This window comes from Amphiura filiformis, chromosome 18, assembly GCF_039555335.1.
Source record: "Amphiura filiformis chromosome 18, Afil_fr2py, whole genome shotgun sequence".
Classification (NCBI taxonomy): Eukaryota; Metazoa; Echinodermata; class Ophiuroidea; order Amphilepidida; family Amphiuridae; genus Amphiura; species Amphiura filiformis.
The window spans coordinates 34,617,101-34,689,189 of NC_092645.1; the positions used below are offsets into that span (position 1 = coordinate 34,617,101).

General features: G+C 37.1%; 2 protein-coding genes across 3 annotated transcripts in view; one reads left to right on the forward strand and one right to left on the reverse strand.

Annotated features, from left to right (window-relative positions):
* The first annotated feature begins 4,796 nt into the window (after window positions 1-4,796).
* Window positions 4,797-37,243, forward strand: LOC140140149 (uncharacterized). 2 transcript variants are annotated; one of them, XM_072162005.1, is made up of 11 exons: window positions 4,797-4,879; window positions 17,837-18,290; window positions 19,445-19,799; window positions 21,465-21,736; window positions 24,864-24,973; window positions 25,987-26,040; window positions 27,397-27,510; window positions 29,398-29,528; window positions 30,518-30,667; window positions 33,384-33,518; window positions 34,476-37,243. In XM_072162005.1, the coding sequence occupies exons 2-11, from the start codon at window positions 17,871-17,873 to the stop codon at window positions 36,140-36,142; spliced, it is 3,408 nt and encodes a 1,135-aa protein (XP_072018106.1). In that variant the 5' UTR covers window positions 4,797-4,879; window positions 17,837-17,870; the 3' UTR covers window positions 36,143-37,243. The 2 variants fall into 2 exon arrangements, with proteins under 2 accessions (XP_072018106.1, XP_072018105.1); XM_072162004.1 differs by having other exon boundaries at window positions 4,817-4,897.
* An 18,835-nt stretch (window positions 37,244-56,078) lies between these two features.
* LOC140139449 (uncharacterized) overlaps window positions 56,079-72,089 on the reverse strand; it is an 18,917-nt gene continuing 2,906 nt past the window's right edge. The window contains exons 3-6 of the mRNA XM_072161202.1: window positions 71,946-72,089; window positions 61,849-62,013; window positions 60,403-60,812; window positions 56,079-56,833 (exon numbers count right to left, since the gene is read on the reverse strand). The exon at window positions 71,946-72,089 is cut by the window's right edge and continues 142 nt beyond it. Of these exons, the coding sequence (XP_072017303.1) occupies window positions 56,492-56,833; window positions 60,403-60,812; window positions 61,849-62,013; window positions 71,946-72,089 (1,061 nt within the window). The 3' untranslated portion in view covers window positions 56,079-56,491. The remainder of the gene's footprint in view (window positions 56,834-60,402; window positions 60,813-61,848; window positions 62,014-71,945) is intronic.

Genomic DNA, 72,089 nt, shown 5'->3' on the forward strand with positions numbered 1-72,089 from the left:
GCGGCAAAAAGAATTAGTAAATAAAAAAGGGCGGAAAAATTTGATATTAGCATAAAATTTTTTGAAAAATGGTAGGCCCTACTATACATGAGAATGTGCTGCTTTTAGGGCGCTAGCGCCTGAAACCCCTTCTTTTTTTTTTTTTTGCTCTTCACTTTTCAAACGACCGAGAAAAAAATTGGGTCAACCTTTTCGGGCTGTTGAGGAAGGGGCGGCAAAATTGAATTTTCTTCAGCCCCCCGGGGTTGGGGCGGCCACGGTACGCCACTGAGGGGCGGTCAAAATGTTCGTATCGCAAGGTATTGAGTTTGGTCTCATTTGATTACTGCAAAGATATAAGATTTTTGCATCACTGTGTATGGGCAGGATACTCTTCAGAGGAAGCCTGCCTCCATGAATTCACACTGAGGTACTAACAGAAGTGAATACAGGGTCATCATGGAAATTCCTCCGGACGGTGTTGAAAATTCAAATGAAATTTAATAATGTAGGCCTATAGGCCTACAGTTGCTGTAAATGGTAATGAAGTCCTTGATATTCAACAGCAATGAAATGGTTCTTAGAGTTCAAGAATGGAATGAGCGTCCTTGAAGATCATCCAAGGTCCAAAAGATTTGCACATTTATCCCACTTTTGCACCATGTTTGAAAATGGCAAAATTTTTGCATTTCTTCAATAAACTTAATCTGTCGCCAAAAAGTGCTGGATTCACTATACTTCAAGAATTCCCCCCTCCCCCCCGAATGTCAAAAGAAATCTACGCCATGGGTCCGGGTGACCAGGTCTTCAACGTTGCTTTCTGAGATTCGGGGAGAGTCTTGATGACAGATCATTCGCCAAATGAAAGTATAATAATAGGCACATATCATACAATTTTGATAGCAAATTGAGGCAAGCCATCAAGTGAAGAAGCCGGTTGGTGGTAGAAATGGGTCTGTTCTCGGATTGTTCCCTGTGCATTATTCTCAGAGAGGTCATCGATAACTAAAACATTGTGGTCTAGGCATGGCCCCCAGTTAGTGAAACATATTTTTAGAATTTTAAGTCCTACCTTCATAATATCATGTTTGATGGTGCCTTCACTGAAGAATGGCTCATGGAGCAATCGGAAGACTACCATTTAGATGACATATAGAATGCCTCAAGGAAAATTGAGATATGGGTGAATTAAGGTATGCACTATGCACGCAATGACCATGTTCAAAAGTGAGATAGAAATAATTTGGCTAGTATACTCTTTCAAGTATACCTTATTCTACGAACTTATTGACCGCCCCTCGTAATGAGCAAGCGATTTTTGGCACATAGGCCTATTTATGGGACACCTTTTAATAAATTGCTCTAAAAATGTTTAGGAAAAAAAAAAGGGGGGGGGGCAAAGACTTTTATTTTTTGACAAGCCCGTGCAAGCTAGTCCATACAGGACCAACGCAATATGTAGCACTATTATCAACGCCGTCAGGCGTTGGTCCTTATAGATTGGTGCTCTACCCCCAGCAGCGCAATCGAATTACCATAAACAGTGACCTGAACCAACCCAGTTAATGACAACGTAATAACTCCAAATATGGTTGGTAACCCCGCCCATTATTTAACCGCATCTGTTATGTAACTGGGACGAGTACGCTAGTCATCTCAATCGATTGATGATGAGATTGCATGGATCAAAACACTTCACACTTTTGAATTAGCTGGGTTTCGACCAGTGTAGGCCTAAATCGTGATATCATATTGATTTATTTTGTAAAATCAGTGTTGTTATATTAGTCTGGCTCTATTTTGGAAATGTGCTTATTTAAGCATCAAGCGGCAAGTTCGCGTAAATGCTGGCAACCAAATTGTTTTGTTTAATTCGGGTATGCTGAATTCAAAACTTTTGTCTACCAAGCTATATATATATTGGAACTCCGTGACCCTCAAAAAGACCCTCAAACACCCTACATGCTCATGTCATATAGGGGGGGCAAAAATGCTCCAAATTCACTAAAAACATGTCAAATTATTTGTCTGGGTCTAAGGATCACAAAAGTGTAACATTATTGCGCACGTAGGACATATTGAGTTTTGAGGTTCGACAGGTCCAAGGTCAATTTGCACGCTAGGGGTGAAAAATAAAAAGTTGCTCCGATTTTCGAAAAATGGATGCAAACTGTTCTTCAAGTGCAAGGGATTCTTTGATTAATCACTCAATCGTTGGTTCATTCAACCAACGATCCGTCCAATAAGTATTCAACAAACAATCAAGAAAACAATCAGAATCATTATTGAATTGATTGATTAATCAATTAATTGATATGGTCATCCAATCAATCAATATAATAATATAATATAATAGAATCACAATAACTTATTAGATTGATATATCGATGAATTAATAGTCAGTCAATTATTGAACTACTCATCAAGTATCAATCAATAATCATTCGTTCGATCAATCGATCAATTATTAACAAATTACATTGTAGTCTCGCACTTAATGTACCGTATCTTGGTGTTAAAATATCAATCAATTAAGTAATCGAGTCAAGCAACCACTCAATTTATAATCAGTCTCTCAATTGTCTCTTCATGGTCTTACACTAGGATCCACAACATGCTCATCTATAATTAATAAGGGGATTATTTGGGCACAATTCTTTAACCCCAATGCATTTGTATAGTCATTGAATGACCTTTGAAAATTTGGATACAAAACTCATACTCTGACACTTGAGGTCAAATTTGCACTATTGAGTATTTAATTGAGGTTATTGAACTATGTCATTAGGATGAGGCCATTGTGGTCCATAGTGTTAGATCTGGCAATCTCAATCAGTCAGCCAAATAGTTCTTGACCGCTCATAACTTCATCAATCTCAAATTAATCAGTCTCTCAATCAACCAATCTACCAATCATTCATACTATAATTCAATTACAAATTGCATTCCTTTATAATTCATATGCATGATATTCATTCATTAGTGACTGATTAAGCATCAATAATCATTAATACTCTGGTTCTGATATGATTAGTCTTTGATCTAAAAATCTCTAAACAAAAAGTAAGCAAGCAAAAATGAAAGAAATCATAATTTCACGATATAAGCTTATAGAAGCCTGATCAATGGCAATATATAAATCAATCAACGAAAATAAAATAAATAAATGAATAATTAATGAACACACATTAATAATAAAACATAAATGATGATAGATGAAATAAATGTAATTATAGGCCCGTATTAAATAATGAAAGAAAGAAAGAGAGAAGGAAAGAAAGAAAGAAGGAAAGAAAGAAAGAAGGAAAGAAAGAAAGAACTTGCTGAACTTCTTTCTTTCTTTTTTTTCAAGAAAAGGAATTAAAGTAAATAAATGAGTGAAACCCAAAGTTTTTATGAAGCGTGTGTCCTCCAATTCTATATTTTTCTTAAACATGTTAAACGAATAGGCCAACTATCCCAATTAATAGAGGTTGCGCATATGACGTATCATACCGTAAATATGGCGGTATACTCAAATCCATTCAACAAAAGCATGATTGCAATCTACCGAGACAGTTCGTCTCACACACATAACAAATGCACTACGATCAAATAGGTTTATGACAACATTTGATTGAATGGACTGCACTGCAATCAATAATTTCAAGCACAACCTCTATACAAAAATAGTAAGGAATCGAGGTTAACCAGGACAATATTAAATGTAGTGATGACAAAAGGAATTGATTGTGTGCAACCTACAGGTCAGTGAACTGAGGGTAAGAAGAAAACCGAGTATTATAACAGGATTAACACATGCAACTGAAGAGGGTTAATAATCAATTTTGTTACGCAATACTGGTGTCAATTCCAAGCTGGAAGCTAGTGTTCTGGTAGCAGGTAGGCAAGCCACACCTACTGACAGCTATTGATGATATTTAGTCAATCGGATTGGCTGAATATCATTAGTAGCTGTCAGTAGGCGTGGTTAATCAGTTTGAGATTTCCCTCGACTTTCCAGGTCAGGATATGTCTAATCTAGAAGGACCCACGCCTGACGGCGTGGACTATCGTACTAAATGGAGCGTGGTCCTCCTTGAAGGACTAGTGCAAGCTGGCCGGGGGTGGGGGAAATGATTTTTGGCAGGTTTGAAAATTTTACCCCGGGGTTGCTCATAATTCTTTCTTTCTTTCCTTCCTTCCTTCCTTCCTTCCTTCCTTCCTTCCTTCCTTCCTTCCTTCCTTCCTTCCTTTCTTTCTTTCTTTCTTTCTTTCTTTCTTTCTTTCTTTCTTTCTTTCTTTCTTTCTTTCTTTCTTTCTTTCTTTTCTTTCTTTCTTTCTTTCTTTCTTTCTTTCTTTCTTTCTTTCTTTCTTTCCTTCCTTCCTTCCTTCCTTCCTTCCTTCCTTCCTTCCTTCCTTTCTTTCTTTCTTTCCTTTTTCTTTCTTTCTTTCTTTCTTTCTTTCTTTCTTTCTTTCTTTCTTTCTTTCCTTCCTTCCTTCCTTCTTCCTTTTCCTTCCTTCCTTCCTTTCTTTCTTTCTTTCGTTCTTTCTTTCGTTCTTCCTTCCTTCCTTCTTTTCTTTTTTTCTTTCTTTTTCTTTCTTTCTTTCTTTTCTATTTTCTTTCTTTCTTTCTTTTTCTTTCTTTCTTTCTTTCTTTCTTTCTTTCTTTCTTTCTTTCTTTCTTTCTTTCTTTCTTTCTTTCTTTCTTTCTTTCTTTCTTTCTTTCTTTCTTTCTTTCTTTCTTTCTTTCTTTCTTGCACACGTGATGTCAGCCTTGAATGCATTCATCAACGGTACGTTTCTTTAATTCACTAACCATCAGATACCGTTTATTTCATGTTTTGTGTAATCGTTGTGAAATTCTGAATCAAGAAACACGTTCTTTCTTCATGATTTTTCTGAAGACAACGACCGTTTTGTAGGTTTTAACCATTGTGTATGTAATAATAGATTATACATAGATATTATACATAACTATTGTGATAGTTAACGACTGTTTAGACGGATGAAATAGGGTAAAGAATATCAGCGTCGATAAGCTTACCAAATTCATGAAATTCATTGATTGGTTCATCATTCGTGATCTGTATCTGTAGAAGCATACTCTTTCCATGGTAGAAGGTACTACACAACAGTGCACGATTGTGCTACTTGGCGATCACTTGCCACTAGTAAAAAGCATGCCGCTACTTACCTAAAATTGGGCTACTTTTGACAGTGTCAGGCCGGCCGCCGCAGTAATTCATGACTCATGTCATGATTTTGATGTATTTATTTTTTATTTTCCTTTCAAGTTTTAGGCAATTTATAAAGGATTTGAGTCTCTAAAGCTCCAAATTGCAATTACAATGGGTTTTGTGACCATTTATTGACTGTTGCTCGAGAACTCCAGGGCCCAAGGCTCCCGCTGGACGCGAATTCTTGCGTCCAGACGCATTTTTGTATTGCTGGACGTAGTCGTAGTAATGTTCAACAAATTTCATCAACCCGTTGCGTCCAGTCGGACGCAAGTTGATTCATCCCAAAAATGAGTGATTATAAGCTTACCAACTTCATCATCATAAAAATGATAAAATCGCGAAAATTACGTTGACTGATCACTCCTAATTCACCTAATAAAGCTTAATTAATATTCATAACCAATGGACCAATCAGTAAACGAGTTACTGACCTTTCACATTTAATTACCACTCCCATTTTGCAACACTTCCGGGTCACCAGTCACCCAGTCGAGTCAATGAATGAAAATTCTTACGGCAGCGCGCGAGACGTGATAAGCTTTTGCATTCACATTGTTATTGACAATAATATTTACATAAATCTTTAAAATCTCATCAGGAATCTGAAAGGAAATAGTCAAATATTTGCATCAAACTGCGATGCAATACCGGCAATCGGGGATTGTAAAATTGTATTCCCTGTTGCCCAACACATTAACATACATGTACGGACGTACAAAAATTTTGCGGGACGCACATTTCCCGACCAGTTGTGTTTTTGAAGGCTAGCGGGAGCCTTGCCAGGGCCAGAAATTCGCAACCAAGTGCGAGAATCCTTTTGGATTCTCTCAGATCAGTGGAATTTTGCAAGAATCCATGGATTCTCGCCATATAATTTTGTAGGATAAATTGAAATATTTACGAGAATCCATTTAGATTCTTGCAATTTTGTTGACAAGAATCTTTGCGAGAATGGATTCTCGCCGGATTTCTGATCCTGGAACTCTAGCCAAGAATTTACTCACCGATTATAGCTTCACATTCTAGGCTACATGTAGTAGAAACCATTGCATTCAAAATCTCATGATCTAGTCGGATTCGCTGAAGCATGACACTGTGTAAAGCAATGGAAATTCAGAAGTAAACGCAGCCGATCACGACAGGCGATTGCATCAAAAATGTTGCTAAAATTACACTCCAGCCAAATTTTAGACTACAGGTCCAAAATACGCAAATCTTGCTCAAAAGATACAGTCGCACTAACAAAACTGCTCCATTGACACTGTACATAATCTCGATCGGCAGTCTGGGCATGCGCACATTGAAATTTGCGTAGCTAATGAGTTTTGCCCACATGCAGAATGGCGCACACCATACGTTTTACCATTGAATTATCGTCCACAACAACCATTTGATCCATGCATATCGATCGTGCTTAATCACTTCCTGGTAGTGCTTGTAGCGGAATACGACTCTCAACTTTACACTAAAAACATACCTGATTGCTGAAATCAGGTATGTTTCGCACCCATACAGGAAGACGGAAATAACCAATGCTCTCAGGAGGCGCATTCTTGCTGCCATTGAGATGTTCTTGTCTCTCCAAATGGGTTTCAGATTGGCTAGTGATGATGTCGCTACAGCAATTCTGATTTTGATTTCTTGCACTGATTTGGTTTGGCATCATTTGTGATGGTTGCACAAGGTATTTGAATTGTGTAACTGTTTCAAGCTCTTCCCCTCCAACATGAACTTCTACAATTCCATCAGACCCCATCTTCAAGACCTTGCTCTTTGCAGCACTGATTTCCATGCCATTATGTCTGTTGAAATTCCCTACACAGTTTTGTATGTGAGTCGACTCATCGAAATAACTTTCATCCAAATTTCAACATTAACAGAATAAATAACCTCCGGTGTAAAAAATTGCACCACTGTCCGACCGAAAAACCATAGTAAAGTACTCTAGCATCAATGCATATTATCGTGTGCAAATTCGAATTCGAATGTGTGTCATCGGCCCGGTCATCGACTGTAGGAACCCATGGATTCGATCCATGTAGTATGAAAGGTGAATTCAAATTTGCCTTCAAACTGCATCATTTGTGAGTGGACACTACGAATGAGCCGTAAACTCTGCAAATTGTATTCTGAGTTACACTGTAAAATGTATGTGAAGGTCTTATTCATAGCTATCACAATTCAGTGCGACAAGTGTCTCATCAAGCACTGTTTAAATCAATCAATAATACTATTGCTGAAAAGGATAATAAGCTTCTACCTATTTCATAGAATAGTTCTTGTCTTTGTTTGCTTTGGATAAATCCTGTTCAAGTGGTCGATAACAAAGCATTGTATTTGTCTAGATGTATAATCAACAATTAACAATGAGAGGATATTTCTGAACCTCGTTGACTTGGTGATGATTTGAAATGACCGTCAATTATGACTGTTTGATATTTATTACCAGAAATGTGGAAAAAGAGACACATGTAGAACCGATAAGATACAATTTTGTTGATGTAACAGAGTTCAACAAACCATAACCCCGCTTCTGGATATCGTTTGAAGTCAAATGATATACCATTCTTTAAAAAGCTTATGATATATATTTTCTAAACACAAAATAAAACAAAATTGACCGGGCCGACTTTACGGCTGATTCGCGGTGTCCAGTCACATTTTTTATATCAAATTAAAGCTAGGCATGATCATTGATCACATTTTAACATGTGAGGGTGGGCTTCATGAAGCCTCTTGTGCACCAAGATCCTGTCTTAACTGTGTAATCCAATAGGAAAATGAAGGAAATTTGGATTTTGACCTTCAAAACTCCAATCTGCATGAATTTTAGTAAAACTGAATAATATTTTTAAATACTATCTAGTAGTGAAAGCCACATTTCATGAAACATTAGTGCATTTTTGTAAAATGGTCCTTCGTACTCAAAATTTAGCCATAAAATACATCTATCTATCTATGTCCCATAGCTAGGAGGCAGTTGGGGCGACGTAGTGATGGCTTTAGAGATGCATAATTTCCAAAGTTCTCTGTCCTCAGCAGGGTTATAGCTAGGCAAATTTTAGTGCCAGGTGAAATTTATATGAAATAGTAAAAAAATTGAAATTTTGATAAGAATTGCTAATTTTTATACTGATTGTTCATTGATTTTGAAACATTTGAGACTTGAGTGCCGGGTATTTGGGCTCAAAATTAACTTGAGTGCCATGTGGAAATTAAGAGTGCCGGGCGGAAATTAAGAGTGCCGGGCGGGTCCGGCCGCCACCGCCCAGCGTAGCTACAACCCTGGTCCTCAGCTGTTCGTATGAGCTGGTCAAAGTTCAATCCAGTCTTTGATGTTACCAATCCAAGTCTTCTTTGGTCTTCCTCTCTTCCTTACCCCATCTGTACCTCTCTGCAGAATGGTGTTTGCTAGACTGTTCTTCCATCTGATCACATGGTCAAACCACTGGAGTTGTCTTCTTTTCACAATGGAGATCAGGTGTTCATGCTCTCCAATGAAACTTTCCATCATTGCCCTTTCTTGTTTGTTGGTAGTATGCGTAGAGTAGTGGACCTGGAGGAGCCTTCTCATGCAGTTCATCTCAAACGCGTTAATCCTCTTTTCCATCTCGGCATTAAGCGTCCAGGTTTCACTCCCATACAGGAAGACGGAAATTACCAATGCTCTCAGGAGGCTCATTCATGCTGCCATTGAGATGTTCTTGTCTCTCCAAATGGGTTTCAGATTGGCTAGTGATGATGTTGCTACAGCAATTCTGATTTTGATTTCTTGCACTGATTTGGCATCATTTGTGATGGTTGCACCAAGGTATTTGAATTGTGTAACTGTTGTAAGTTCTTCCCCTCCAACATGAACTTCTACAATTCCATCAGACCCCATCTTCAAGACCTTGCTCTTTGCAGCGCTGATTTCCATGCCAAGTCGTCTTGCACTGTCATCTAGCCTTCTTGTGAGGTCACTTAGTTCTTCAGGTTGTCCTGCCTAGAAGTCCATATCATCAGCGAATCGCAAGTTGGTAACCCTTCGCTAGGGGTGTCTACGTTTACACATTTCACATTTAATCGACCGTAAAATGCACTATCCGTTTAGGAAAATCACTAACCGTTTAAACGTTTAAAAAAAAAATTCAAAAGTTTTCGGCAACTTTAGAGAACCACTGGGCCTACCGTTTTGCCTGTAATAAACGCCCCGGAGGCATTACATGTTTCCAAAAGGGGCGTTTTTATTGGAAATGAATTTAAAACGTGAAGAAAACTTTAAAATCTGGTTAAATTTGCAGATGGTGCTGCTGTAGAAAAGAGGGATTTACAAGTACTTAATAATGGCGACGCCCACAGAACAGCATGATTAATGATATTTTCGTGGTAAATACAACAAATTTACACCTGTAAGTGCAATATCAAGCAATAATCTGGTGAAATTCTACCATAATTAGGCAATGAAATGGATGGAAGTTTGAGTCATAGTAGGTTTTGTCCATGCAATTGAATTTAGCGATTGTCAATGACATGACTGATCATGCAAGCTTTAAGCTTACTCAAAGTCAAACGATATGGCATGGACTTTGGTAATGTTTGCATTTTTGTCGATTTTTCATTGAAAAATTGGAGGGGGCGTTTATCAGAGGGGGGTTGTTTATTACAGACAATCCGGAAGTTCAAGTGGTTCTCCAAAGTCGCCGAAAACTTTATTTATTTATTTTTTTTAAAAGATTTTTTACATACCTTTACACGGTTTTAAAAACCAAACAGATTGTGGTGCGTTTAAACGGTCAGACACATAACCGTTAATTTACACCCCTACCCTTCGCCCTCCAATACTGACTGTTCCCTCAAATCCATCAAGAGCTTCCATCATGATATACTCAAGGAAGATGTTAAAGATGGTTGGTAACAGTAGACAACCTTATAATCGGACTCCCAACTCGGGTACGAAACCACTCACTGATTTCATCTCCTAGCAGTAAAGTACTCTAATGCAGTGTACAATGCTTCAATTGCATATTTACAATTCCATTACTGATGTTGAACTTTCTTAGGATTTCAAACATTGCTTCTTACCAAACACGGTCAAATGCTTTTTTAAAATCAATGAAGTTGTGGAAAAGTGGTTTTTGATCTGTGCGGAATTTCTCACTCAGAATTCTCAGATTGAAGATTTGTTCCCCTGTGCTGCGCCCTATTCTGAATCCTGCCTGTTCTTTTGCTATGATTCTCTCTGCTTGAGGTCAAAGTCTATTAAGGTTACACGAAGAAATGTATAAAAAACGTATAAAAGATGTATAAAGTTGTTCTCTAAAACCGCATTTTCTCAGCAATCAAATATCGCAGTTAGTCAAATGTTGGTGCATGGATGTATCTTTTACATTATTTTTGTGTCTTTATACAAATTTTTAGAATCCGTTTGAAAATCCTTCGTTTAAATCATTTTTACGCACCGTGTTCACAAGATCAAAAACACGTTCCATGCAGTTTTTTTCAAATATTCGCTCCGTATAAAACTACGCCGAGTGATTGTTTTCTCCTTTTTTGTATTGAACTGCAAATCGACCAAAGAAATAATGTTGCCATGGGGAAGAACCAAAAACAGTACCGATTAAATTTTATTAGCCCGTTTTTGGGAACAATTTTCGAGAATCTTGTACCACAAAACACTGTTATGTTACATTATCGATATCTGGATTGTGGAACATTAATTTTGATTTCTAACTGGCTACATTATTTCTCAACAGTATGTCGATTCCTTTCCCATTTGAATTTCACTCCAAATTTAAGCTACTTTTGCAAAAATCAAGGTTTTTCGCCATCGATACCTCCGACATTTACAGCGGTGATGAGATTGTTTATCATAAGAGCCTGGTATGCACTATTCCATAATAGTCAGTTTGAGATCAATCGATTTCACAGATCACTCAGTAGCTCAATCGGTTAGCGCGCTGGGCTCACGTTCGACTATATAATACTATAGTTTTGAGCTGGAAAACTTTGGTACGTGTTCGAGTCCCTATGTGGTCCATTCCATCTATTTTATTTTATTTTTCTCTCACTTTTTCTTTTTTTTTCTTGTTCGCTTCTTTCTTTCTGACTGCAGCGATTGATTGTTTTTGCCCGTTTTTTTCATTATATAATTCAGGAATTTTTAGGCTATACTAGTCTAGGCGCGGCCTATGAATATATTTTTACAAATTAAATTAACAAAATATTGGTTGTTGGTTTTGTTACTGTTGTTGTAGTTATTGCTGTAGGCCTATATATTGCATAATCAGGGTATAAATAGGCATACTAGGGCTATTATAGCCTATAGAAGCATTGATTTATTTCACGACAGATATCATCCAGGATAATTTTAAAAATTGAAAATTTAGAAAATCCAAAGGAAAATTGCCGAAAACGGCTGCCCACAATCACCCCCCCCCCCCCATCAGCCCATATGGTCCCATCATGGTCGCCCCTTCCCTATCCCTGCAACATATAGGATGACTCACGAGCCGCGGTTTGTCCGTGTTCTAGTTCAGATTGATACACTATTGTATGTGTGAGTCCCGGGCGTGAGTTCATTCTTTTCTGCATGGCTGTTTCCAATATTAACTTCCGCCCCTCTGGAATCAAGCCTTGAAAATCAATTGCATTTAACCTTAAGAATGATTCGGAGAAGTATCTTGCTCGGATGACTGATCAAACTGATGGTGCGGTAGTTGTTGCAAGATTTAAGGTTGCCCTTCTTTGGGAGAGGAATGATGAACGACTGTTCATGAGGATGGCCAAATTCCTGATGTCCATACCTCATTGCAGAGTTTTGTGTAAGCCTCGATTGTTGTTTGGCCACCGCTTTTCAGCATCTCTGCCGGAACATTATCAATACCTAGTGACTTTCCATAAAATACATACACACATGTTAAGACATAGGAAGCCATTGATAATGCTGGGCACAAAATTTGGGACATTCAGGCAAGCATACTTTTCCTCATAACATCGCCAATTATAGGCCTACATACATGATTGACCCCTCATTTTTTAATTTAAATGATTATCTTTTTAATGAATGCAGTTTTATATGAATTTATTAAATTTCAAAATTTTATGAACATACCTATTTTAAGCCCTTGAGTAAAGAAAGCAAAACTGTAAACCTTTTTGTCATAGCACTCTCCGTAGCAAAGTTACATCTTGTCAAAGATTGACTTTCATCAAAAAGATTCAGCTAACAAAACAGCATTTCGGCGGTGTTTCTAGATCTTAGTCTTATGATGATAGCAGCTTTTCTATGTGGAACTGCTATCAAAATCCCTCTAAAATTCCATGTGCGATTGTCTTATCACCAAAAAATCATATATTTGGGTCAAGTGAAGTATAGACAACAAATTTATGTAGGTTTCCTTGACGTAGCTGTTCTTTTAAATTTCTATGTAATGTGTATTGTGTTTGGGCCCGGTCTAGGCGAATTTGGCTGACTAGCAAATGTGTTACTGGTAACTAAGGTTTGCCTATAGTAAGTTCCGGAAGTTTAAAAGTCAAGTGCTTTTCCGCCCAATTGGGTGATTTGCGTTCTAAATTCTGGTAAATCTGCCCAAATATCCAGTATTGGGCGCTTTTTTGGAAGCTTAAAATATTGGGCTACTTGAGAATCCTTTACCGCGGCATGGCAAGTCAATGCGCCATGCCATGGCGCTGAAAAGTTTTGGCAACACGCATTTACCAATTCCTACATGTACCAGGCATGTTGGAATTCCAATAATTGGAACTCACGGCTCCGACCATGAGTTCCAAGGAGCTATGTATGTATGTGACACCATATTCACATGTACATAGTCGTGGAGTGGACTTTTTGGTGCTCATAAAAATCTCTCAAAAATCATCTTTTTAAATATTTCTTTGGACAAAAGCTGATGCGTAGAATAAGTTGAGCAATCATAGATGACATACATCAGTGACACAGGTTTCTAAAATGAGTATTTTACTAGATATACTAATACAAACTTGGCAAAATAAAACGATGGGAGTATCTACAACTTGAGAACAAGTCCACAAACGTTCGAAACCTGGCTCACATGGGATTTAACTTAGTTCTGTCTGAGGTTCTCCAACACTGCAGCTTTGAAGATGTTGGGGTCTTGGATTTGAATAGGGGAGTCTGTTCCAATTATAATTTCGATTACTACTCTTGGGAAAGTAGGATTGCTTATAGCAGTCTTTGTTGCATGTGTCGTGATTGTCGCGGGTTTGGCTGCAGTAAGCTATCGACCGGCAGGGCCAGGAGGCCCTGTCTAGCTTTGTGTAGTATTATTACTCTGTTGGCAGTTCTTCGGTCTTCCAATTTATCCCAATCTAGGTCTCTGTGACTCTGACCAGTTTAGTGATGCTGGTGGTTCTGTTGTAGGTGTTGGTGACAAATCTGCCAGCCTTTTTTTGGATCTTTTCGATTTTGTTTATGAGTTCTTTTGATGGGGATCCAAAACGGAATTTGAATATTCTAATAAAGGCCTAACAAGTGATGTATTTAAGCAGTTGGCTCGATTGGTTTTGAACATGAATATAAGTTGCACCTAATGAAACCAAGTGATCTGATATTTTGCGCCTAACTTGCGCCTACTGAAACCAAGTGATCATGATATTTATGTACGACTTCTTTTTCTTCTTCTTCTTTTTCTTCTTCCTTATTAGTGTCTCCCTCATGTATTATGAGTATTATCGCACTGCGTACAGACATTTTAAGCTGCACTTATTTTTTTACTCTGGAACATAGAGTAGATGAGTGTATTTTTGAAGTTCAAAAGTATAACCTTAGACTAAATTATGAGAAGTAGAAGTAATACAGTCAACAGTACCGGGATGATCCCCTGCTTCTTCTTTGTGATACTGCACAACGTCCCTGTTGGAACTAGACGAACAGGAATAATGATGTGCGTGTGTGCTGTGCTTTGTCCTTGATGTTATAGTCTTGTGCTTTAATTAGGTTAACTTTTTGTTTAAAGTTAATTTCAATTTTTTTTCAGAATTCTGTATTTGGTGACAGGGACGACGCTAGAGGGGGGTATGGGGGTGACACCCCCTATTCACAATTTTGTCTGCAAAAATTGACTTGTCGTCAAAACCATGTGATTGTCGGCAAATGTAGTCAAAAAGCTATGTGTGATTGTCGGCAAATTGCTAGAGTCATATAAAGAATTATTGTGTTACGAAATTGTGCAGTTGTTACGTAATATAGCTGTTGTTAATGTTATAGTAGTTACTCATTAATAAAAAATTTTGACTCCTACCCCGCCCCCCTTCCACGGCCCTGCACTTCTTAGATCGCCTTGATAAAAGTTCGAAGCCCTGTCGTCAACAGAGGACAGTAAACTCGAGGTAAAGAATACCCCATATCGCGCTAATGAGCTGGGCAGTAACCATAGAACAAGCTCGTTTCTGGCGAAAATTGACAAGTAACTTGCACAAATTTCTAGATACAGTTACTATAAGGTCGTGCGATGTATTCAAACCATTTGTTAACCATTTCTTTTTTAGGGAGCAATAATTATTTATCATGTTGATGACATCATAGTTACTCGCATTTTGTTCATTTTTATATTTTGAAACATTTAACGCTCAAAAGTCACACAAAATCAATCACATATATTTTTCTTTATTTCACCAGAGTGTCCTTGCCAAGATTCTAGCATCAGACCATGTGCTTTCTCAAGATACAGCCTTCATAAGTGTTAGTTCACTTCTGTACAATTCTTATAATTTGTTTCATGAGCGATGCACGTTTTTGCTGTGTTTTTGATAGGTTTTCATGTCCGATTTTAACGATAAAACATTATTCCCTATAGAAAAACAATATGGCAAAAGATGCAACAGTTTGTAACATTCTCCATGAACTTAACCATCTATGTTTGGATTGTGATGTAATTAATGTGTGTAATGAGATTTTCTCTTTCTGAATCTGACTTGTATCACAATTTCGCATCAAATTCATACATTTCTGGGTCAAAAGTCAGGTAAAACACTTTGTGGTTTTGAAATTTGGTTTAGAAATAACGCTAATAAAATCATTTGGGTTGATCAAGCAGTTGCTTTTTATGATTTTCAAGGCAATATGCATAAATGATGAATCTGCATGTACATAATTTTTCACTTCAGTAAGCTCGTCTTTTGACCAACGTTAATTATTGATCACGGGTTATATTGTATGCGATTGACATCAAAGAACCACATGTGTATGAGCTTGTGCATTGAATTGAATTACACAATGGTTATTCAGGTTATTGATCGCTAGATGGAAAACGGGGATTTGAACCCTAGCGACCAGAACCATGAAGTGTTAGCACCTTGCAGGGCCGTGCTTCGTAGGGCTTTTTTTTTTTTTTGCTCTTCACTTTATCAAACCACCAAAAAAAAATTGGGTCAACCTTTTTGGGCTGTTGAGGAAGGGGTCGCAAAATTGATTTCCATCGGCAAAACATGCTGTACACCCCCGAATCATATTGGTCTAGCGACGCCCTGTTCGGTGATTGTTTTCTTGCTATTTAAGGTTTTTGATCCTAAATTTGTTTTCCCAAACCCAAATTTTGCGCCTTCCTTTAAAAAAAATTGTGGAGAAAGACTGGGGTCGGGAGCATAACGCAGTTAACCCCAATTCCTTCTCTGCTTTTTGCCAATAGTGGAAGAAAGGAAGGAAGAGAGAAGATGAAGAAAAACCCCAATTCCTTCTCTGCTTTTTGCCTATAGTGGAAGGAAGGAAGAGAGAATTGAAGAAAAAAGTTGTTTTTCTCGCGTGGGAATTGATTCACTGATCCCTCGGGTGCCAACAAGTAGAATTGGTATATAGCAAGCCACACATGTGACCGTGGCTCGGTTAATGATTTTGTGCTCATGTAGACTGCGCTGCATTCCTTTTTTTTTTTTTTTGGTTAACAATTCATACGTTTCCATGCATGAAACCATTTAAAATCTATAACGAAACACATCACACCTCCAGTGACTGCCCTGCCCAGAGAAAAAAGGACTGCGGTAGTTGGATATGACCTGTGTGACCCACCATATCTTAACACATAGACTCAACCTCTTTCATCTCCAATCTGAGATGAATGTTAATGAAGTACAAATCAATGTGGGTGGTAAATCTTAACCAATAACAGATAGGCAAGCATACATGTTTATGCATTAGCCCAACCCACTGTGTTCACTGAACCCAACCCACGTGGGGTAGCTCTATCTGGGTCAGGTAATTCAGATTTCCTTTTACAAATTAAGCGCATTGTTAGCCATTCCAGCGCGTATTATTTGCACAAGGTCCAATGTATACGCTTGACGTCGTGCACGTATACGCGATGGTTAAGCTGTCAAAGGAAATCTGAATAAACCACAGGATATGTGCATAAACAACCAAGACTGCATTCTAATGTTCCCACACCAGCATCAGCAGCGCCATCTACAGATCGCTCCCTGAAATCTCCTGCAAAGAACCTCTCTAGCGACCGGTCACTGAGATTTCCTTTTACAAATTAAGCGTACTGTTAGCCGTCCAGCGCGTATTATTTGCACAAGGTCCATTGTATACGCTTGACGTCGCGCAAGTATACGCTGATGGTTAAGCTGTCAAAGGAAATCTGAATAAACCACAGGATATGTGCATAAACAACCAAGACTGCATTTTTAATGAGGTAACATCATAGCCACTATATAGTGCATAGTTCATTGTAATTTCCAAATACAGTAGACCAGTTTTCTCATGGATAGCTGAGCTGTTGAATCAGAACAGGAATGATGAGTTTTCCATGGTCAGGTCAGAGAGATTAGGGAATGATAAATTAAACTGGTCTACTACAGTAGACTAGTGCTCATGTAGTTTGGCATGATTACGCAATCTGATCATGTTGGATGCATGGTCTTGCAATACTTGCATTCGCTTCATGCTGTATGGTTTTGTATGGTCTAGCAGCATTCTAAGGGTTAATGCAATAGTAAGGTATGTTACAGTAGTTTGAATGTAAATGCAGCTGAACACAATGAGTGGTTACAAAAAATAATTGCTGAAATAACATGTCAACCAAGTATGAATTTGAAGATATTAAGAAATTTTTAAACGCAAATTTTGCTCCAAAAATGTGATGCCCCAATTTGACCTTGTGGTAGTGGCATACTGTAAAAGTGGAAATTTTTGTGGTACATTAATTTTCACGCGCAACACAGCTACCGCGAAAATAAAAACATGCAAATATGTTCTTTTAATGTATAGGTCTATGTAAGAAAATTCAAAATCGCAAAATTAAAAACAAGCAATGTAGTTAAAAATTGGCAAAGTGCAAAAAATTACACACACAGAAATTACCACTTTTACTGTACATAGCCACAGCTGTTGCAACTACATGTATAGACTATATTGATTTTTTCACAGTGCTCAAGTTTAAACCATGATTGATCTAAATTAAATTGTGATTGCATGTAATTTGCCAGGTGCTTAATATTTAATATGCAGTACTATTGTAGATTTTGCACAGTACATTACATGTTTTTTATACACCAAAGGAACTTGGTGATCCCATGGTCTGTGTAGGCTAGATCATATTGGTGATATTTGCATGATCTAAAAGTCTTTCTGAGAAATCTTACTGATTTTGTTGTCAACTTTTTTGTGTTCATTTGTATAGGCTGGACAAGAACTGACAACCACCAGTGTACACCATGTCTATGAGGCGAGCAAAGATTCGACCCAGCATCAATCTTGCCGCTTCAAGACCAAGACGAAATGTTCCCACACCAGCATCTGCAGCGCCCTCTACAGATCGCTCCCTGAAATCTCCTGCAAAGAGCCTCTCTAGCGACCGGTCACTGAGATCTCCGGCAAAGGCTGTACCAAGTGACCGATCCCTGAAATCGCCATCAAAGACTGTTGCATCACCTGTTAAAGCTGCGCCGTCTACTAGCGTAACACAACGTGCATCCAGGTCATCGTCATCGTCGGTGGAAACATCTGCTGCACCAGTAACACGCCAGACCAGTGTTTCTAAGCAGTCAGTTGCAGCCAGTGGTGAGATCAGCAAAAATGATGATGCTTCTCAGGAGATTGTTACATCAGTGCCAAATAAACAGATACCAGAACAGGTAGGTGGAAAATTAAGAAATGAAGGGCGCAGCATTATCAGGGCTCGACCTTAACTTTTTTTGGCAGTCGGATGTGTAATAAAAAGTTACACGCCTGACAGAAATTTTACAAGCCTGAATTTTGGAAGGAAATAATGCTACAATAAATGTGAAGCGAAAAAGAAGACAATTGACGATAGTTTTGTAATTTTAATACATGTAGCATGTATGTGAGCCCTGCTTGTGATTTGTTCTTCATTAACAATGGCGTATATTTCTCTTTGACATGGGGTGGGGTGGGGTTTGAAAACATGACTTAGTGAATCCAGCCCCTTTTGGCGTCAAATTAAATTTATGGTACAAATATGCATAAAGCACACAAAATTTTTTGCATATTGAAGCTAAAATTGTGAAGGTGCAAAAGTGGGGCAAATTCGTACAAAGAGAGCACAAATTGGCATTTGTTAGGCTAAATTGCCAAATATGAGCATCAAAATTCCACAAGCCAGTCGGGCGTGTACTTTCAGAAAGTTACACGCCTGACGCGTGTAAAAGTCAAGCCCTGAGCATTAGCCTCTACACCCAAATAATGTGCCAGAGGCAGACAAAATGTACACATTGGGTGTAGCCGAGCCTATTATTTAAACATTTTTTACTGCATGGACACATTATTTGTGTGTAAAGGATAATGCTGCAACCTTTATTTCTAATCTAAAATAGTGCAATTTGTAGAGAAAATACCACTTTTTTTGCCCAAATATTTTAAGTATTTCATTGAGAACTGGTAAGGCACATAGTGTTGCGACTAGGTGGAGATGGTGGCAATTGGGAAGTCTTCAAATTCCACTAGGTTTTTGTTGCAAAATATGCTAATTTGGTAGCTCATTTGCATAAATTTATTTATTTTATTAATTATTTTTGGGGTGGAATTTTTCCCCCAGCTCCAAGTGAAATTGCTCTTGTTAAAATAATGCGTATCAAAGTGGAGGCAATGCAGCCGACAAATATTTTATATATTTTTGATATTTAACAGTCCTTCATAAAACTTCATACATATCAATCATTAGATTTATAAAGTTTACTTGGATGAATGTTAAATATCACTATAAGTTTTTCACTTAACAGAATTTTAAGTTGTATATAATGCTGATGCCTAAAATAAAATTTTCTTTCAGAGTTCTCCTAAAAGAGCATTGACTACAAAAGCAGCAAGCATCCTATCAGAACCAGAGGCAAACAAACAGAATGACAAACCACAGGCACCTGCCGCTCCATCAGCTCCAAAGGTACCTCTCAGAGGAAGGCGTAAACCTGCCCCAAACATTCCTAACCGCCGGCCTCGCCAGCAACCTGCTCCAATAATAAGCAAGTCAACATCCAACAGCTCTGACAAAGCCAAGGAGAGTAGCAGTGAGAAACCTGGTGGAAGCGATGCCCCCGACTTGGCAAATATCACAGATGGGGGCGCTGTAACAGAGCCGCCACCTGTGCAACGTGTAGTGGATAGACCTGATATTCCACCAATGCCTTGTAAGTTTGCAATTAACACTATGAGAACTACCTGCCGATTGGCCTAAAAGAAGTTTTTATTATCAATTGGCCCAATCAGCAACATTGTCAGGATAATTCCACCATGCAAAAAAGTTGGGGTGAATTATTTGCAAAGCTTCATTATGATTGGTGATTTAAGTGAAGATATCTTGTAATTGACCAATCACAGGCAATGTTAGATCAGCAGGTAGTGCTCAGGGGGCTAAAGTGATCATTGAGAGAAGAACGGATGTTTCTTGTGATACAGGGAACCATTTTTATTACAACTTGCACATTGCCTGTGCTCACAAGCTGTCAAAAAGAATCCCTTGGTATTTTCCTCTTTTTTAAAACCACACCCTAAAAAGTAGTTTGTATCATGTACTTCTTTTTATACTGTAAACAAGTAATTGACACTTTCAGCAATTTTAATGCCATATGAAAATATGTCTTGCTTTTGTTGTGATATTAGCAATATCATTATAGCAGACACTTACATGTATTTATGCAAATTAAAAATCCCATTTTGGTATTTTTGGTATTTTAGATAGAAGGGTTGGATGACTAAGTCGACTACATCCGTAGTCACACTATAAACAGTACTCACAACTTTTTTGAGTATGTTCTAGTTATAGTCAAATACCTATTTAGTCATGAAAAATCTATAAATAAGGAATATATTAGCCTAAACTTTGGCTAGATTTAACACAAACATGAATATAACTTTTCAAATCAACATCGGAAATGTTTGGAAAACCACGCCATTTGTACCAGGTGTAACAAATCGTATGCAAGCGTCCTTGTGTTCACATGAATTCACATAAGCGCTCATTAGTGACACGCATTAGGCAAAGTGCAACAGCTGTGTGATGACCTAGAATATGATTATAAACTGGGTCATTATAAACAAAGAGCAGCTGTCTTTAGGAAACTTCCCTTTGAAAAAGTCTATCGAAAATTAGCATGAAATAATAATACCTATTATTGAATGCACATAATAAAGTATAGAATTTGAAACCTCAAATTGCAATTGAACAGATATGATTTTGAGTCTTAATTTTCAGCCATTTACTAAGTGGCATAACTAGGGGGGCAGGGGGGGCAACATGCCCTGGGCGCCACCCTTAGGGGGCGCCAAATTGACCAATTCAGCATCGATTCTGCGCCCCTCCAAGCAATGAAAGTCAACATTTTTGCACGCTTCATGCGCATTTCAGCACAAAATCAATGTGAAGAACATTTTAAGACCGATATTCAACTTCTAGTAACTAAAATTAATCAGTGATAGGCCTTATTTGTCCAAAATGTTGCACGCTCGCCTCAAGAATTATTATCCTTATGTATCCTTAGCCCTGAGTGCCACAACCCCTAGCTACACCACTGCCCGCATCTAAGATATTCTCGGGTGGGGAGTAGGGGCGCCAATTTTGTTTCTTGCCCTGGGCGCTACCAACCCTAGTTACACCACTGCATTTACTACAGCAGCCTTCAGCAGAATGACATGACCTATTGTGTGTGCAACATCAGTACCAGATAACTGAATAATGGGAAATATTGTAGTAGTAACTGGTAATTAAGTAAATACATTTTAACGAGTGTAACTTGCAAGATTAATGGTTTGTTTACATGTTCTAATTAGAAATCTTAAAATGCCCTTGTTTACAGTACCAAAACCCAGTGACGCACCTGCACCACGGAATACCATAACATCAAAATCATCTGAATCCCAGAGCTTCCCAATCCACCATGACGCACCAGCTGTTACCAAGACTGCATCTGCTGCGGTCACCAAGGCAACCTCCTCAGCAGTTACCAAGGCAACCACAACAAAGAGCACAAGCGCACCTCTGCGGACGATAGGGCCGCCTGAGAAGAAGAATCCTATGAATATTTATGAGCGTAAACTTCGGGAGCTGAAGGAAACTTTAGAAGAGGAAGTAAGTTTCTGTCTTGTTTTCAATGCAATATGTTTGATATGCCAATAATGAGCTATTCCAGTTGAAATCCACACTACCTCTGTGGAAGATTTTGGAAATATCTTCCTCAGGAGGAGTATGTTTTTCAAATGTAATTGGTCCGGGGCAATCATTTTTGAAACCCATATTCCCTATGTATTATGGCTTTACCTGTATCTTCCAATGAGTATTTCAAATGGAATTACTCAAATTGTCTATTCTAATCAAAACTCATACTCCCTCTGTGGAAGACTTTAGCTAAATGTTCCATAGGGGTAGTGTGGATTTTAAATGGAATAGCCCAATGTGCAGGAACAGCGATTGAGCTGTAAACTTGATATATACATTTACATGTTTTAGCCCATTCAACTTTATTGTGTACCAATATTTTATAAAAAAATCTGCTGAATAATAAAGGCAAGCACACTCCTAAATCTAAACTGAGCTCAAAAAGAAACTTATAATTTTTCACGAGGTCATATCTTGAAATCCTGTCCATCAAATTGAACCAAAATTACACACAGATTTACTTCAATACTCTACTCTTAAGGGAACAACCCAAAAGTTCGATGAAGCCCTATAAACGAAAGTCCTTTCGTTAGTGGGGGAGGGGGTCAGAAAGTCCGATTACGTTTGTATAAAAGTAGTTAAAACATCGGTCAAAGTTGATCTTTTTTAAGGATTTAATATATCATTTTCAAATTTGAGTATTTTCCGGTACGATATTTTTACAGTGGCTTCTTCAAAAGATTTCAAATCGATGGAGTGCAGTACTGCAAACCTACAACGTCAGCTAACGCTATGTAAGTTCATGTTAAAGCAGCAGTCCCAGCAAAAACAAAAAATGTTATATTTTGGGCTTTTGGTTTTGGTAAAAGCGTTTTAATAAAATTAAAATGTCGGGTTATATGCAGGGATCTTCGATATCTGGGAATTTCGATTGAAAAAGGTCACGATTCATACAAGTGGTATATCATCTCTATGAACTGAATTGACATAGGTCAGTTTATTTCCAGGCATTTGGTCACATTTAATCTATATGATAAAATAGTTTTAATATATTTTATGGTCTCGACATTTAACCTGACTCGAGCAGTCTCATCCCCCTGGTTATATAAAGGTCATGAAAACGTTTTAAAACGTTATGTATGTCAACACTACAAAACTATTTCTAAAATATTTTCAAAATGTTATTGTAAAATATTTTTAAATATTTTTAAAATATTTTTAAAGAACATTATGTTAGAATATTTGCAGGAGGTTATCAAAAATGTTTTTAAATGTTTAATATGAAAACGTTTTTACCCTTTAGATACCCTTTAAATAACCCGACATTTAACGTTTTCTGGCAACCTTTTCTAACCTTTGGCGAATGATGTCGAAAACGTGTTGTGTTTGATACTACATTCTTTTTTATTTGAAAATCCAGCAAGTCCTATTTTTTTCCCCGCAAAAAAAGATAATGAAGAAAAATATTTTAAAATAGAATGCAATATTCGTTTCTTCCATAAACGTGATCAATATTCTAGCATTGTCACACCCCTCCACACCCCCATGCACCATAGCGACGACCCCTGTATCCTATATACGGGTTGGAATTTTCGATATTTGTCACTTACGTTAGAGGGGAGGGGGTTAGCCTTCTAACGAAAGGACTTTCGTTTATAGGGCTTCATCGAACTTTTGGGTTGTTCCCTAACACATGTCAGTAACCAAGCAGTTATCCAACTGACACAACAGCAAAATGCACTGACATGGGACGGCTTCCTGGACCACATTCACAGCCCAGCCCTGTTTCATGAAAAAAGTGTATGAAAAGCAGAAAGCAGCACCGTTTTATCATCTGTGCAAGGATCTTGTGTGCATTCTCACAGATTTTTTGTCCTGGGTGCCAAATGTTGGGCTGTGAAAGTGAAGGAAGTCCAGGAAGTGAAGGAAGCTGTCCCATGACAGTGCGTTTTGCTGTTGAACAACTGCTTGGTTACTGACATGTGTGTTGAGTAGAGTATTAAGGTAATCCTGTGTGTAATTTTGGTTCATTTTGATTGACAGTATAAAAGACATGTCTTTGTGATTCACAAGTTGTAAAAAATTATAAGTTTCTTTTTGAACTCAGTTTAGTTCATTCGTGCTGTTGCCATACAGCGCTACCACAACGGCGAATGAAGCCGAGAAGTAGTATGTAGCGATGATCGGGCAACACTGAAGAAACTTACAATGTACTAGATTCAGAGGATGTGCTTGCATTCTTTTAATTTAGCAATAATAACATAAAATGAGGATACACTGGGAAATGTAAATACCAGTACATAATTTGTTCAACTTCATCTTCGTATAGACATACACAAAAGAGTACATCTATTGACAATTTTGGTCAGAGTTTGTGCTGCTTTTGGAACCATGTTTTATTTCATAGTGGGCCATTCAGGGTTTGATTTATAACAAACCGGCAACAAGCAACCTTGAGCAGGCGAATCATCGGTTCAGCGGGCAGGGCGCTATATCATTATTTACATCATTGGTCAGTATCTAAAGGTTGCTGGTTCAGCTGAGTGGCTGACTCCATGTGGTGTTTTTTCTTCAATATTTATGCATGCCAATCACTCTGGGAAGAGAGTTTGGACCTAAGTGGATATAAAAAGTAAATTGTATACCACTTCTCTGTGACCCACTATTATGACATTTTGTTAATTTCATTTTGCAAAAATGTAAAATTAAGAAAATCAAAATTACTGATTTTTTGCACCAAAGACCCCAGGCAAAGGCTGGTTAAGATTAGTCAAAATGTTGACCAGTTAACCAGACTGTAACTGTCTTAGACTCCCACCACGAATCCTATACTTTATACAAGACTGATAACAGAGTTGATTGATGTTAGATCGTCTGCATATAGTGCATATGTGCCACTCATGAAGACATGATGTTTAGGCAATGGATGAAGCTGCTAACTTGCATTATAGTCATTACTATTTATTTTGCTGCTGCGTTTGTTGCAAGTGTAAATTGTACGCAAAATTAAAACATCAACTATATAAAAAAGCCCTTAATTCAATTGATTTTCACTGTTTTCACTGTTTTTTTTGTTTGTTTTTCTTCCTTTTCTTTTTAGACACCAGCAAAAAGACGACGACGGTATGTCAAGAAGAACATGCCATCAGATCGTAGCAATATGACCATGAGTGATCTGATATACTATAATCCGAAAAATAACCCCATGAAGTAAGTGAAAATTCCAGACATACACTAGGATCCACAACATGCTCATCTATCAGGGGCACAGTTCTTAAACCCCAATACATTTGTACATTCATTGAATGACCTTTGAAAATTTGGGTACAAAAACTCATACTCTGTAACTTGAGGTCAAAATTTGCACTATGATTATGTAATTGAGGTTATTGGACTATCCCATTGGGATTAGGCTATTGTGGTCCATAGTGATATCAACTGCTCAGTGCCAGAAGTGGGTAAGTGCAATAGCTGCCCTGTGAACATTTGGCAATTTACACACAGTATATTGTACTCATCTACACATGGCAGCTCCACATTGCAGCTATAATCTTCTTTCATGGGGCATCAGTTGTGGCAGTATATTTTGTCAAGACCCGATCACAAGTCTTAAAGACTGAGAGGCGTGTGGTCCAATTTTTCATGTTCTGTTTTCTATCTTAGAGTAAGGCCTACCAGTAAAATAATATTTTTCTAAATTTCAAGTTGTATTGCTCCAGGGGTTTTGATATGAGAATCAAAAATGTGTCTTATTTACAATCCCCATAGGATACTGCATACACTTCCGGTGAGGTTACCACAAATCAATATGTTCTTGTTCACATCATATAAAATGAAAAATATTTTGGACTTTAAATATCACTGGGGTAATGAGAGAAATGTGAGCTTTCTTCTAATACCAAAATCTCAGTTATGATGAAGACGAATGGGGGAGGAGGCTGTTGGTCAGGTCAAGGACCTTTTATGTCGAAAATATTTATTAGCCCTTAAAAATACTGCTTTTTGATGCAAAATCCATGTAAACTTCTGGTTACCAAGCTATGGCAAGTTATCAGTTGCTGAGCTGAAAACAATTAAAAAAATTAAAAGAATTTAAGTAGCATTTTTGACCTTGCTATTTACCTTCATGTGACTATTTTGGCTGCCTCAACTGTCGTCATGAATATATGTCATGAAAAATATATACAAGTTTAATGATTTTATGTTTGTGATTCATTGTACAGACAATCAGGTCCAGGAACAGAAAACAGGGAGCGCTCTAGAACCTCATCAGAAACGTAAGTACAATTTATTTCATTTATATATCCCTCATGCTTCCTTATTGCTATTCGAGGTAATTGAACTCTGTAAGACCATAGATATAGGTACATGACCCTGGGGATCACTCAAAATATGACCCAATTTTTGTTTTTACATGTCCCACCTTGGTAGACTAAGTCCTTTGTTATCTACACTGTGCAATGCACAGTGTGCATATATTTGTATTATGTAGTGGCGACTGAAAAGAGTTAACATTCATAGTGTGTCAGACTCAGGGAAAATACTCTTGTGGGACTTTCTTTGCGTGCCAAAGCACAACTTCTTATCAGTACTTGTGTCTTAGAGCGTCGTTGTGACAGGATCACACTCTGATGATCTAAAATATATGTGATCAAAAGTTCAAATTTGACACACCTGTGCAGTTTTATTTCCTCACATTCTGTGGGAAAGTCCAACACTTTTTGAACACATAAGTTTCTCAGTCGTGTAACATGAACATCGATCGACTAAGGGCAACAGTCTAATCCCTGGGTAGTCATGTAACCATTAGCATTTATGGCAAAAACTAAGGGTTCCAATTGGACCCCTTTAAGCTAATAGAAAGTTGAAAAGTTGGGGGCTGTAACATTTTGACTGTCATTTTGAGCTTTCCTCACGACCTACTGGTTTGGAGTCCAGTGCAGTGGCGTAGATTTCTTTTTGACATTGGGGGATAGGGTTGGAAAAAAATTATTGAAGTATAGTGAATCCAGTCCCTTTTGGCGACAGAATAAGTTTATGGTACAAATGTGTGCTTCGTGCAGAAAAAAAAAATCTAAAATGGCCAAATGTGAGGTTAATTTGGTAAAAACCCACATACAGGCGTCAACATTGGGGTATGATTGTATGGACCATCCTCCCCCCTCCCCCGGGATCTACGCCTATGGCTCAGTTTTGGAAGCAACAACCCTTTCATAAGCAGTAGAGTGAACTGGGGTCCTTTTCACTAAACTTTACGAAGCTTCATAAGGCTTACAATCATTCATAACTTACAACAAGTTGGAACTTCAATTTCACTAAACTTACTTAAGAACGGTACCCTTCGTAAGTAATTGGAATTTACTACAGGAACCCTTTGTATTAGGAATTAGTAACTTTACGAACAGATACTTGAGTTTGAAGGGTTAAAAGTTTAATTTAGTTATCTCAATGGGTGATTCCATTTGAAATCTATACCCCCTCTGTGGGAGATTAAGGTCTTGACTTGCATACACGGGTGTATAGATTTTAACTGGAATAGCCCATTTGGACCGAACCCACTAGTTTTCTTACCATGATGATAGAGTTCTGTAATGATAATATAATTTTTATTTGTCTGTTGTTTTTCTTTTCAGAGTGATTGATATGAATAAAGATGGCAGTGGAGAGGATGAAGATGATAATGTTGACCAGTTTGCACCTCAGGTTAAGATTGGACCTGATGGGGAACTTATTCTGGATCAGAAAAGGTACGTATAGTCGCTGTTCTGACAAAACCTTGTAACTCTAATAGCTGCTATTTTTTGTTGTTAAATATGTACAATATCATATACTATATTGTACATGTTTAACACATAGCAGCTATGGGAGTTATAATATTTGTAACCTTGATATATGGCAGCGACGTCAACATGTAGAGGCAGTTGTTTTGCTCACACATTTGTATGGCGTCTTTAAGCGTGTGCGTGCGTACGCCAGCACTTTGAGCATTGGCTAGCTACTGGAAGCTTCACCTAATGAAATGTGCACTGATGTCACTGCCACATCTGGGTGAAAAATGGTATAGTCACCTAATTTTTAATAAACATGACCTGAACATCAAGAGCACTGATAGCCATGAACGGTATTGGTGAATGCGAAGAAGGGGTGAAAAAGCATGAAGATAATGGAGTGTGTTACAAAGAAATTTACAATGTGTGCATCCACAACATTGTGTTGCCAATGTTCACAAAAACAAAATGCCTTCATGATGACAGCTACACTATCCATAAGGGTCGAAAGGGGTTAGAACAACTTATTGCAAATATTGAGTAAGGTGCTAATTTACTGATTGGCTGATGTTAATTCTTTCACCTTGGTCTGGGGCAGACATTTTAAAAATGAATTTAGAAGAGCAGCAACGACATCACTTGCATTACATTCCAGATGTTAAATCTACATCATACATAAAATTTGAGGAAATTCGCTTGAGTCCATTTTATTTTAGGGCCATTTATCTATAACTGGTCTTTACATGTAGCCCTATGGAGAGAGTGACCGTTGAGGGTGCTATAACCCCCATTTTAGGAACAAAAATGTGATTTTAAAAAACCGGACTCGTGCGAATTTTCTAAAAAAAGTATGTAGTATGACATGTAGAAATATAAACAAGTAGTTGCCCTGCCTGCTCTTCTCCAAAAAAATAAAAAGTCCTATATCTCAATGATAATGAAACCTAGGTGCTTTACAACAAGTTCCTAAATATGCATTGCTAATATTTTAAAATATCATCTGTGCATATGAATTTCATGGGGCAGCTAAGAATCATCTTGTGTTCTTGATAAAACTCTCTGCAAGCAATCTTCACAGCGTCCAATTAGGCGCCAAAGTTCCCAAACAGTCCAAAGAGTTGTTTTGCTTTTGCTCTAATGGGCTACAAGTTTCATACCTAGTTTATTACAAGGGGCACACACTCCCCTTGCTTGCAATATAATATAACTATGAACACCATTGGAACTCAATTCATGTGTTCAGCGCCACTTCCCATGTGAATACCTACATACCGGCATCTAAAAAAACTTGCAACATTAAAATGGTGCTGATCTCACCTTATATGAGTTATGATCAAAATCTGCTTCAACTTCTTTGTTGCAATAATGTAACCAGGCCTCGAAATAAGCCAGAATTTCCGAGGGCCATTTGGGCCCATGATCTTAATGTTTGAGGGCCCTCACAAATTTTTGTGGGCCCGAATTAACATGGTGGTGTGTTGTGCAATCCTGAAAAGCTGTTATTACACCTACTTTAACATCATAACTATCAAATATCATTTAAGATTTAAGTCCATAACAATGTTTTTGGCCTTGAATTTGTTTAAATTCTCCTGAAATGTGAATTTAGAATGCGGTATAGTCTGGTAATTAATTGCATGACTGCTGAATTCTGCAGTATAAGCTTACTACCGTAACATAAGTGATAAAAATTGCCACAAATTTTGCGGGCCATTTAGCCCGCCTGCCCGCCGGATGTATCTTTTTGGGCCCTCACTGATTTTCAGGGGCCGAGCCCTCCTTATTTCGAGCCCTGAATGTAACCAGCACATTTTAAGTGGGTGGCGCCATCTTTACTTACTCTTACTCGGTGCGTTTTTATTTCAGTTTGGTCAAAGATGCATCACCACGGAAAACCTTTGATCCCTCAGACAGTGACATTGTGCATGAAGAGTTCTCAAGTACGACGTATGCCAGCTTTAGGAAACAAACTCGCACAGCTACATGGACTAAAAAAGGTAAGCCTACTCTGCCAGCCGATTCAAGAAGAAATGATTGGCGACCAGCATATTCAGATTTTTGGGTGATCGGTTCTTCACCTATATTAAGGTTGGTCTGAACCCTGGAATTATGGAAACTTTGGGCCTCATAACTTCTAAATTGTTGGTCTAAAGTATATAAAAGTATACATATTTAGAATGGCAAAGACTTGATAAGTTCATCTGTGAGGTCAAATTTGGGCCAAAATGGCAGTTTTGGCCCCAAATCTAAAAATAATGAGTTTTGGCCCACTTCTTTTTGTGCACCATAACAAAAAAATTCTTGGGCCAAAATTTTTTTGTTATTAATTTTCAAAAACTAGATCAAAATATCTAGGACGCGTTTTTTCATTTTTTTGAATTTCGACTAACTTTGAGAAATTTGCGCCAAAAATGGTCAAAAAATGTTGATTTTTCAAAAAAATCATAAAAAAGCCCAATTTTGGCACAAATTTCAAATATTTTTGGTGAAATTGGTCAAAATTAAAAAAAATGAAAAACGGGTCCTAGATATTTTGATCTAATTTTTAAAAATTAATAAAAATTAAATTTTGGCCCAAGAATTGTTTTGTTACGGTGCACAAAAAAAGAAGTGGGCCAAAAACCATTATTTTGGGGATTTTGGGCCAAAAGTGCCATTGTGGCCCAAATTTGACCTCACAGATGAACTTATCCAGTCTTTGCCATTCTAAATATGTATACTTTTATATACTTTAGACAAACAATTTAGAAGTTATGAGGCCCGAAAGTTTCCATAATTCCAGGGTTCAGACCAACCTTAACTAATTTGCTGGTTACATGTTTCTTTATTCATCTCGACTGCTCAGTGCCAGAAGCGGGCATTTTGAAAATGCTGTGAGGCCTGGCAGCTAGGCATAGTATTATAAAAAATGAAAAAATAGTGACAAATTCCTGCATGTCTTTTCAACGAAAGCTAAATTTTTATCACAATTTTTACCTCTTCACAGAGACAGAGAAGTTCTACAAGGCGTTGAGTGCTGTTGGGACAGATTTCTCTATGATTAATGCAATGTTTCCTAAACGTACCAGGCATCAAATCAAGAATAAGTTCAAGAGAGAAGAGAGGTCGCATCGATACAAAGTAGATGCAGCAATAAGTGAGTAGAATTATGGTAATAATCATTCATTTAGGGCTCATATTGAAATTCCCTTACACAGGAAGGTGTGCGCCATCCTGCAGCTTTCCTGTGCTAGCTAGGTGTATCACTGATTCATATAATCCATCCGTTTTATGACCGAGCTTTCCTGAGGTGCGTGCTTAGCGAGGGGAATCCTGCCTTCTTTCTGTGTGAAAACGTGGTAGGGTATTTTAATATGAGCCCTTAAAGGTGTGTGACCGGATTGATACCCCCTTTACACAACCTCTGAAGTCATGTACAGATTAGGCCAAAAAAATTATTTGATTGGCGTAACATAAAAAAAAAAAAAATTGTAGGTAGGTCGTGTTTTGTTTTTGTTTTTGTTTTTTTACTTTATAAGCTGTAAATTGCATTTGATAAAGGCCTTAGAACTTTTTTTCTTCTTTTTTTTAAATTAAAAAAAAGAAGAAAAAACAAAAGTCGGGTCAGGCCTACTTTTAGGATCGGTCGGGTTACGCCAATCAAACAATTTTTTTTAGGCCTTAGGACTCATGTGCACTTGGTTTATCCCGATTCCATGCTCGCTCTCGCAGGTTTTCTCCGGGATCTCCGGTTTCCTCATGTATCGCAAAAATCGGTGATTAGTTGTTTGGTTATCAAAACTTCCTTCACCCAATGGAATTTGGGGAGCTGCACAGATAATTGGTGGATGTTACAATCTAAATACGGATAGGTGTGCGCCGTTCAGCAGCGGCCTAGTTGATGCGATCTGATTGTGATGATTCACCATTGCAGCGAAATTACAGCGCTTTGAGTCCTCTAAGATCTGGAGAAAGGTGCTTTATAAATCCAAAATTTATTTATTTATTTATTTATTATTATTATTCATTTAAAGGTGTGTGACCTGATTTAGCTATTCCAGTTGAAATCTGCCATACCCCCTGTGGAAGATTTAAGAAAAGTGTTCCACAGAGGGAGTATGTTTGTCAAATGGAATTGGCTAGGGTTACTTATTTTGAAACTCACACTCCTGCTGTATATGTGACACAATCTGGTCCATGGAGGCCAAAGGTGGCAAATTGAATTGAGATAAATGCAAAAATATGGAGTAAAAAACAATAAAATATGTAAGAAAATACACATCACAAAACCTCATAACTTTAGAACCAAGTATACTAGACCTTTGGTGTTTTCAGTATATGATAGTCTAATGTTTCTATAAGGTAATAATTATAGTAACTCAATTTTCAAAAATGCCTCATTTTATTTGGCCTCCATGGAGCAGATTGTGTCATATGAATTTACCAATATCTTTCACAACTAGAGTTACAGTTTTCTGCCCGTATTTACTTTTCTGATCTTGAAACAGGTTATCAGGTTTGGTAATTAAGAAATAAAGAGTTTTCAATTTGTCAAAACCAGTTGAAGAAAGTTGCTATTTTCTTGCTGACAGTTTTGTCAGTGAACCATTGACTTTTTCGAAGCTTGTCGTTGTGATGATCTAAAAGTGGACGACTGGCCGGAAGCAGGACCAGGAAGTTAAGTAACTTCCGATAGCAATATTAATCTTGCTTGCAGTCTCCAACAGTGGACTTGGATTGGATGAATATTACAGGGGTGTGAAATCTCCTCTTTTAAGCTGATTTCCCTTTTTGGAAATTTCTTTGAGGCAAAATTTTAGCCTTTTCTTTCATTTTCAGCCCATTTTGAGCATATTTCAGTGCTTTTCCTCTATTTTGAATAAAGTCCCTCTTTTTTCAATAGAGGTCACTCACACCCCTGGAATAAGATGTTACCTGTGAATGGAGTGCAGAGTCTTAGCCAGAAATCAGAAACCACCCGTCCAAGCAGACACCAAAATTTGACCCTCAAATATAAAACAACTTGTCTATACCCATGGAAGGGTCACTAGGGTCAAATATGTCCTGATTTGGCCTTTACATGTCACTCTGAATTAGTCTCAAGTTCATATAACCTTAAAATCATCTGTTTTAGAGCTATCACATAAAATCCATTAAATCCACCCGTCTAAAATTAGATTAGGCCGTCTTAAAGGCGGGTGGACGCTGCTAGCTAAGACCTTGATGTAGTGGGCTAACCGGCGTGAAAAAAAAAGCAAACAAGAATGATATTGCTACCAGAACTTCTGGAAGTGAAATAACATCCTACCAGTTAGCAGCTCACAAATCAGAAACTCCTTAATTGTTATAATTACCAAGCCTGATGCACCTGTTTCAAGAAATGGTAGTTTGTTACATTCTGCAAAATTGTTTTGAGTAGAAAATGTCTATAAAAAAAGTCTGTATACCTTCCTCGAATCAGTAGAGTAAAATCAAATTTTGAGATTATTTTTAAAATATGTGTATTTCTGCAGGAAGATTTTATGATAGCTGGATTCCTTGCATCATTTCCTTTTTGAAAATGTATAGTTTTATATACTTCTCATCATTACATTTTGAGATACAATAAAAAACAATGTCTAAATTACTGAATCGAGAAAGGTATACAGACTATAGTTTGCCTTTCAAAACATTGTTAATTACCTGGGAACCAAGGGAGAACAGTGCCAGTGCATTGATTGGTCACCCCAGGTTAAATAATAAATAAATAAATAAATAAATAAATTATATAAGCACCCATATGAAATGATTTATTTAAGCATCCAGGGCATTATTTAGATTAAATGCTTTACACTTAGTCAATGACACTTTGTTTACAATTCTCACCAATACAGGAAAAACTTCCAAAGTGAGCATGTCAATGTTTGTGCCGTCAGATGAGGATTCTGAGTCGGAAACTGAAAACAGACCAACAAGAGTGTCTAAGACAAAATCTAAGAAACGGCACCCCAGTGGTAATACTGCAAATGGTAAGTAAACACATCAACAAAAATAAGTCTCCTTTTTCAACTCAAAACATTACATAAAATGCAAATACAATAAAATGATAAAGTAAATACAATGTACCTTAATATTTCTATTTGCATACAAAATAAAATAAAACACACAAGTTTACAAACAACCATCAAACACGATACTATTATTACAAACAACTTTTTCTGACATCTTTTGGACAGAACTCATCTTAATATTAATAATGGTTCCCATTTCTTTACATGATAACCATAAGTATCTTTTTTATTTGCAATTTCCTTCTCTACTTTTTCAATGAAGAAAACCCAGTTTTTAAAATCATTAAAGATAGGGTTAATTTCTTGAACTCTACATTTATAAATAAATCTTTTCGTCAATGATAGAATCAAGTTCAAAAAAGTGGCATATTTGTCATCATAAATATCAAAACGTACTTCCCGATAGGTAATATTCACATTAATATTTAATTCTCTCAACCAGCCAAAAGTATCACTCCACATTGCTTTGGCAAATTTACATGACCACATCAAATGCTTCATGGTTTCTTCTTCCTTCTTACAAAAGGAGCATTTATACTCATTAATTAAGCCAATTTTATAGAGAAACATTTTGTTGGAAGGATTCTATGAATAAAACGAAATTGTAAATACCGTGTTTTGGTATCCAATGTACATCTATATGGCATAGCATAAATCAAATTCCAATTCATATCATTGACCTCAAATTCAACCTTCCACTTCTGTTGTGCTTTAGGGACTAGGTGTTGAGCTGTATGACAAAGTAATTGATATGCAAATGAGGTAACTTTCTTTGCATTCTTGAGTTGAGACATCAGCTGTAGCTCACGGTTGTGTTTACTTTCAAACAGCTGACTTTTAAAGGCTTTTAATCAGTAAAGATTATTATTATTGTTACTATTTGTTTGTTATATTTACATATTTTTTCATTTTCAGCTCAAAAACAAGCTGAGACCGAGTCTGTCGCAGATGAAACAGAGAACACACCAGCAAGTATTACCAGAACAAATGAGTCAGACGATGAAGAAATCGCACCCAGTGAAAATGGTGACAATATATCAGAGTATCCCCCTCCTCCTCCTCCCGAGTCAAAACAGGAAAGTGATGACAGCGAGGAGGACATATCCATGGAAACCATCCTCAGCAGGCCTACCAGATCGGGACGGCAACCCAAAATGAGAACTAATTTCACAATACAAGAGGAGGCATCTACTAGAGTGAATGCAAGATCAAAGGGTACTATACGTGCAAAGCCGGTCAAACCGGCAAAGCCCAATCCAAGTTACGAGCAGCAAAAACTGCAGAAACCGCAAGAACAAAGTTTTGTCGCAGGTAAAAGCCAAACCACACCTAAGACACCCAGTAGCCAAACTTTTGTGACCCCTACTACAACTCCAAGAAAGGTTGCCAGTATACAACATATTATCATCAACTCTCCAGTTGTACCGTCGACTGCTCCCGTCCTTCAAAATCCAAGCCCTATAAAGACTCATATATACGTTATAAATTCTCCGGATGGCACGCAACGCATCGTTCAGCTTCCGGTAGGCAACACAATTGCTACCCCGCCGGTACGAAGTAATGTAAGAAGTAACGCAAGCTCGCCGATTGTAATTCACCGAGTTCAGGCTTCCCAACCGATGAGTTTACAGAATGCAAACTCATCACCTGCTATGACTTCCCAGAATGGTGTAATGCTTACACAAAGTGGAATAGTATCTCCCCAAAGTATTACTACAGCGCCCTCTCACAATGTTATAGCACCCGCACAACGTAGTATACATGTAGTACCAACGCAAAGCATTGTACCTGTGAGTCCGCAGCATGTGGTATCATCACCAGCTGTGAGATCAATGGCATCGCCAATTGTAACGTCTTCCCTCGCCAACTCATCAGCGGTGAAACATTTTATGGTTGTGCCCCCAAAGGTGCAGAGAAGACCTTTAGTATCACAAGATAACACTGTTATTAATATAGCACCAAGAATGACTACTCAGGTAGCTCCTCAGCACCATCATCAGCAAATTCATCATCAGCAACAGCAGCAGCAGCATATACAGCAGCAGCATATACAGCTTGCAGGAACCTCATCAACATCTGCTGTTAATATAGCACCAAGAGTTGCTACTCGAGTAACTCCTCAGCGCTCACATCAGCAAATACATCATCAGCAACATATACAGCAGCAGCAGCATATACAGCTCCCAGTGACCTCATCAGCATCAGATGATTGTGTTATATTACAGTTACACCAGCATCAAGAAACTGACGTAGAGCATATTTCCGATAGAATCATCGCCCAACAAGTTGACGTAGAATGCTTGGACAGAATGTCGGACAGCGGCGCTTCGGAAAGCGGGGCATTCATACCACCTGTTGCCGGTCGGAAACATACAATGAATTTTTCTGCAATGGAGCAGAATTCAGATCAGCTTATAATAACAGGATTAGGTAATGAGGGTTTGTCAACGAGAGATATTTTTGATCAGATTTCGTACGAGCAAGGAGTGGTGGTCACAGGACATGAAACCGTGGCAGCCAACATGACGATAAGTGAAGATATGATATCACAGATTGCGACAGAAATTGCCATTGAGAAGTAAAGGGTAAGGGATATTTTTGTGATTCAGAATGAGTCGGCAGTCAAGCATATCAACGGGATATACAGTCATTTCCAGTATAGCGTATGTGAATGCAAGTTAACGGAAACACACAAAAATTTGTCATGCCTGGAACTTGTGTGACCTGTTTACATGTTGAATTTAGTTGGATGTAGTGGCTAAACATTTCTGTTTTACTTATTTTACTATTTTTATTTGCTGGTATCAAAGAAATCACTGATCTCCTTGCTAGGTTGAGTGCACAGCAGCTGAAGGGAGTATCCCATTATGCTTTGCGGTACCATAATAGAACTGAATGTGCCATAGAAACTGTACACAAAATCCCTCACTTTAACTTTAAATAACTTGTTTAAATCAGGGAAGCTTAGACTTTTGTTTGCAAAAATATGACCCCTAAAGTATTGTGAACTATCCATAGCGCTCAATATCTAAGCGGCTCTTGTTTATATTTTGTATACATTTGCTATGGAGCAAGCAGATATACTGCAATGCATGATGGGATACTCCTTTCAGCTGTTGTGGGTTGAGTGGTAGATAATTGACATTCGTCATGAATGAATCATGTAAATTACACAATCTTAAGCTTGTTTTTGTTGTTGAAAGTGATTCAATCATGCTTCACTGTTCATCACCGTTTAACAACTCAAGTCTGCATGGTTTATTTTAATTAAACCATGCAGACGACACAGATGCAACGTTGTTAAACGGTGATGAACACCACTGGTGAAATATGATTGAATCCCTAAATATTTAACCATTTCTGATTGGTGATTAAAATGAAGATATCATGTAATTGACCAATCAGAGGCAATGTTAGATCGGCAGGTAGTGCTCAGGGGTTAATTAGTTGATGATAAAGTGTCACAAAATGTGGACCAGTATAACATTCAAGTTTTGAAAGTTTAGTTTGGCACGGTGAAAATGTCTGTGGATCCAAAGATTTAAAACCCAAGGCCCTCCAATGGATTTTGAAAGATGTTGACTTACTTTTGACAGTTAGTCAGCAAGGGTCATTGGGCTATTCCATCCAGTTGAAATCCATACAACCCTATGTTAGACATAACCTTAATCTCCCACACATGCCCGGGGGTGTAAATTTCGAATGGAGTCACCAATTCAAAGCTAATCAGGGAACCCCATTTGAAATTCACAGCCCCTGTGTGGAACAGTAAGGTCATGTCTTTCATAGGGGGTGTATGCAGGGGTAGCACTAGCTGCATTTGTGCAACTCTGACTCACTAAACTCTACTCCGGACCCCCTACTTTTTAATTTTCTGCATGTTTAGGGGTCCCTGCGGACTCTGGAGTGTTTTGTTCTGGCGCTACCCCTGGGTGTATGGATTTAAACTAGAATAGCCTCTTGGAATAGCAATTTGTGTGTGTATCACGTTTTCTCCATCTGGGAAACCATGTCACATTTCATCTATACTGAAAAGTACCAAAATGGTACTTTGGGTTTCTGACTTATGATTATTTTGATATTGCTGAAAACATTGCAATATTAAAAAGGAGAAACTTTAATTTTTGATTAATTTCAAAATTAATTTTGATGACTGACAAAAGAAGTACATAAATTGATTGATCTTATCATATGTGTGGTCCAGCATTCATGTGAATTTTTCTATTTTCTGATAGGCTTAAAAAGATAAAGTTTTTGTTTCTTCTGAATTTACCAAATACCCCGGGGCATGATGCACTTCTTATTACTCTCTTTTTTGTTTCTAAATTGTGGATTTACCAAAAAGCCACTGCAAGATGCACTTTTTTGTTAATCTTTTCCTTAAAAATTTGTGTCAGGGTGTAAACATCAAGGTAAAATCAGAAATCGGAAGTAGGTGAGATTGGAAAATTCTATATTTTTTGGAATATTTGATGATCTTGTTTTAGTGCTTCTGTGGCGCCTATAGACGAATCCAATTTCACACATTCCTACACCTCAATGGCAGCCATAGCCAGCTATCTCACCTAAAATGTGAAATGATGCAGCCTTGAAGGGTATTTTAAACTGCATTCTATCACCCGTGTTACACGTAGACAAAAGAATGATGACAGTTTACAACACAAAGGAATCTAACATGGAATTTTAAGCAGGTTTAATCCACCCAATTGGGCACTCACAACACCTGTTTGGTGCATGCGGGGACCCAGTCATGGCCGACCAAATCCTGACCATGACTTGGCTCGTTGGATTCGTCTATAAATAATATAATTTGTTGAGATTTATTTCAAAGACATTTTTGCATGATATCATGATAGTTTTGTATATTTGTGTAAAACAAGATGTGCAAGATCAATTTTCTCCTCAAAATTAAGTGTTGAAGACCAAGAATTGTAATTTTGATGAATGAGAACAAACTTAGTGGTATTTACCCTCAAATCCAAGAAAGTCAAAAACGGCAAGAGCTGAAAAGCCAGTATTTAACAACCATTTGTTTAGGACAATGTACCAAATGCAGTCCCTGCATTTCTTCCTGTAGGCTGTGCACATTTTGTTTATTTGAGCAATTGTATCGCCTTTTTTTTTTTATTAAAAAATTTTCATACAAAAACAATTGGAAAACCATTTCAACAAAAAATACAAAATCAACAATATTGTTGTATTTAAAATCTACATGTATTTTATAATTGACTTGGCCATCAATATGTGTTATTTGAGGTATATTAATAAATCATGACCTAAAAAAACCTAAAAATAGAAGACTCAAAAAAAGAAAAGAAAAAAAGGGGGCGGGGTTAATCTCTGAGGTGCGAGGTAGTACTTGTTTGAAAGATGGTCAATAAAATAATAAATTGCCTTTTGTTTCTGTTTTTTTTTTTTTAGGTGCAATTTTGTTTAACTTTTGGTGAAAATGTTTTCCTTCAAATCTCAGAAAAAAGTAAATGTAGAAATTTAAAAAGTGAAAAAAAAAACATAAATATTTATTATTTTTGATTTATGAAAAGAATTAAATTCTGTACTTTTTTCTAAATTGAAAAAGAAAATTATAATTTAAAGTGAAGCACTTCAAGAACATGAATACAGAAAAACATTTGAAGTCTATTATGTATAGATGTATAGCAGATCAGCAGATGTTATTATCAATATTTGTGACGTGCCATGTCAAAAGGAGACACTTTTGGGCAGGATCGTAAATGGAGAAATAGCCAAAAATCTGCCAGAGGGGTGATTTTTTCACAATTTGGGTTTGTTGCAAATTTGTGATGTTATTAATGTTTAAAATATTGTCTGATAGTTTCAGACCGAATATAACTGGCATCTTGTATTTTTTGAGACACTTTTCAAGGTAATTCCTACTCTCAACATTGTCAATAATATTTTTAAAGGCTGATCTCAATTTCCAATTTTATAATACCATAACTTACGAACTCGATATCTTTGCTTAAGCCAAAAAAATGTTTGCTTGCCCTCAACCGACCAACCCTAATTTTGGAAATCAGAAAAAAGTGGGTTTTTTTCTATATACTGTACAAAAGAATACCGACCCTATTTTTGGAAATTCATGAAAAAGTTGTTTTTTCTTTGCAAATTTTTGCATTTTGAAGATGTAAAAAAAAAAAGTATTTTAGAGTTTGTGTTCAACATTTTAGATGTTTTGTAATGTTAGTCGATTCATTTTGACACCAAAATTGTCTGGTTTTTCACATTTTAAGCCTTAATTAATACAAACAGTAGAGTTTGCTAATAATTTAAAAAATGAAAAAGAACAAAAAAAAGAAATCCAGATGGACCGTTGAGGGCAAGCAAACAATTTTTTTGGCCTTAGGAATGTCCGATTTCATTGGGGAAAACGGCGTTTGTAGAGCAAAATATCTTAATATTTATATGTAAAAACCTCAAAATTGATAACCTGCCCAAAAGTGTCTCCTTTTGACATGGCACATCACATTTTTATGGTTATTTTTTAAGTTTTCCTTTCTAGGGCTTGACAAATGTTTCATAGCAGACAACTGCGAAACCCATTTGCAACTGTGTAACATAGTTGTGTATTTTCATGCTCATGAAACCAAAAGTTAATAAATTGGGCTATATCATTTAAAATCCACACTACCCCTGTGGTAGATTTAGCTAAAGTCTTCACAGAGGGAGTATGAGTTTCAAATAGAATAGAAAATTGGGTAACTTCCATTTGAAATACTCACTCCAGTTGTGGAAGATATTGGTAAAGCCATAATAGAGGGGTAGTATGGGTTTCAAAATGATTAACCATGATCAATTACATTAAAAAACCTACTCCCCATGGAAATTATTTCCAAAATCTTCCACAGGGGTAGAGTGGAATTCAAATGGAATAGCCCAATATTGGTGTATGTGGAACCATGACAATCCATGTTATAGTGTGTGCTTATAAATTATAACTCAACAGGAAAAAAACACTAAACGAAGTTAGATGTCGTGTCGTGACCAAACCCCGGAGGGCGCTGGTGTATTGTAATTATTGTTATAAATTATTATAGAGCCAGTATGAATTCTTGAGTTTTAAAAGCTGTGGCTTTGCTCTCTGGATTTGAATTACTTAAAAAAACAAAAAATAATAGTAATGGCAGTATGCATTTGAATATATATGCAGTTTTATATGGGCATTAACCTTAAAACTGGCCTGAGTACTACAAAATACTCCAGTATTTCTTGTGAACATGGTTTACAAAAACCATCGCATCAGTCGACCAAAAAACCTGTTCTAATGGGCCGAGAGACCCAGATTTAGCATATTGGGATATTTGTAAATTAAATATTTTTTGCTACTCTATGCAATTTGTTGACAAAACTGGATTGATTTTGACGGAAAAAATGTGAGCAAAGCAACAGATATTGATGATTGTTATTGTTAGAGTAATTTGCAAAAACAAAAAACAAAATGCAGATGGATCCTCGTTAGAGGTCTGTCCGCCGGTAGAATGGTGTTTTTCCCCGTCTCCAAATGTACATATTACATTGTAACCTTTATTTAATAAAACCGTTCTTATAATTGGCACGTTCCTGCTGTTGATGTGGTGAACATTGTTATCACATTGATTATTACGATGATGGTATTACACAATTCTTAATCGCATATCGTTCTTGACCCAACTTTCATTTATAATTTGGCATCGTAGGGAATATGTTATACCTTAGTTACTGGTTCACACTTGGTGTGCGCACCTGTTAGCAACCCATTGACTTTGTGTTGTGTTCAACTTGATCATGGTTCTGAACACAGATAGCATGAACAAGAACACCTGGCAACGATTGATTTTAATGTCACACTGCGACAGCAAATTGGAGAATAAAGGTATTGTTTTTAGCCACTGTTGTGCATATATCGTTTCATATAACACGGGCGACATCATTATTTCAAGTAAAGACTTGGCTTTGCCTCGTTGTTTTACCCCAAAATTAATGATATAGCCCGTGTTATTTGAGATGATAGATGCACGACAGCGGCTAAAAACAATACCTTTATTCTCATTCTCAATTCAAATAAAAATATCATCAGTATAGCAAATTTTAATCAAATTAAATCCTACATTTTTGAGGAATTACCTAGGGCTTAAAATCAATTGGTTCAAATAGCGAGTATGCGTATCGCGTCAATGCACACTTGCTGAACCATGTTATATTGTGTCATATCACATGGGCAAGAACTAAAAAGATTGCAGGAATGTTCTCAAGTGTTTAAGGGGTACTACACCCTGCCCAATTTTGTGCCTATTTTTTTTTTTTTTTCAAAAATTATAGCGCATTGGTGACAAGTAGGATATGTATACTATAGGGGCAAGGGCTATGACTACTGCACTGGAAATTTTATTTCAACACAGGCAACAGTTGTGGAGTTACAGTCAAAAATGAGGGAAAACCAATATTTGATCAATAAATCAATAACTACTTGCCGTGAGTTGCTGAATTTTCAGTGCAGTAGTTGTAGTACTTGCCCCTATAATATATATATATCTTACTTGTAACCAATGCACTATAACGTTTGAGAAAAATGCAAAAATAGGCACAAAATTGGCCAGGGGTGTAGTACCCCCTTAAGAATACCCAATATCAGTGTTCACCCCATCAATGGCCAGAATGTGCCAATTATTAGAATAGTCTATAATACAAGTATACTTCTAAAGAATTTATCAATTATTTATTAATTTTGCAGTTGTCAAAGAGTGACTTTATATTATGATTTAGCATTAAAATAATGGATGATATGTACACTGTTTCATTTGTTGCCGTATTCTTTATTTTAAAAATATAAAACTTTGTTCAAATGATCAAGCAAAATCAGTCTGAAGTGGGATATGTTCAATTTTCAATTTCTTACAGGATTGTAAACAGGATTTGCAAAGCTACCTTTTGCAGAAAACCCCATTGGATTTGGAAAACCAGTACAAAAGCTATGAGCAGTTCAAGAGTTTCCAAAACAATAAGAAACAAAAGGAAATACTTTCTTTGTTTGGCTATATCTCAAAATCAATATTTCCGACTTCCAACTTTTGCTTGATTGCATCACATATGACCTACCCATCCCCCCTAATAATTACCCCTTGCATATTTTTTTTCAAGAGACAACTGTCCAAGTTTCCCCTTTTCAATGCATATGAACAACTGAAATTCTTGACATTTGCTTAAAAAGTTACCTTTTTTAGCACTTGTTCAGTGCCTGTATGAGACCATGACAACCCCTCTCTGACATTACAAAATCCACCAGTGAAGATATGATGTAATTGACCAATCAGAGGCGATGTTAGATCGGCAGGTAGTGCTCAGCGGGTTGCGCGCCTCGATCCTAGCCGAGGAACTAGAGCTAGTTCTAACCTTTTTCAGAGTCTTGGTTAGCAGCGACGTAGCTTGCGACACCATCACGGCGTCTTCATTCAGCGTAGTGTTTAGAATGACAAATGTCAAGAATGACAGAGTCCAAAATCAGTATCCATTTCTGTTAAATGACAATTCTTTCTGGCTTAGGATTATGGTTTTTATTTCATTATTATTAAGAAGTGCTCCCGAAGGTGTCTGACTGAAGCACCTGTGGTCGCATATGGTACTCCAGAACATTACTGAATCGTTAATAACCATGGTTCGAAACATGGAACACTTATGTATGTGGGCCTGTGAAATTTTGTCACCGAATCAGTAAGACTGATTCTGTGTTACACTTTGCCATCAATAGTATGTATGGCATTGACCTTGGGCTGTTCCAGTTAAAATCTACACTACCCCTGGGGAAGATTTTGGAAATATCTTCCACAGGGAGAGTATGTTTTTCACATGTGATTTCCTTCTTTTTTTTTTTTTTTTTTGGTCTTAGATCTGTACACGTGTTGCAGCAAGTGGGGCAAGAGAAAATATACGACTTGAATCAGCCTTACATTTTATACTTGTGTCAAACTTGAATGTAAACTCCTCAAAAAAAGTTTGGAAACTTACCAAAACGGCTTTATATCAGAAAAATTGGAGATCTATTTCCATATTATTTCATATCAATACAAGCGTTGTTCTTTCCTGTCAAAAATGACACCAAATTTGTGACCATAACTTATTTTATTGTTGAGTAACTGTCTTTGAAAGACAAGGAGGTCTCAAACAAAATGTGCCAAATCTGTCATTGTCTGCGCCATTTGCATCAGTAAACATGAATAAGGAATACCACACTGTTTCATTAAAAACGGTTTTTGTACTGTCAGTTTCACGTGCCGGTCTTCTGCAGCCGTTGTTTTTCTTGGATGACCACTTCTGAGTCTTGTCTTTGACATCTCCGGTCTGACGAAACTTGACTTTTAGCTTGGAGATCATACTGCAGGAAAATCCAAATGTTGCTGTGATTCTGAGGTATGCCAGCCTCAAGCTGACCAATAGCGCGAGCCTTATTCAGGTCTGGTAATCGAACCATGTTTGCTTAGAAATTTCTTGCAAATGACCACTATGAAGAAGTGACCAGCAAGATAGGTTGACTTGCGTTGATCTGTTTGAAAAAGTAGTAGAACTGCTAATCCCATCCTATCACTTTTCATTCAACATGATGTACTGCAAACAACTTTTCATTCATTCTTTTATTCATGCATTAAACCACTGCTTCATTCATTCAGAGCAATAAGATGAGCGCAGATAATGGTCAGTTTCGCACATTTTCTTTGAGACCTCTCTGTCTTTCAAAGCAAGTTACTCAGCCGTGGAATAAGCTATCGTCACAAATCCCGGTCACAAATGAGGTATCATTGTTGACAGAAAAGAACAATGTTTTCGCTGGTATGAAACAATATGGAGATAGATTTCAAAATTTTATGATATACAACCGTTTTTGAAAGTTTCCAAACTTTTTTTTGAGGAGTTTATTTCAACCTTACCATACTTGGCTAAATCTTCCACAGGGGTGGTGTGGATTTCAAAATGGAATGGCCCAATTTGATGGTCATTCAATTGAAAGGTTTTGGCACAAAACTGTGTTTAGGTTTGTAACATTTTAAGTTCGTAAATTGTACTCATTTAAACTTTTTATAAATTATTGCCAGAAAGGGCATTTTTAAGACACCACTCAGCCCTGACACCACCGATGAAAAAACAAACAGACAAGCACTTATATTAAGTTTTAATTTGTTTAATATAAACTTCTTCCAAATTGTTCAATATGAACACAACTTTTTCGTGAATTTTGTGAACAATTTTTTCTTATGGAATGTAATATCCTCAGCAGCTGAATAAAATTATATCATTACCTTAGGCCAAAAAAGAAAACATGTTTGTTTCCTGTAGCAGGTCAAAAAAGTCATGCAAAATGCGGTTTTTTATTTTTTTTTTTATAATCCAGGTCTTCAAATGAAAAAAAAAAAATCCATTTTTGCTGTAAACAACCTGCAGATTGCGATGTGTAAATGTTTACTCTAGCAGTGTTTTAAATTATTTTTTTGTGATTTTTTTCCGTTTTTGGGTGTTTTTTTCTTTGTAAGTGAAAAAAAATTCTAATGCACAAAATAAGCAGTCAAAAACATAATACAGGAAGCAAACTTGTTTTTTTTTCCTTATTCCACCTTAATTAGCATCCCATGCGCTTGACAAAGTCAAAATCATTTCAAGGGGTGCTTATTATTAGGTAGTATCATATCCGGGGGGTACTCAGTACAAATGACCATACGGGACGTGCAAGCAAACATGGGTAGCATTTTCAGCCTTCTGGTATATCAATGACCCCCTTTTCAAAGCCTATTTTGGTATATGAATGAGTCCTTTTTTCAAAATTTTCTCAATTTTTTCGGAAAACAGCCCAATTTTTCCTTAATCTAGCCAAAATTTTCCCAAAATTTTGGGAAAATTTGTAAAAACTAAGACAATTTTGGTTAAATTCGGCCGAAAATTTTGACTTTTGGTATATCAATGGGTCCAAATTTCTTGAAAAATTGGTATATTTATGGGTCCACTTCCAAAATCTCAGCAGCACGTCCCTACCAAAACCAAACTTGAGTACCCCCCTCCGGGTATCATAGACCCTTCTTTTTCCAGGGTCTATGGTAGTATTTAATATTGACTGCCTATGAGTGGAAAAATATGCAAGTAGTGAAGTATGCAAGTAACGAATTGAACGATTAATATATTTTTACTACTATATCAGCATAACAAGGCATTTTAAACTTGTGATTACATTTCGATCATCACACTCATAGGCAGTAAAATATTTGTAAAATAACAATGGTTCAAATCACTTTACAACCATTGGGCTATTCCATTTAAAATCCACATTCCCCCTGTGGAAGATTTTGGAAATATCTTCCACAGGGGAGTATGAATTTCAAATAGAATTAACACATTAACAGCTCCATTTGAAACTCACTCTCCCTCCGGGAGATCCAGGTAGAATCTTTCTCAGATGGTGTATGAAATTCAAATGGAGCTGCCAGTGTGTTCATTCTATTTGATATTCATACTCCCCTTGTAGGAGGAGATATTTCCAAAATCTTCCACAGGGAGTGTGGCTTTTAAATGGAATAGCTCATTATGTGACACAATCTGATCCAATCAGACCAAGGTTGAATAATAATGAAATTGAAATTGAATTATAGGCCAAAATCACTGGCGCGTCCAGGATCTTTTCCTGCGGGGGACTCAGCCCCTCTTTCAGAGTTATGCGGGGGTTTAATGGCTAAAATCTGCAAAAAATGGCCCCCAGACCACCACTGAAAATAAGAAGCAATGATAGGAAAATGGACATCAGGATTTCATAGAACTGTGTACCTAAATATCATGGGGATATGGAGTTTTTATCTGATAAGTCTAGGTACTGAACAAGTTAAATTTTGGTAAATTTTAAAAAATTCCAACTGTGGTCCGAGTGGAAATCATGTTACATTATCTGGTAGGCCCTTATAATATGATCTGAAATATAGTCAAAGTCAAAATGGACATTTTCTATTATAAAAACCAATAGTTGTTAAGAGCTGTAAACAAAATATCACAACCATTGAAACTCAATGTGAAGATGGGTTTCTTCTGATTAGGAAAACAATTTTCTACCTAATTACAGATTTATTCAAATAAACGCCCGAGCGTTACATTTCGGGGCGTTATTAGGGGTCATTTTTAGCACGACAATTCCCGTTAAAATCATTAGATAAGCTTAAAAGTCACGCTAAAATGACGAACTTTTGACACAGACTTTTGGTTCACTTCCGGGTTTCCGATGCAGATTTTCGCCATTTATTGCTGCTATTACCGACCATGTGAGCAACTTGGTAAGCTTACTACACAAGATAGCATGGAAATATTGGAATTTTTGAAACATCTTGGTAGAAAAAAAAAGTGGTGGGGGCGTTTATTTGAGGGGGGCGACTATTTGACGAAATACGGTACATGCTAAAGTGAACTAAAAGGGTTGAAGTTAAACAGTTATGTGTGTGTTAGAAAACTAAAATAATAATAATAATAAATAATAATAAGCGCTCAATGCCAGAAACCCATTAGAGGTCATATCATATAGGCAATTACTATAATTTGGTTCACCTCAAGTTTGGAAATGACGTCAATGCTTTTTTGCGGTTGCACAGCAAGTGTGCCAACAAACCGCCCCTGTATACGTATGCATGCATGTACACTCGGGGCATTTAACTTTACGCACACTATTCGATACTGCGGCGAGCAAAATATGCACGTACGTCACTACCAAACTTGAGGTGAACCAAATTATATGAGATAGTGTTTTTTATTATGTAACTTCCGTCGCTTATCTGAAAAGTGAAGTTGCCGATATCTGATCGATAAGTCGCTAGCATGCCCTAGCATCAAATCGCTACGTCACTAGCCACGACTGGACACTGGTAGCCATTGTGAAAATGCTACTGGAGTTTTAGATTACTAGCGATTGTTAAATCCAACACCGTAACTGATAGGATGATAATTATGCCTTTACAATTCGAACATATACTACAACAAAAATATTACACATCTGCTAAAGATAATTATTATACTACTAGTTTAAAAATGATCTACTAGAATCAAAATATAGAATTCTCGATCAGCTGAGCCTATTCGGTACGCACAGATATTTGCGTCAAGCGTACAACACAACTGGCCAATGACAGGATTTTTTAAAATGGCCATCGCTAGGCTTGGTCATGGGTAGATGTGGTTGTGTTATTCCACGAAAAGTGCACTTGATATGCAGTGTATGCATTAGATACATGCTTTAATGATCGAGAATAAAATATTTTGGTTATATTAACAAGGATAAAATACCAAAATGAATAGTTATTTAAGACAATACAGGTAAATACAGTACTGAAAACTGAACAGCACATTAACAATGGCTTCTAAAGCACTTGCAATTTGCAAGTGCAATATTTTTAACAATTTTGGTCAATGTTTAGCTAGTAGTCTTGAGCCAGTTTCTTGAAGCTTGGCTAGAAGGCTTCATAGGCTCATAGCCTTACCAATCGGAGCATTTTTAAATGTTACTTTTGAATTGTACATCATTAAGTGTCAACAAGCAAAAGGTGAAATCATGGAATGTTGGGATTGATAATTAAGTGAACTGGAATGAGCGTTTCGACAGCATTTTTTGTGGGACATGAGAGCACATCAGACCTATCGAATTGCATTCTGAATACGAAGAATTTCTTTCTGATATCAAATAATTAAAATTTAATATTTTTCACATTTTGGAGATATAACAGTCCTCGAAGTAAATTTTTTTAATTTAATGATATAGTCTTAAGTGTACGTAGCTGGGAGGAAAAGCCGACGATCAATTGAAAATTTTGACCTTTCATATTGAAGATATGGATTTTTTCCCCAAAAGACCTAATTTTTTTTGGTTTTTTGGTAAAAAAAATCCATATCTCCAATACTTATGTTCAAAATTTTCAATTGATCGTCGGCTTTTCATCTCACCTACATACACTTTAGGTAGAAATCATCAGATTTATAAAGTTTACTTCGAGTACTGTTAAATATCAAAAATATCAATTTTTAATGATTTGCCATAAAATGTGTATTACATTGCGAATTTCAAAAATTCAGAATGCAATTCGATATGTCTGATGTGCTCTAATGTCCTACAATAAATACTGTCCAAACGTTCATACCCCACCCCTTAAGTGAAGTAAAAGGTAAAGAAACAAATATTCAATCCTATAATTTAAGGACTAAATTTGTCCAAAGCCCAATGGTATAAGAAGCCTTGCCTCTAGCCAAGCTTCAAGAAACTGGCCATTAATGTCTTATTCAATTTAATGAGGTGACAAATGGGCTATTCCAGTTGAAATCCATACACCCTCTATGGAAGACATGACCCTAAACTCCCACACAGGGAGTGTGAATTTCAATGGAGTCATCCATTCAAGTAACGGAATAGTAACCCCATTTGAAATTCACACTCCCTGTGTAAGAGATTAAAGTCATGTCTTCCATACAGGTGTATGGTTTCAACTGGAATAATCCACTTATTTGTGGCAGGCCAAAGTGGGATCAAGTAATTTTTGCACAGCTTTGAATTTTTAGGGTTACACAGAGCTAGAAGAAATGTAAATTTCCTGGGAAGGAGGTTCCACCACAAATTTGCGGCAACATTTTGGCAAGGCCACAGGCTGCGATAGCATTTGCGATTGCTATATTATAAAATGTATTGTAAAATTTGTAATGCATATTTACTTGGTTCAAATGTTTGTCATGCATTATAAGGTTCAAATAAATACACATTTGCATTATTTGTGGAACGATTCACAGTTTTTGGGTCTAGTTAAATTTTGTTGACATCTGGGAAAAATCTTAGGGGATTTGGAAAGTCTCTGGACCTAAAAACAAATTCAGAAACAAATTTTGTTTCCAGAAAGTGCAACATTTTCACTTCACAATTATTAAGAACTGCACACATATTAAACCAATGTGTTCACTCTCTGTAATGAAGTAAACACAAAGTATAATAATACATTTCATCTTGTCAAAAACCGATTATGTTTTATTGACCTGACACTTTTGACCATCTTGGGCGATGGCCATCTTCAGAGTGATGTTTCTGTGCACCAACAGAGGGCGCACCAGTGCCCAGAAGTGGATCATATGTGACTAAAGATAATGGGGCCCTCCTCTCTTTTCATAGTGTTTGGTGCACTCTGAAGATGGGCATCACCCAAGATGGTCCGGTCGAATTGGTTTTGACAAAATGAAATGTATAGTTATGGGTTCCTACAAACCTAATGAACCTCTTCAAGAAAGAAGTGAACACAAATGACCAATGTTGCCCTTTCTGGAAACAAAATTCTAATTTTTGTCAATTATTTTAAAAATCAACCGCAAACCAGCATTTCTCTCTATGTCCAATGATTCTTCAAATCAAGGAATTTTTTTTGTTGATGTGACAGAAAATTTCCTGTAAGCTTGCCAAATTTCCCGCGAAGGAACTTCCCGAGTTATCTATTTTCCCACCATGGGGTCACCTTTTAATATGCAACAAACATTGTTACAACAAATAATTTTAGAAATATCATTTGAAAACATAAGCCAAATAATCTGCTTGCAATTAGTTATCTAAACACAACAAGATATTTTGAATACTTAGTATAACAATTTACAAAACTATACAAACTTTGGCAGGGCAAAGACTTTGGCACATCCAGAGGGAACAAGATTTCTTGCTTTTGGCACTAGTAATTTTTGGCACCGTCACCATTTGGACATTTAAACACATCCATGAGTGTCAACATTTTGGAACTGTTTGGCGTGAGATATGGTCGAACAGAGGCATCCCGAGACGGAAATATTGTTTGCCGACTAATCTATAATAAATTACTGAGTTTTTCGAACTGGTAAGGCTAAAAACTTCTACGCTTTTACATTTTTTCGAAAACGGATTTTTGCATTATGTAGAGTAAAGTTGTCCGCACACCAATAAAACGTCCAATTTTGTTTTTGTTTACGTTAGGTGTCAAATTATGTTAATTAGTTTCAAAGGCACTGGCAGCGCACTGCATGCTAAAACTTTTCACACCAACACAATACACTATGTTGACATAGCCCAAAATAGCCTGAAATTGGCCTTCTGTCCTGGCATTTTTGTGAAGATAATACTATGCCTATAGTCTGGATGGTCATTGAATTACCTATTATACAATCACATAGTATTATATAGTACCAGGGACTGTGTATGAACACCTAATTAGTCACACATCAATAAAGTCAACATTTACTCAAAAGGATGAAATGTCCTTTTTGGAAGATTGTCAACATCTCATAATGTCCTTTTTGTAGGTCAAGATTGCCATCATGAACATCTCATACCTATAAGGGGCTGTTGGTGTAGCAAAGTGAGGAGGGTACATGTATATAGTTTAATTGTGCTAATTATAATATGGTGCAATTGCCTATTTGCCTCTCAAACCACTGAATTGTATTTACCATGAATAGGCCTACTCTGCTCTTTGTGGTAATGCTATGTTATCAGCATTGTATGATCATACCGTAAAACCCGTCTACAAGCATATATAGTGTTTTTTATGAAAGCTAAATTAATTCGATGCAAGCGTTAATATACCAATATAATAGATTGGTCTTAAAATAATACTTGTTTGTATATGCTTAGATCCGTAATTTATTTGTTCAAATTCCATAATGGCGCCTGGATTAATGTAGCTTTCATCAGAGGCACTCTATATGCTTGTAGACGGGGTTTTATGGTAACTTAATATGAAACAGAGTGTAAGGAAATGTGAATAAAATTGTTCCATCTGCATGCACAGTGGTGTAGCCAGGACTTTTTCAGAGAGGGGGGGGCAAATTTCATGGGGAGGGGGGACATTGTCACAAATGGGCTAACAAATAAAAAGTACAACAAGTATATCAGGTCAACTAGCATACCACAGGGCCAGGGGGCCAAGAGGGAATTGAATAAAATTGTGTTCATCTGCTCAGTGATGTAGCCAGGACTCTTGCAGGGGGCCGCAAGGTACATTTCAAGGTGGGGGACAAACTTAGACGAAAATGGTAAAAAATGGCCGAAAGGTACAACAAATTTGTCCAAAATGGGCTAAAAAGTACTGTAAATGCATAAATATCTAAAATATCAGGGCGGCCAGCATCAAACAGGGGCAAGACTTCTCACGGATCACGGTGGATATGATATGGTGGGAAGAAGACTTATTTCGATCACGATCTAATTGCAATATCAAGCCATTGATTTATATGGAAAGGATACTAAATATTATATTTCTAAATGATAATCTCCTCTCATACCATTAATCACATTAATTAAAAAATAATTAAAACAAAATTTACAAACCGCGAAAGACTCTGACCGCGCAAGACGGGTAATCGCTAGTATTGTTAATTGTTGACCCAGGGCGCTTGCATGAAAATCTAAGAAATAGGGGGACAAAAACAATTTCTTGCACTATGGGTAAGCAGTGCATGTTCTTCAATCTTTGCAATGATTTTCATCAAATTTACTCCCCTTTTTATGCAAAATCAAGGACAAAATTAGGGGGAAATACCCCATTTTAACGACTAGAATATCAAACACCCCTTTTCAATGAAGGTGCCAATTTACAAGGTTTTCTCACCGACTCCACAGGGGGCAGCAAAAATTAGGGGAAAATTACAAATTTGTAAAGAAAATATTACACAAAATCAATTGGGCCCTATGACTCCATGCACTAACGCCAAGGTCAACCAGCAGTCACAACATCTGAAGAAGTGAACTCGGATGAGTTACAAACAAAATTTTCTGATGAAGTTTTGAATTTGCTTGTGTGCACTGTGCAGTTTGAAATTCTATAAAATTACAAACAAGGCGGTTCTCGAACCACGAGTCTCGCCTGCTTTTGTGACCGCCTGCTTTTGTGCCCGCCTGCTTTTGTGACCGCCTGCTTTTGCGATAACTGTTGGTAGAGAGGTAAATGAATTTGGCGGTTATTGGCTGGGCACGATTATCTGGCTGATGGTAACTGTACTGTACCCACCAAGTTTCATGCCCATGCAACAGTTTTTACTAATATGACCTCAGATGACCCCAGGTGGCCCTGAAATGACCTTCTAAAATTTTGGCTCTAAATGTTGACTGTACCCCTCGTGCTAAGTTTCATGCCCATACGAGTTTTTACTAATTTGACCTCAGATGACCACTGGTGGCCTCGAAATGACCTTCCAAAAATTTGGCTATAAATGTTGACTGTACCCACCAAGTTTCATGCCCATACGACAGTTTTCACTAATTTCACCTCAGTTGACCCCTGGTGACTCCGAAATTACCTTCCAAATATTTGGTTTTAAATATTGACTGTACCCACCAAGTTTCATGCCCATACGACAGTTTTACTAATTTGACCTCAGATGACCCTGGTGACCCCAAAATGACCTTCCAAAAATTTGACTTTAAATGTTGACTGTGTACCCACTAAGTTTAATGCCCATCCGACAGTTTTTACTAATTTGACCTCAGATGACCCTGGTAACCTCAAAATGACCTTCAAAAATTTGGCTTTAAATGTTGACTGTACCCACCAAGTTTCATGCCCATACGACAGTTTTCACTAATTTGACCTCAGATGACCCCTGGTGACCCCAAAATGACCTTCCAAAAATTTGGCTTTAAATGTTGACTGTACCCACCAAGTTTCATGCCCAGACGACAGTTTTAATAATTTGACCTCAGATGACCCCTGGTGACCCCAAAATGAACTTCCAAAATTTGGCTTGAAATGTTGACTGTACCCATCAAGTTTCATGCCCATACGACAGTTTTAATAACTTGACCTCAGATGACCCGTAATGACCTTCCAAAAATGGCAAAACCAAACAACTATTTCATCAAAGTAATAAATCAAAACAGAAAGATGCTTCCTTTACGAGTTATCACTCATTGAAAGTGCTACTTTGCTATACTTTACATGGAAAGCGACTATCTTAAAGTCGTCATATTTCGTTAATTACATGACCGATCAAGCTGTTATTTGGATATGTGATGCACAGTTGAAAGTTAATTATTAAAAGATTTGGTGACCTCAGTTGACCTTTGACCTTGTATGTGACCTTTGACCTCACGAAATTGGATAAAGTATGTTGCGCTGAAAAATCAAATTTGGCAATACCAAAGAAATATTTCATGAAATAAATCAAAACAGAAAGATGCTTCCTTTACGAGTTATCACTCATTGAAAGTGCTACTTTGCTATACTTTACATGGAAAGCGACTATCTTAAGGTTGGTCTGAACCCTGGAATTATGGAAACTTTCGGCCTCATAACTTCTAATTGTTGGTCTAAAGTATATAAAAGTATACATATTTAGAATGGCAAAGACTTGATAAGTTCATCTGTGAGGTCAAATTTGGGCCAAAATGGCACTTTTGGCCCAAAATCCCAAAAATAACGGTTTTTGGCCCACTTCTTTTTTGTGCACCATAACAAAAAAATTCTAGGGCCAAAATTTTTTTTTAAATTATTTTTTAAAAACTATAGATCAAAATATCTAGGACCTGTTTTTTCATTTTTTTGAATTTCGACTAACTTTGAGAAATTTGCGCCAAAAATGGTCAAAAAATGTTGATTTTTCAAAAAAATCATAAAAAAAACCCGATTTTGGCACAAATTTCAAATATATTTGGTGAAATTGGTCAAAATTCAAAAAAATGAAAAAACTGGTCCTAGATATTTTGATCTAGTTTTTAAAAATTAATAAAATTAAATTTTGGCTCCAAGAATTTTTTTGTTACGGTGCACAAAAAAAGAAGTGGGCCAAAAACCGTTATTTTGGGGATTTTAAATAAAGGTGCCATTTTGGCCCAAATTTGACCTCACAGATGAACTTATCCAGTCTTTGCCATTCTAAATATGTATACTTTTATATACTTTAGACAAACAATTTAGAAGTTATGAGGCCCGAAAGTTTCCATAATTCCAGGGTTCAGACCAACCTTAAAGTCGTCATATTTCCTTAATTACATGATCGATCAAGCTGTTAGTTGGATATGTGATGCACAGTTGAAAATTAGTTATTAAAAGATTTGGTGACCTCAGTTGACCTTTGACCTTGTATGTGACCTTTGACCTCACGAAATTGGATAAAGTATGTTGCGCTGAAAATCTAATCAGGTCGAGTACCACTGGCCACGCAACTCCCCACCAAGTAACGCCACTGTACCCCATAATGGATCTCCAGATAATCTGTTCATAAGGTATTTTGCTTATTACGCATATATTATGCAAATTAGGTACTTAATTACCATATTTTACGCTCAAAATCTAATCAGGTCAAGAACCTCTGGCCCCACTACTCCTCACCAAGTTACGCCACTGTACCCCATACGGATCTCCAGATAAGCTGTTCACAAGGGTTTTTGCTTGATACGCATCAAATACGCATAAATTATGCAACCGAGGTACTTAATTACCATATTTTGCGCTGAAAATCAAATCGGGTTGAGATCCTCTGGTCATACTACCCCCTACCACGTTATGTTGACCGTACCCACCAAGTTTCGTGCCCATACGACAGTTTTTAGTCATTTGACCTCAGATGACCCCTGGATGACCTCAGGTGACCTTGACACACTAACCAATACAAACGTGTTCTGTCTGAGGTGAAGATGCACCCACCCACCAAGTTTGAAGAACGTATGCACCCTAGTCTCCGAGAAAATAGGTTTTTGCATTTTATGCATAAATTATGCAAATTAGGTACTTAATTACCATATTTTGCGCTGAAAATCAAATCGGGTTGAGATCCTCTGGTCATACTACCCCCTACCACGTTTCATCATCATAGGGCTTATAGATCTTACGGATCCCCAGATACAGCTCCATAAGGCGTATTTCTTCAGATTTCCAACCATATTTGTAGAATCGTTCCGCATAAATTATGCAAATTAACAACTAAATGCGCATACTTTGCGCCGAAAAACTAATCAGGTGATTAGCAGGTGTGTATCATTCCTGTCACCAGGTTTCGTTACCATGCGCCCGACGGATCTTGAGATAGTCTGTCCACAAACTCCGCTATCAATTTGCGCTGATTTTTGCATAAATTATGCAAATTAGCTATGTTAATTTGCATATTTTTCACCGAAAACATACGGTTACGGAGCAAACTTGGATACCCTTCCTCCCACCAAGTAGCGTCGCCGTAAGTCTTACGGTTCCCCAGATACAGCTCCGGACACACAAACGGACACACATACATCCACACACACACACACCCCCACACACGGACGGACGGACAGACAGAAATAGTGATTACTAAGTCCCATCCTGAACAAAGTTCAGGCGAGACAAAAATGAGTTTACCATCCACAAATGTTCAACTACCCAAATTAGGTTACTCCTTCATGTAATTATACACAAGGTTAGGGTTAGTTTAGGGTTAGGATTAGGGTTAGGAATAGCTTACATGAATAATTACATGATGGATCGACCCAAAATTAGTTACCTACTGTCTACTTTTAAATTTAAAAATTTTCATTTTGTTAATCTAGAGAACAAAACCTAGTAACTACTCTTATCTCTCTGACCAAGATGTCCCAAAAAGGAAGCAATTTGAAAAAAAAAGTCCATAAATTTTCTTTGCTAATACTTCAAGGCTAATTACAAAACACATCCATGTTGATCCTGGCTCTTGTCCTCTTAATGGATTTCATGTAAAATAACTGAGTTCCTGCACCTTGCAGCCTTTAAAATTCATGGACTTTTCAAGGACTTTCAAGGTCCAAAAGTATGATTTTCAAGGACTTACCACAACACAAAAAGCTGCATATTAACGAAAGTGGCAGCTCCTCTCCACTCCCCAAAATTTGTCAAAATTATACTTTAGGTAAAATTCCAATTTTCAAGGACTTACAACCTTGTGCAAATTTCCAGGACTTTCAAGGCCTTGAAAAGGCGTTTTCAAATTCAAGGACTTTCAAGGACCGTGGGAACTGACTGAAAATAACAGTCGGGTAAAATAATAGCACCATTAGAGTCGTCTCCCTCTGCCATCTTTGGCGTCCCAACCACTGCTCTCCGCTTGTATATCTTCACCTCATTCCAGTCAGCAACGGCCATCTTCCCGTTCTCTATGCTGATGCCGTATGGTTTGAAAAGACCCGACACGGCAACGCCAACGTGGGAACCATCGGCTGAGTTGTAACGATGGATTTCCCCGTGGTTAGGTTTGGTATCTCTGTGGACGACGTAGAGGGCGTGTTTTCCGTCGAAGCAGACCCCATTTGGTCGAAGACGTTTACCATCTCCCTGTCAAAATTAATCAAATAAATTATTTGAGGATGTAACCTTTCAGTACTCTTCAGAAACCTGTTATTAGGGACTGTGCAATAATTATGAGCCCTGGGGGACAGTAAAATTAGGGGGAAGGGGCAAGAAATTTTCGGCAAGCCGAGAGGGGGGGAGCTGATTTGGAAATTTTACCCCCGGGGGGAGGCTAATAATTATTGCACAGCCCCTTATCTGTTCCAGCTCCAATGACACCTAAATAATTTCACTGGAACTTTGGATGTAAATAGGTAATAAAATAACTATAATAATTTTGGAAATCAATTAACAAGCAGGGCTGTAGTGATAGTTTTCAAACCCATCCAGTGCACCTAATCCTACCCAGCACATTGCATGTATGAGGTGTCACTGGAATTGGAAAAGATAATAAAGGGTTTTTTCCTGATTTATCAGCCATATTTATGACTTCAGAAAATAGTACAGATTTGTTGGCCCTTGGCAGATCCCTGCAAGTCCCTTTAAAGGTTTTGTATGTGCAATCATGAACTTTGAATAAAACGCTCATTTTGACACATCCCTACACATTTTCACCAACAAACTTTTGAGGTAAGATATAAAATTTAACCTCCAAACTGTGGACCTGGTATTACACTTATGATGGAGTTCCATACCCCATATGCATTATTACGGAGTGTCCCTCTGCCACTCTCTTACAACCGTGGACGTTGTGGTCTAAGTTTGTTGCTGAAAACAAACACACCCCCCCTCACACACACAAATAACTGGGAAAATTGTCTAAATGACCACAGGCGTGCCCCATCTTTTGGGTATTCCAGTTGAAATCCATACATCTCCTATGGAAGCCATAGACATAACCTTAATCTTCCACACAGGGAGAATGAATTTCAAATAGAGTTACCTGATTGGGCGAATCCATTTGTAGTCTACAGCCACTGTGGGGGTGATTAAGCCCATGTCTTTCACAGTGGATACGTGGATTTCAACTGGAATAGCCCATTGCACACCTACTCCCCATTCCAGAAAAATACAGCACTAATTTTATAGGTTTAAAAAAATTCTGCCAAATGAAACAAAGCTCAATCATTCATTTAAATCTAAAATAAAGCCTTCCTCAAAAAAATGCAGAGCTCTGCCGTTAGACAGCTTCATTTAAGGATCTTTCTATGTGGAAGATTTTTTCAAAGAAGGTTGGAGTAAAATACCAACTTTCAAGGCTCATAACTTCAAACTGAACAACCTATGTACATATGTATAGCTAGCTATGTATGGTTATCTATAGCCATGCATAGCTATGTATAGCCATATATAGCCATACATAACTATATGTATAGCCAACAATGGACAGAGCTCCGCCGTCTAACAGCCCCATTTCAGGAACTGTCAGTAGGAACCAAGTCCATAAGTTAGCACAACTGCACGTCATACATTACATCATTTCTGCATGCAATTGGCTAATTGTAGAAAATACCGGTATATGGGACACTAGCCACCATATACATGTAGCCTTAAAATTGTCGGGCATCAGGACTTTTAATGCAGTAGACCCCCGGAGTAGACCCTATCTATACCAAGGTGAAAAAATAAAAGGTACACCTTTTAAATGTATTATGCTTATGCTTAACATGTCTCTTTCTAATTCTATAGGAAAAGACAAAAAAACAACAGCTGAAAGCATTTGTATTGAGACTTTGAACATTATTTAGGCCTACTTTAAAGAACCTTTGGTGAGATAATCGGTAGTAGACAAAACAGGAAAGTTAGCATCTCTGCGCTTTCCATCGTATAACCTTAAATGTGGCGGTATTATAATACGCTATCGCTAGGCCCCTCTACCAGGATTTAATTGGCTAAGTACCGTAGTACCGATATTTTATAGCCACCATACAGCCTTAAAATTGTCGGGAACCTGGACTTTTCATGCACACTCAGAGGTGATTAAAAATGAAACAAGAAATGTCTTTAAAAAGACAACCAATTTTGCATTGCAAGTACTTGGAATGCTAGTAAATTTGAATGTTTGGCACAACTAACCGGGTGCGAAATATTGGCATTTATTGGTAAATACCACCAATGACATACTAGGAAATACTCACAATTTTCATGTCGAAAGCTGAATTGAAAAATGTGTGCTAAATAGGTCTACATATAATTCATACTTGTAACAAACGGCTCAATTGAAATCTCATCCTCTAAACTTCCCACAGCATAGCCTTAAGGTTGGTCTGAACCCTGGAATTGTGGAAACTTTCAGGCCTCATAACTACTAAATTGTTGGTCTAAAGTATATAAAAGTATACATATTTAAGAATGGCAAAGACTTGATAAGTTCATCTGTGAGGTCAAATTTGGGCCAAAATGCTCATTTTTGGCATAAAATCCCAAAAATAATGTTTTTTGGCCCACTTCTTTTTCGTGCATCGTAACAAAAAAAATTCTTGGGCTAAATTTTTTTTCTCTTAACTTTTAAAAACTAGATCAAAATATCTAGGACCCGTTTTTTTCATTTTTTTAAAAAGAATTAAAAGAAGGTGCGGAAATTTGGACAACCAAAAAGCCTGAATTCAGGTTTAAACCTGAAAATTCTCATGCCTGCAGTTAGGACTAACTAAAGGAATTAGGATTTAGCTACGTTTCATTTGACAAAACAGGATAATATTTTTTTAATCCCAAAAAATTAGTCCCGTATTTTTCTGGAATAGGGAGTAGCTACTAACCTAGACTATGCCATAGTCTATTTTTGATAAATAAACGCATGTTATTAATGTTAATCATGATGAAAGCATTCAGTTGAACTCGAAATTATACTGATATTTATTACATCAAAATATATACTAGTATAAAATTGTTATGAAAAAGTTTATATAATTATATTAGTGACAGTAAAAGTAAAAGTGTACGTGAGGCTTATATTATTGAATGCAACATAAATTATCATAATGTCATAATTGTATTGGCACTTCACTGAACAATTCTGATTTTAAAATCTGCAAGTTTATTAATCGCGAAATTCCAGGTTAAAAATAGACTATGGACTTCCAATTTTAAACGGGATTTTGAGTGGGCAAAGTCCCTGACACTCACACTGTCAATCACACTTGTTTATCAATCAAATTTAACCGCAAGCAAATACAATACGCGCTCATGCACTTAGTGACGCGTCCATGCAATTACACAAAACAATCACGGCAGACTTGTGTACCATGTAGTTATTAATGGTAATGATAGGTACCCGGAGGATTTAAACCATAACGAGATCTGGGCGACCAATCACAAGCCAGATCCATTTAAAGATGCATTACATCATGGCCAATTTTAGTAGGCCAGATTTCCGACAATCTCATCCATAGAAGCTCATAGACAGCCGTGTTAAGCATCTCTGACCGCAATCCATTGTCAGTAGTCCACTTGGGGAGCTAACAAACAGGGTGTAGGGTGACTAAAAAGATCAGACGTGAAAATCTATCAATTGTGCACACATTAATTAAATCAGAGTTTTAAGCTCAAATACAATACCCAGAGTATATAAATGCAGAATGGGCAAGTGGACTACGGGGTAGTCTACTACTAACCGTGTGTGTGATACTGTAACGCTTCTGCCCCCAATAGTCGATGACGTCTACACGGCAAGATTTCCAGTTGCTGACGGCAATCAGACGTCTATGACGATGAACTGCAATAAACCACGGCTTCAAATCAACTGGAATTGTGCTGATTCGTTGAAGTTCTGGCCCTCTACTGCTCCCTCTCAAAGCAAATTGGTAGATCATATTGGTGGAAGCCTCACTGGCAAACACCTGTCCCAAGGACGGATCTCGAGTAATTGACCACAACTGAGTTTGTGGTCCTTCAGATTTGGGAAGCCAATCTGCCCATGGTCGGTTGTTGTTAGAGAATGCCATCTTTGACACACTGCGCCCTCCATGGTCTGCACGATACAAGCCAATTTCACACTCGTCAGTAACTACACCAAATACAGGAGCTGAAAGATAAATAAATAAAATTGTGTTCTGCTTAACAATTTATTAACAATTAACTTAACAATAAATTTGCAACGCACAAATTTCTATCAAAATTGCGGTCAAAAATACTATTCCAATTCAAAATTACTAAGACTTGAATAGCAAGGTCACCGCCGGGGGTCAGAGATCAGGCTCGAGGTTATACACTCACATTGATACGCATTGGTCACATGTCCAGAAAATTTTCCCGTGAAAATTTACCTGTTAATTTAATGTTGACTGATAAACATTGTGGCAAGAAAGTGAGTTGAAGTGTACGTCCTACAAGTTTCACACCCATCAATGTGTCACAAAATAATAATTAATAAAATATAATTTTTATATGTTTGCAAACAAAATTATTAGAAGTCAAGTGGTGCTTATATCTTTAAAGAAACAGGATTCTTCAGATACAATTATGTCAATCTTTGTGCACTACAGTGGCATAGCTGGGGGCAAGGGGGCAGCTGCTTCCTCTGTAAGAGTCTTGACCCCCCAGGTGGGATGCTGGCTGCCCTGATATTTATGATTTTTAAAAATTGTTTGTATTTATTATTTATTTGCCTTTCCACCCTTTCAACCCTGACAAGCTAGTTTCTGATGCACTACAAATATAGTCATATGAGACCGGCAGTGGCAGTGGAATTCAAATTTTGAGGGAGACAAGCATATTTTGTTTTTATTTTACAAGGACATTTGCATGCAGCACACAAACCAATTTGAATTTCAGACTATTTTGGCCCAAAATAAAGGTGAATTTTGCTATATATGAGCCAACATGCGTAAACTTTTATAATGTTACCCTATTTTCCCCCAAAATATGTTTTTTACTGGCAAAACCACAAGGGGCAAAACAGTAAGATTCACAGGGCAATTTTGGGGGTCTCCAAATTTTGGGGGCTCTTGGCCCAGGCCCATCTGGCCCAATGGTAAATCCAACCCTGGTCAAAGTATGGCATTTATGACCACTCCAATTAATGCACTCTCTACATATCTGTTTGTATTGATACGACTTACCATACAGGAATGGGTATTCAGTGATAGTCAAAGCATGGCGTTTATGTCCATCCATATTGATGCATTCACTGCACACATGCAAGTCTTTGCATTCAACACATGTAAACTTGGTTCCAATTATGGGTGACTTCATACATCCACTGCACTTGACGTCATTGTGTACAACTAGAAACAAACAACAACAAAAAAGGAATAAATTGCATTATCAAACCATGGTAGGTATCATAGAAGGAGGTTCCACAGAAAAATCCTAATCCACTCAATAGGGTTAAGCCGATTACGCTATTCAACGCTAGTCATCACTTGAATGGATTTAATCAGTGCAGTCCCTCAAACACGGCCTTTGATGTTTATGATCGTTATGCGACAATATCGATCATCTATCTTAAAATTCAATTTAAACAGACCCCCAGGTGACCCCTACCGAAATGGATGGTATTAGTGCCCTTTTGCATCGGTCACATGATCTTCGATTGCGTCATTGTCTTTTCGAGTTCAAGTTGATTTACTAGCGAAAACCTGATCGAATTCCCTCATTTCCTTCCAAAGTTACGGTGAAATTATGTATTTTTTCTGATCATGATTAGTAATACTGGCGGGTGTCTGCGGGACTTTTAAACCAGTGGAAATGATTTGGAAAGGTTTTCCAAGACTGGCAATGTTGTTTCTATGATCCGCCAAGCTTGGCCATAAGAAATATTGGCGTTATAAAATTACCGAAGTAAATCGCTTTCCTTTGTTTATGGTCACGCCACAATGCTTTGTGGGTAAAATGACGCTCATTCCGCTTAGAAGTCACGATAACGGTGGTTCATAACCGCCAAGCTCAATAGATAAGAAGCTTAGCAAATCGATAGTGCACCATTCATACCTGATTGCTCAATATCGACTCATAACGATCATAGTACAAAGGGAACTGGGTTCGTGCATTCTCCTTCTATAATACCTACCATGATCAAACTACCGGTATACCAATCTGTAATTGACTCGATGAGATATAGAGCTGATGAAGAGTACGGACACTGTAGGCCCCATGTCACATGGGAAAAAGCAGTAAATCCCACATTATTTTTGCAGAATTATCTCTGCATATTCATTTATCGCCATTTTGTAGATTTTAAGCTTTCTTAGCAGATTTTGGTGATTTTTGGCAATTTTAGCTGATTGATCAAAATTTTGTAAAATTGATTTGCTGTGCTTTATCAATATTTAGCATGATTCGTAGCGATCGGTCACAATTTAGCATAATTACTGTGATTTCCAGCAATTTTGCAGATTTTAAGCTTTCTTAGCTAGACTTGTTGGTGATATTTGGTTAGAAAATTGCTCAAAATTTGAAACAATTTATCTTAATTTGCTGTGATTTATCAAAATGTAACACAAGCAATTGTGATCGGTCACAATTTAGGCTAATTAGTGAAAGTCGATTCCTAGTTTCCCGTTACCCCACACACCGTCGACGTCCTATACGATAAATATAAATTTAATACTCCGTTGGTGAGCGACGGGCGAGTGGTAGTGAGCGACAGGCGAGTGGTATTTCACTGAACGCAAGAAAAGGAGTTCTATCTGATTGGCTAGCAATCGATCGCTTAGGTCGCTCAGTAGTCAACTACAAACTCATGCATTCAATTCGATTGAAATCGATTATTCTATTATTGACGAAGATAAAGAGCGTGATAGTGTGTCAATAATGTACATTGTATTGCACCTGGCTTTACCAGCATTCCTTTATAAAATAATTTTCTCAAAGAGTTGAATATTATCAAAATTTTTACCCAGGATTTCAAATTTTTTACCATAAAATTGCAGTTAAACATATCCACAGCAAAATACCGGTCCTCACTAATTAGTACATTTAATTTCCAGTTAGTACATTTAAACGAAACCTGTGATTTACGTGACAACAAATAAAATTTTCTTACAATAGAAATATCATATGGGATACTGATATGGTAGGCCGCAACCGCCACAACGTGGAGCTGCTACGCGTAGCTGACTTTTTGTTCCGTGGAGCCAAATTGACCAATCATGTTAGAGTTTTTCATTACTCGGAGGTAAAACTGACCAATCAAGTACGACTTACTCATTACGTGAAGCTTAATTTAGTCATTAAGAATTTGCCAGACGAGCTTCACGTGGTTGCAAGATATCCTCGGTCACGATAGTTATGATTCAAAAAGTAATTTATGAAAAGTACGAACCGACTTATTATTAAGATGGACATGCACTCACAAGAAACTCATACAGTATTGTACACAACTATATAGCTAGGCAGAGTGGTGGTAAACCATGCACACAATTCAGGCTGATTTGTACATCTTATGCGCGGCGTGGCCTCATGGAATTCGACCTTCAGCAAACTAGTTCGGATTTACTTTATATACTAGTAGTAGGCCATACATACTGTAGTTACGGTACTGCCCGCTTTTCCTATACACAATACTCAGTGCGCTCACCATTGACGCGTGACCTAGTGTATGTTAGAAGTATTATGCCATTGCCTATATGACGTCACTGTGTAAAAAATAACCAGTCAATATTTAAAGTATTCTCTGAAATTCTAGAAAATATAGTTTTGTAACATTTCCTAAATTTTTAGCTAATTTAGGTGTTTGGAAATATTGGTACTTTTGTGTTTTAGGAAGGATATGTAAACGACAGATAACACCCAAAAATATGAACAAATTATTTCTAAACCGTGTTAAGTCTGCAAACCATTATGCTTCTCATTTTCAAGAACGCTGGTTAACAATAAGCAGACTATTGTCTCATTTCGTAAACAAAAGCCCAGACAGTATTGTTACCTTGCGTTAATTTATAATCATTCACCCAACTGAAACTATAATACCAGCTCATTGTTCATTGCACAGGTAAAACAGACACAAGTGCAGTGTGTATTTAACCAGAGAAGATCTGATGTAACATAGTTGAGCTGTTTTCATTGAGTGTTATCTTGGTTTAATAGCTTTTAATGGGGTTTAAGTCCTTCAAAGGTCGTGGTGAATTCTACTGTAGACATGACTGCATCATGATTATTTTAAAGTCAACAACATTCAACAATATGATCACCGTGATAGTATGACAGTATCAGTACCGTGGGTGTCAGTGATCCTGGCCTGACACAGTAGACAAACAAACAAACACGCCACACACATGGCACATGCATGCAAGGTAACATTGACTATACACTAATCAAACAATGGTATTGATCCTGTACAACTGTTTGTGGTTTATTTACATTCGATTCATTTAAAATCCACATAGTAAACATTAATTTTGGCAAGAGTTTTCTCTCTGGAACGATGATGCATCAACTGGCTCCAGCGTAATGAAAAGATCTAACATGATTGGTCAATTTAGCTCGCATGGCGAAAAAGTAAGCTACGCCAGTAGCAGCTCCACGCCAGGCGGTTACGGCCAGCCATATACTGATCATGCGAAAATCGTAAAACATAGAATAGAAACAGTGTGGCCGGCTCTCAAAATCTCAAATTGTATGCATAGCCTGAGTCGCACGGCCTATCTCAAACAAAATAGCTCAAAATCACCATGCGTAGTTGTTGAAAAACGTGAGGATTTATCGTACTACCACGGCAATTTTTAACACGAAGATATAGGGATGTCGACGGTGTGCCCCACTCCGCTCAAAACCAATTGCTGGCTAAATATTTCATTATTTTGAATAAAATGTTGATTTCTAACAAACTTTAACATACAAATAAATAATTGTGGTTTAAAATATATCATAAATCTCTTTCTGTTGATTTTCAGGAATTTTCTTTGCAATAGGAGCATGGTATATGGTTAATAATGAATTAATAATGAATACCTACTCAATTCTCTGTCCCGCACTTTTTGATCTTCTCTGACATAGGGCCTGCACTTTGGCTCGTTTTTTTGCAGGTTTACATGGTCCAATAATCACAAGATGACTGACATGTGGTAACAAAGGAAGCAGTCACTGCAATTTGATTATGTCCCATATGATTGGCCATTCAAGACACCCATGTGAATATACTATAGCGGCCTTTTCAAAATATAATACCTGTTTGCTTGATTGCATTGACAATACCCGGGAACAATAGGCCTACACACAGTATATGCATTGGACAAACTTTTTACAATAAGCATGATAAGTGATGATGTGACCTCCAGATTTATACATCGTTCGTCTCGCACACTGACAACATTTGATTGAATGGACTGTAGGCTACTGCGCCGTGATTATGGTGAAGGACACTTTTCAAATCCTTTGTTTGGAGCCAATCAATAAAAGCATGCAGGGCCTCTATACCCATGTACAGTTTATCCCTTACATAACCTATGTCTTGAATACGCTGGCAAAGTTATGTAATAATCGGATTAATACTATATATATAGCAGTAGGTAAAAACAAGTTTTGAATAATCCGCGCTACAAAGTCCCATTCAGTGATCCCAGCGAAAGTGAAAAAAAAAAAATCAAATTGTTACGTTTATAAATTTTTTTAATGAAAAACAAATGGCAAAAAAACAAAACAGGAAAACGACAGTATTGGCGGTTGAAGCCCCATTCAAATACATGTAGCTAATTTATATACTGTCAGTACCGGTATATAAATTACAGACTCACGTAAATGCATTATTTTTTGCCTTAGACACACGGCTTTCGGCTGAACCACTGCACTAGCAAGCTTTGTTAGCACATCTATGACAAGACGAAAGGTACAAAATCAGCCATGTAAGGCCTTTAGATAGCAGAAGACACCAAATGACCAAATTGGTGTTTTATGACCTTTGACATTCTTTTGTGGCGAGTGACATGGTCTTTCAATTCACGCCGAGTGTCCTTGACAGGTTTGACTATGCTTCAGTGGTCATGAAAGAATTCAAAAGATAACCTCTGCCCCAATAATCCCAAGCAATTGTCTGAAACTGCTCCTCGGATCATAAGAACTCAGTCCTCAAATGATAGTCATAGTAATGTCCAAAATATAAAAATTACTGACTATCATTGAAGACCGAGTTCCGCAGTCTAGTATCCAAAATCTGAATTTTGATGATTTTTACAACCGTCGGGATGAAAAAAAAATTCAAAAAATCACTGAATATTCCTTTAGTTCCCTCCTCTCCTTACCCTGGCAATATAAATCAAAGAAAAATAAATAAAACAAGAAAAGAAAAAAAAAAGACAAAGAAAATTAACCAAATTAAAGACTTAATGTACGATTTCCTTCAAATATTAAATTTGTCATTATATACTCAAAATGCTGAAATAATATTAGTAATAATTATCGGGAATGGTTTCTGTTAATTTTGAGCTGAAATAATAAGGTAAAGTGAAAGAAACACTGCTTGTTATTTTGGCCGCTTAACACACAGTTCTATGGGAGGACATTATGACTTTATGTCTAACTTTGCTCTATTTACCTACAAACACAAGCAATTTGGCTGATTCCATTTAGGTGCAAGTTGTAAACATTACAAATATGCTAAAAAATCAGGTTTGAAAAAAATTAACCAAATTCATATTATAAGATCGCATTATGACTTTAAGGGATCTGGAATGAGCGTTTTGAGCATTTCGATAGTATTTTTGTGGGACATGAGAGCACATCAGACATATCGAATTGCATTCTGAATACGATAATGTCTTTCTGATATCAAATAAATTTCATTGAAATTTATGATATAATACTAATTTTATGACAAATTATTAAAATTTGATATTTTTCACATTTTTGATATATAACAGTCCTCGAATAGATATCATAAATCTAATGGTATATTCTTAAACAGTCCCTGGCATACCATACATGTATAGTCCTATGTATAGTAATTTTGCTTTATCTGTTTTGTGCTGTTTAAACAAATAGTTAAACATAATTTCCATAAAATGTAAGCTTTTACTGTCAGATATGTCCCTTTTTAATTTTGAGCAGAACAAGTGAGGTAAAGCAAAGAGGTGTGTGTGTGTGTAGGGGTGCGTATGTGTGTCCTGCACGCGTATTTTTTTTCTGTAACTATAATGGGACGCAATACGATACCGGTATGTTATAAGAATCAAACTTACAAGAAAAATGGCTCTTGTCAAATCCTACAATTCTGTCAGAGAAAATATGCATATTTGCAGTAAATTTTTAATTAATTGACATAATTGATTAATTAATAAATATTTTATTTAATGATTTACCATAATTCCAAACATCATATGGAAACCTTTTTAGTGAAAAGGGCCCTATCAAAATTGGCTTGAACGCACAGGTCACGCATAGTGAACACAGATCGATACTGTCAACGAAGCACTGAAACCTATGATACTATCGGCCTAATTTTTTATTTTGACATACGACTCGTATATTGCTATTTTAACCACTTTATATTGTGTTTTATTGCAAACAAATACACACCTTTATTCTGTATTACTTATTTTACAATACTGTGGTTACAGAATAATAAAAAAAAAAAAATTTAATTACAATTTGGCCACAAATATGATAGAATCTACACGAACTTTATGCGAAGAAGCTTGTCCACGCTTATGCACAATAGCTCACTTAACCTCTTCAGCGGGTTGTTTGTTTACTTTCTGATCGATTGGCTTTGCGCATTCAGTGCGTCGAAATGTTTAGGTCTGTGCAAAAGACTAGGATATAACGGCCTGATGACTAGATTTCAGTCAGACTTCAAATTCACGATGTTTTCTTTCTTGAACACACGCGAGTCTGAATCTGAAGCCACCAAAATGAATGTTACATCAATGGAAAGCGGTCACTTTGAAGAAATTTTACTCAAGAGATCCAAGTGATTAGATGGCGCTGTTTATTTTTCTGGTAAATAGAAGCTGACTAGATGCTCCTGGTTTTTCAAGAAACGCGAAATTTACACTGAAATTTTCGCGATTTTTGACTAAAAATAAAAGGTTTACCCCTAGCTACGCGAGTCTAAACAAGTTTCGTGCCTGTTTATTTTTGAAAAAATCAAACGATCACAGTATTTGCTCCATGTAACTAGCAGATCCAGGTTATATCACTAAAAATTATGTTTCGGTGGCAAGAGATGTAAAAAAGACCCGAGTTTAGCCCGTGTTTCTATAGCAGTTCAAGCGTGGAATAGCTCGGAAAATCTTAGTTCCCCAAAGGTTTCGATATGGTCAAACAATGTGTCAAATTAAAGCTAATTAAATGCTTTATAAATTGGTCAGATAGAGCACATTTTGCAGAATGCATTTAGTATTTTAGTTACATGACTCCAAACATTCTATTCCAATTTTTTGCTATACACGCATAGGAGCTGTACTTTTAAAATCCGCGCCTAATCAATAATAATAGTCTTTCACTCCATTGTCAAACCTAGAGTGTGATGGTTTTGTAGCAGATGACAGTGCTCATTCAAGCCTGTCAAGGTCAGTTAGTAGCCACTTGCTGAATGGATGGCCATTATCAGCTATCAAAGAGATGCCTTGTGCAGCTGCCAATCACAGTAGAGGTTTGATAACATTTTGTTAAAAACCCAAATGTGATATAAGGACAAAGCTGTGCATGTTGGTACTTAATTGTTTGGATTCTTATGTTGAAATGCCCTTGTATTAGTATTTTTATGTGTAGTGTATATTGTTCATAAATTATATAGCTTTTAAATTATGGGCATTTTTGCTCTGTTGCACTGTACCATTATGGAATATGAGAAAATCAATTACCGACACAAGCAGGTATACAGTGCATTATTTTATTTTTATTTCAGATCTCAGGAGCACAGCTCACTTGGTAAGGCATCAGAATTTTGTTCACGAGCGCTTCGAACTTTAAATCGGAAGGTGGTGAGTTCGAGCCTCATCACGGTCACATTAATTTTATAAACCAAATATTGTTCGAACTTTTCATATTTGTTTTTCTTTTATTGTTTCTTTTCTTTGTCTTTTTTTTTTCTTGTTTTATTTTTTTTCTTCTTTATTTTTCTTTGATTCATATTGCCAAGGTAAGGAGAGGAGGGAACTAACGGCCCATTCAGTGATTTTTTCATCCGGACGATCGTAAAAATCATCAAAATTCAGATTTTAGACTGCGGAACTCAGTCTTCAATGATATAGTAGTCAGTAATAATCTTTTGGTCATTATATGACTATCATCATTTGACGACTGAGTTCTTATGATACATCATCCGAAAAGCAGTTTCAGACAATTGCTTGGGATTGTTGGGGCAGAGGTTATATTTTGAATTCTTTCATGACCACTGAAGCAGAGTCAAACCTGTCAAGGACACTCGGCGTGAATTGAACTGACCATGTCACTCGCCACAAAAGAATGTCAAAGGTCATAAAACATCAATTTGGTGTCTTCTGCTAGTGGTTCAGCCAAAAGCCGTTTAGGCCTATTTAAGACAAAAATAATGCATTTACGTGAATCTGTAATTACAGACAGTATATAAATTAGCTACATGTAGGCCTATTTGAATGGGGCTTCAACTTCGTCGATACTGCCGTTTTCTTGGGTTTTTTGCCAATTTTTTCATTAAAAATTTTTATAAAAGTATCAATTTGATTTTTTTTTTCACTTTCGCTGGGATCACTGAACTGGGCTTTGCAACGCGATAGGCCTATATTCAATACTTGTATTCACCTACTGTTATAGCATTAGTCCGATTATTACACAACTTCGCCAGCGTATCCAAGACATACAATGCAAATAATCATCTAGATTATGACGTAGCATACCGAAAATATGGCGGAGTACTCAAATTCATTCAACAAAAGCATGATTACAAGCTATTGCAATCTACCGCGACATCTCACACACATAACAAATTTAATGCACTATACGATCAAATAGGTTGACGACAACGTTTGATTGAATGCACTGCATTGCGCCATGATTACGGTGAAGGACACCGGTTCAAATCCTTTGTATTGGAGCCAATCAATAATTTCACGCACATCCTCTATTATTGCCAAATTATTGCCCGGGATGATTGCACACTGTAAAAGAGCTATTGTTATAATGTTTGATGAAATCGTGTTTAACTATTTGCTTAAGAACGGCACAATACAGATAAAGCAGACAGATTTACTACATGTGGTACATGTATACATAATAGGGAATGTGTGTGAGTCGAGTATTACCTAATTATAATAGGGGCGTATCCAAAAATGAATTCACGCCCCTTTCAAATGTCGAGCCAAAGTGCAGGCCCTATGTCTCATCCCGTAAAAAATATTGTGAAACTTTTGAAAAGAATGTACAATCAACTTCATGTGGTTGTCAACTACATCTGTAAACTACAAACTGTTTATCACATGTATACATGGGTATTTATTGGTTTACACCTGTAACAGATGCAATAATGAAATGGTATAAAATAATGAATCGTCGGTCGCAACACATAGTGGCGTACGTGAAGGACAAAATACGTCTCCGAGCAAAACATTTTTGAAGTATATGCTACTAGTAACGGAGTTGATACTCGTCCACTGTTATATCTCAGTGGCCCGATTCTATTTGAAATTGAAGTTTAAAGTTCCAACTATTACACTGTATCTTTAATAGTTAACAAGAAATAACTATTATAGGATAAAAGCTAGCTCGAAACCTATACGCCACTATGTGAAACGGAAAGTTTGAAAAATCACTCTACGCCACTATATGTGTTGCGACCGACGGAATAATGAAAAATTAAATGGTCACCTACACATTCATGAAACATTGCGTGACGGGAAACTATGAATTGACTTTCATTGGCCTTATCATAATTTTTCAGTAATTTCCAGCAACTGTCAATTTTCCTGTTAATTCCCATGTGACATGGCCCATGGGGCCTCACTGACATGTTCATGCGTACTTCATGGAGGGCAATATTACACCTTGGTGTTATTTCACCACATGCCAGATAAACTTTGATATGAAGTGTATGTGGGCTTGTTTCAGTTCTGTGCAATATGTCAAGGGTTCAGAACCAGAGAGCCAGGGCCTTTTGAGGTCTCAAATGCTCTCCCAGTGGCGTATAGCTGCCATATTAAACTTTACTTTCCCCTATTGAAAATGCAAGACGCAGGAGAGCGATCAAAATGCTCTGACATGACATTGACTTGGCAGCATGATTCTGCACTGGGTACTTGATTACCTGGCACTGCGATCACATCTCGTGGAGATCCATCCATCTCGACTGATTTCACATCTGCAAATGTATCAAAATCCTTATTACTCTCTAGGTATCTCCCATTCTCGTCTACAAGCAAGCAAGATTCTACATCTACCACATCAATGA

Excerpts from the sequence above, each read along its gene's own strand:
- LOC140140149 (XM_072162005.1), top strand. The coding sequence starts at position 17,871 with ATGTCTATGAGGCGAGCAAAGATTCGACCCAGCATCAATCTTGCCGCT. Across the intron at positions 19,800-21,464 it reads TGATATTCCACCAATGCCTT|TACCAAAACCCAGTGACGCA; the intron begins GTAAGTTTGCAA and ends CCTTGTTTACAG. Across the intron at positions 21,737-24,863 it reads AGGAAACTTTAGAAGAGGAA|ACACCAGCAAAAAGACGACG; the intron begins GTAAGTTTCTGT and ends TTTTCTTTTTAG.